This window comes from Microplitis demolitor, chromosome 6, assembly GCF_026212275.2.
Source record: "Microplitis demolitor isolate Queensland-Clemson2020A chromosome 6, iyMicDemo2.1a, whole genome shotgun sequence".
Classification (NCBI taxonomy): domain Eukaryota; kingdom Metazoa; phylum Arthropoda; class Insecta; order Hymenoptera; family Braconidae; genus Microplitis; species Microplitis demolitor.
In genome coordinates this window covers 12,097,772-12,169,860 of record NC_068550.1, presented here as the reverse complement: position 1 = coordinate 12,169,860, position 72,089 = coordinate 12,097,772, and the positions used below count along the sequence as shown (strand labels likewise).

Below are 72,089 nucleotides of genomic sequence, written 5' to 3'. Positions count from 1 at the left end.
TGAATTTTAACTTAAATATACTTTTAAATAAATATATACATATATATATATATATATATATATATATATATATATATATATATATATATATATATACGTATAAGCGAAATACCACTGACTCATCACCAGATCTCCGAAACTATTTGACCAATTCATTTAAAATTTGGCATAGGTACTCCTATTTCACTGTAGATGAGAGATAAGAAGGGATTTTGCAAAATTCCTAGCCAAAATAGATTTTTCGATAACCATCACGTATGCTACCCCCAACGTTGCCATGGTTACCGTTGCCATGGTTACTGTTACTATGGTTATCAAGGTGGTTACCATGGTAACCGTTGTTATAGTAACTGTCAAAATGAATAAATTGTAATAACAAATTCAGTTGTCAATTAAATTCAGAGGAATCATTAGAATAAAAGTAGAAAGATATTAAATGCTAATATTCTATAAATCATCTACAGTATTATTTTATATAATGTTAGGCAAATATATTTTGATTTTAAATTTTCTACTAGGTCGATTCAGTCTAAACTATTGGTTAGTTAATCATTTTTCTTCTGAAAGTTATAGGTCAAAATTAACCCATAATTGTAAGATTCTAAAATGGTTTAAAAAAGTAATATTATAAAAAAAAAAAATATAAAAACGGTTGGCCTTAAAGGTCATCCCTGCAACTTCCCGTTAATTTTATATTTAAGCGCTCAAAATTGTACTTACTCCGAGCTTAAAAATCTGGTAAAAGTTTAATATAACATTATTTCTTAAATTCTAAAACCAAAATACTTTTGAATGAATTAACCGATTTTTACGCGATTGGTGGCATTCGACGCAGTTTTTCAGGCCTCATAAAGAGTCTTTGAGTTTTAATCGATCGAAGTATGAATTTCGATATAATTCAGAAAAAACATTTTTTTCTGTTTTTTTTTTCGACAACGATAACTCATAAAAGAATGAATCGATTGTGACCGGGCTAGCGGCGATCGACGTGGTTTCTTAATGTTGAGAGCTGATTAGTTTTTGGAATTGATCAGTAGTCGTTTAAAAGTAATTCTATAAAAACCACTGTCACGATATTTAAATATCGTGGCAGTCTCACATTAGGTCGGTGAGCAACAGATGGCAGCACACGCTGCTCTCACGTCTCTACACTCATTAATTTTATGATTATTTTGTGTATATATAAGATTTTATATTTATTATTACACTGCTTGTACTTAATTACTTTATTAGATGAAAACTGCGCTGGAATCAGCAAAAATTGCTGATTATATTGAGTTTACAAGTATAATTATGAGGCTGGGAGATAATTATTAGTTTTATTTATATGCTTGTAATTATTGTGTTGGTCGGCGCATGCGCGGCGACGCAACAGTTGTCAGCAACAAAGTTATTATATTATAAATGAAATTTATAATTATTGGCATGCATTATTAATTGGCTTGGCAATTTAGATTACTGTTAACTAATAAGGTACAAAGTAATTGATCATTTGACGTCGGGAATTGGCAATGTTACACAATTGACATCGGGTACGTCGTCGTTGGTAGTGTTTAAAGGTAAAATGCGACAGAGATATTACTTCGATGGGTTAAACTGAGATGCACATGTAAAATATGGCCGGTCGAGGTGCCGGCATGAAAATCACGTGCTGCCATGGTCAGACGTGGATAAACTGTTGTACGAGCAGTGTGTGCGTGCCTGTTTGCTATTTTTTTTGTATTGCGCCACTTGAGTTTTTTTTTTCCTTGCTAATTATTTATTAATTAATTTTGGGCTAGTGTTGCCAAGTTGCTCCGATTATTGGGAGGAGTAATTATTACATATTGTAATAACTGGAGAAATCTCGCCCATACATTTTGAGTACACCGACGATCTGTAAGTACCTTTGCGTTAATTCATTGGCGTGTAACGTTGCATTCCCGCGTTGGTGGCCATTTGCAATCGCGTGAATATCACGTAGTTGATGAAGTATTATTGTTTATAAAGATTGGATTACAAGCATATAAATAGAATTGGTAGTGATCGAGTCCGGTGGATGATTTAATTTTAATCACGATTATTTAATATTATTTAAATAGCGAATATTTATTGTGCAGAAATATTTTTATTATTATTATTATTTTACGCCACGTGATTATCATCATATGCACCTGAGTCTCGATAGCTTGATATATATATATATATACGTATATATCTACATTACACAGCGCCGAGTTTAATAATTGGGGTTATGAATTGTCATTTATCTGAGTATTGTTTATGAATTATTATTGAGTGAATTTATAAATTATTAATAAGTTGAATTAGAAATTATTAGTTATTTATATATTTTTATGAAAGATTATTAATATAATTTATGGAATATTATCTATCTGAATTAATTATTAATAATAATTTGCGAATCGCTTACTAATAATATGCGTTAGAAATTATTAGTTAATGAGTACTATTTGCAAATCATCATTGGTTTGATTAAAATTATTAATTATTACTCAGCGGAGTATTGTTTAAAATAATTAGTATTACCGTATTAAGTATTCCGGAATTGAAGGATTGGTTATTATTTATGCGGATACTGGCTACGAAGTATGATTAATCTGCGTATTAAATATTATTAATTTGAGGTATTAATTATTGTTATTTTGAGTCCTCATCATGTTTATTTAATTTTTTTGAGTTGAGTTATAAACCCTTATTTTATTATTTGCGTTACTAATTATTTTACTATTGTTGTTCCTATGCGAGTGAATTAGTATATATTCCCCAATATATATATATATATTTTGTTCAACCCAGTTATGGTCTATACAATATTACCATTATTGGAAATAAGCTTATATGCGCATACCATTTTGTTATTATTTTGTTTGTAAGTGATTAATTATTATTTTGAACATTATTTATGTGAGTATGCGCTATATATTGACTGATTATTTTAATTAATTGATGGATAATTAAAGCAAATGGTAATCAACCCGGTATTTATTTAATTTTAGTATTTTAATTACTGCTATCTTTCTTGCTATCCTTTTTCCTAAATCTGAAATCGCTATCCTGTCATTTTATTTTATTTTCATTTTCATTTTCTCCGTTGTGTTATTTCGAGTTAATTTTGTTCGTGGGGCACACGAACTGGCGCCCAACTAGGTTTTCTAACCCAGCCTGAGCAGAGCAGCCAGTCCAGGGAGGTTCAAGACATCTCCAGGTGGGATATTTGGTTCTGGGTTTATTTTATTTTCAGTTTTCGACCAACGGAGAGCCATAACGGCTATTGAGCGCCAACCACACTCCGCCGTGGGACGCGCGAAATAGAGGAGAACGTTATACCACATTGAAAAAAATTTTTTTTTTGTAGTATTTTTGAGATTTCTCAAAATATACCGGTTCGAATCGGTATAAATTGTATTTAAAATCTAAGTTTGGTCGAGCCCTTTCGGATGGCACCAACCGAGATCAAATCGGTCGAGCCGTTCAAAAGTTATAAGAGGTTTACATACGGCCACACACACACACACACACACACACACACACACACACACACACACACACACACACACACACACACACACACATACATAAAGATATACGGACATCACTGGGGAAACATTCGGGGAGACTCCCTAGGACCTCCAAACGTCAACATCCGTTTAAAACTCGATTTTCTAAAAAAGGAGTAAAATTAATAACTTCCTGATTTTTCAGCGGGATGTTAAAAATGTTGTGTGAAGTACGCGATTAACTTTGAATTGAAGACTTGAACATAAAACGATAATAAAAATATTAGAGATCGGAAAGAGTATATCAAATAATAATAATTATTCAATTTTATTTATTTCAAACATACTTTCTATAAGTTAATGAATCTTAGATTTTTAATAATCATAAAATGGTATTTGACGCAGTTTATTGTAAATAATTCATTTGTGATTACTAATAATTATTAGTAATCGAAAATGAATTATAACTATAATGATATTGAAGTTGGCTTTAGATAAATGAATTATATGTCAATTATATTTTATTTATTGTTTTTAATTCAAGTAAGTCTTCATGAAAATTTTTTTATAATTTTTTCTAAAGTTTCCAGTTGGTAAGTGTTTATTTAAATTTATCAAAAAATTTTTTATTACTTTACTAATTCTGATTTTATCAATTTACATGAAAATTTAAATTTTACATTTAATGCGATAATAGTTTTTAATTACGAACTTCTGTTAATTTTCAGTTCAGTAAATTTAATTTTTTTTAAAGTATATTTTGAAATAAACATAGTATTTTATTATCGATAAATATTTAAAGTATAATTGAAAAAATTATTTAATATATATTCATCATAATGGATGTAGAATATATTTTGATAGATGGAATACTTACTCCTTTTAATGTTATAAAAATTAATGGTGATGAAGCATGTTTATTTTCTTCTTTATCTTTACTGGTTTACGGTAATGTATTAATGGCTAATAAAATGAGAAATATTATTGTTTCTCATGTCATTAACAACTGGGATAGATTTCAATCTTATACTGTTATGTCATCTGGCGAGAATTATGATTCAGTAGGTTGATACTTTACCGAAATGTCTAAACGAAACACATATGGATCTATTTGTGAAATCATGGCAGCCGCAGAGATATTTCCATATCGGTTTGAAGTGTATCAAGGTGATTGCATTATAGCTTCCGTTGGTGAAGCAATTCGAGGTGTAAAAAGGTTACGTTTTACGGGGCATGATAATAATGGTCACTACGATGTTTATCTTCCGGTGCTTGCATAAAAAATTACAGGTAATAACTATATAAGTGGAGGTAGTGTAAAACAAAATAGAGAAAATGTGTCATTTTCGGTGCATAAAAATCAAGAAAATGTGTCAATGAGTTTTTTATCGTATAAATTAATTCCTAACGTTGCTTCATCGTGTTTAAATTTAAATAGTGATAATTATGATAAACAAAGTGATGAAAATGTATCATTTTTAGTGCCTCAAACTCAAGAAAATATATTAGCGGAAGTTTTACTACCTCAATTAATTCCTAACGTTGAATTACAAAGTTCAAGTGAATCAGTTATTAATGATGTGAATCCCCTTCAATCAAATGGGAGAAAAAAAAGGAGGAAAAGAGTCAACTATACAATTAGAAAGAGACAATTTCGACAAGCCACTTTAAATTACACTCATCGTAATCCTGATGTACATAGAAAGGCGACAAAAAAATACGCTTCTAATAACCCTCATGTTAGTCGTGCAGCTACAACTAAGTACAACGAGAAACGATTACAAATTAAATTAATGTCTTGCCCTTTGAAAGCTTTATCTGGCCTTAGTTATGAACCGAGTATTGACTATCAAAATGATAAAATTGTAAATCTTGGGCATCGATTACCCTGTTCTTGGTGTCGTGCTTTGAAATGGAAGGATGAGGCTGAAGGAATGTGCTGTAGTGGTGGTAAAGTTCAGCTTCCTACTCTTCAACGCTACCCAGAGCCTTTACATAGTCTTTTAACTCATCAGCACCCAATCTCAGAACATTTTCTTTCTTCTCTTCGAAAGTATAATGAATGCTTTCAAATGACGTCTTTTGGATCAAAAGAGGTAAAGGAGGGTAGTTTTATGCCAACATTTAAAGTGCAGGGACAAGTCTACCATAGGATAGGAAGCCTTATGGTAGAAAATAATCAACAACCATCATTTCTCCAAATATACTTTGTTGGTGATGACAATCGTGAAAGAGAAATTCGTTGTGGGATCTGTCCTGGTATTAAGCCAGAGTTAATTCACCAACTTCAAAATTTGCTTCGTGAACACCATCAATACATTAAAGATTTTAAGGTTGCTATTGAATCAGTTCCTAAGAATCAGAAAGAGTTTCAGGTTATAATTAATGCTGATAAAAAGCCTCCGGGTGAACATCGAGGTCGTTTCAATGCTTAAATGGCTAAAGAAGTAGCAGTTATCATCGTTGGACAAAATTCTGAAAAGAGAAATATCATCCTGAACAGCAGAGACGATAAGTTAAAGCGAATCAGTGAAATCCATCGCGCGTATGATACTTTACAATATCCTCTGATGTTCTGTCGTGGAGAAGATGGCTATCACATTAATATTCCTAAGCGTGATGAAAAAACTAAGCGTCCTCTAAATAAGACCGTGTCAGCTTCTGAGTTTTACAGTTATAGAATAATGGAGCGTAATGGAGAAGAAAATCATTTACTTTTATTTCGCACTCTATTAAATCAATTTTTGGTTGATATGTATGCGAAAATTGAAACTAAACGACTTAATTGGATTCGTAACCATCAAACAAACTTACGAAGTGAAGAATACGTTCACCTTAAAGACGCTTTAACGAAAACCGACGGTCAGATAACAAAAATAGGTAAAATGGTTGTGCTGCTATCTTCTTTTACTGGTGGGCCACGATACATGCATGAACGAACTCAAGATGATTTGACTTATGTACGTCATTTCGGACGTCCAGACTCATTTATTACGTTCACTTGCAATCCAAAATGGAAAGAAATTGAAGAGCTTTTAGTTCAAGGCCAAAAATCTCACGATAGACATGACTTAATAGTAAGAATTTTTCACGTGAAAATTAAGCATATGATGAATCTTCTGACAAAAGGTTGCATTTTTGACAAAACGAAGTGTCATATGTATACTGTGTTAGAAGAAAAGCTGAGACCAGAATCTATTGATAAGGTAATTAGTGCTGAACTGCCTAATCAAGATCAAGATCAAGAACTATATGAAATAATAAAAACAAATATGATTCACGGTCCATGTGGTTCTTTTAATAGAAATTCTCCCTGTATGGTGGATGGTTCATGCACGAAAAAATATCCAAAACATTTTATAAAGGAAACCCAAACAGGAGAAGATGGATATCCTAAATATCGTCGGCGATCTCCTGAAGATGGTGGAGTAACAACAATAATAAATGGAATTAATATAGACAATCGATGGGTGGTACCGTATAAACCTGTCCTGTGTCGTACATTCAAAACTCATATAAATGTTGAAGTTTGCAACTCAGTGAAATCAATTAAATATATTTGTAAGTATATAAATAAGGGATCTGATCAAGCACCATTCACTGTTGCAGATCTTGATGAAGTGACAAAGTATGAAGCAGGACGATACATTAGCACTTCTGAGGCAGTTTGGCGAATACTGAGTTTTCCTATCCACGAGAGATTCCCTCCAGTTATGCATCTTGCTGTACATTTAGAAAATGGTCAACGAGTTTTTTTTAATGAAAATAATATACTCAATCAGATCAACAATTCCAAAACAACACTTATGGCTTTTTTTTAACTCTGTAAAGTGGACAATTTTGCGAAAAAATTATTATATTGTGAAGTTCCAGCTTATTATGTCTGGAGAAAACACCAGTTTCACAGAAGAAAACAAGGAAAAATTGTGCCAGGTTATTTAGGTATAAAAAAAGATCATGTTTTAGGCAGAGTGTATACTGTCCATCCTACCAATACTGAATGTTATTACCTCCGTCTTCTTTTGCATGAAGTTCGCGGTCCAGAGTCATTTACGGCTTTAAGAACTATAAAAGATGTAATCTATCCTACATTTCAAGAAGCTTGCAGAGTAATGGGATTGCTCGAAGACGATGCTCATTGGGATCAAACTTTAGCAGAAGTCTCAATTTCTGATTCATCTTACAAAATACGTGAATTGTTTGCTGTTATGTTAGTTTTTTGCCAAGTTGGAGATCCGATTAAATTATGGGATAAATATCGAGATAATTTCACGGACGATATTAAAAGACGAATGAGTAGGAATCGCGAAAACTCTGAGTTAGATGTTGATATTGTTTACAATCAATGTTTGATTAATCTTGAAGATATGGTCATTGCTATGTCAGGTAAGACTCTTTTACAATTTGGTCTCACTTCACCATCTCGAGAACAAGAATCTGGTATTATTAATCAACAATATTTAAATGAATTAGCTTACGACACTGATAAGTTAACCGAAGAAGTGATAAAAAGTGTTCCGATACTGAATAAAGAACAGAAAGGAGCATATGAATCTATATTGAATAGTGTCGTTTCTGATTCTGGACGATTGTTCTTCCTTGATGCTCCTGGTGGAACGGGAAAAACATTCTTGATTAATTTGTTGCTTGCGAAAATTAGAAGTGAAAAAAGTATTGGTATTGTTGTTGCTTCTTCAGGAATTGCGGCTACTTTAATTGACGGAGGCAAAACAGCTCACTCGACATTTAAATTACCTCTTGAAATGAATCATTCTGATAATATTCTATGCAATATTTCTAAGCAGAGTTATATGGCTCACGTTATCAGAGAAGCAAAACTGATAGTATGGGATGAATGCACTATGGCTCACAAAAATGCTATTGAAGCTCTCAACAGAACTCTTAAGGATATAAGAAATAGTGACCGAATAATGGGTGGAATAACTGTTGTTTTAGCTGGTGACTTCAGACAAACTTGACCTGTTGTACCACGAGGTACACGTGCAGATGAAGTCAAAGCCTGTCTCAAATCTTCAGTTTGATGGCCTCATGTTAACGTACTGTCTTTGAAAATTAATATGCGCGTTCATATACAACATGATTTGAGAGCAGAAGAATTTTCAAAGTTACTCATTGATATAGGGAATGGACAAATTTCAGAAGTTGACGGACGAATAAGTATTCCGGATAACCTAGGTGGTATTGTTGATGATTTAACTACATTAACTGATAAAATATACCCAGATATCAATAAAATTGGAGTTAATTGCTCTTTATGGCTAAAAGAAAGAGCTATTCTGACTCCAACGAATGATTCAGCGAATAGCATTAACAACTATCTTATAGAAAAGCTATCAACTAATCAAATGAAGTATAAATCTATTGATACAGTCGTAGAAGTTGATGATGCTGTCCATTATTCTGTCGAGTTCTCACATACACTCAACCCATCCGGAATACCATCTCATATTCTCAATCTTAAAATTGGAGCACCAATAATGTTACTGCGCAATTTGAATCCTCCAAAACTATGTAACGGTACCAGACTACAAGTGAAAAATTTACATAAAAATATTATTGAAGCTACAATTTTAACAGGTAAACATGAAGGAGAAGTCGTATTTATTCCAAGAATTCCTTTGGTTCCATCTGACTACCATTTCAACTTCAAACGTCTACAATTTCCTGTTAGGGTTTGCTATGCTATGACTATCAATAAAGCGCAGGGGCAGAGGTTAAAATTAGCTGGTGTAGATTTGAGACATGATTGTTTTTATCATGGTCAGTTTTACGTGGCATGCTCAAGGGTCAGTTCACCGGACAACTTGATTATTCTTCAACCAGAAAAAAAGACGAAAAACATTGTTTACAAGGAAATTTTAAGTTTGTAACTGTATAAAACTGTTAATTTTATTCATTGATAAGTATTGAGTGATTGTTATATTTTTGTTCATTATGAGAAATAAATTTTTGTAAAAAGTTAAAACTTAATTTTTTTTTTGTTGTGTATGCCTCCTGGGGATCCCGCAACGTTAAATAACGGGGACGCATTCCAATACACAGTACCTCATGGGTGATGCGGAAATCTGTGAATGACAAATGCATTGACTGGTACTATTTTTCCTGACTAAAAATTTTAAAAATTCACTTCATTTATCGATAAGAAAATATACATTTTGTATTTAATATAAGAAATAAAGATTAAAATTAATAGTGTGCCCAGCGAAGCGGGCGGGTGGCTGCTAGTATATATATATATAGACAATAGAATAACAGGGTCAACCCAGGTATAAAAAATGCGCGCAAACAATAGAAGGGTCCAAGCGGTTGCAGCTGCCGGTCGACCTTAAAGGTTAGACTCCGAGGTGCTCTAGGAAACTCGTTATAACTTCCGAAATATTTCGAATTTCTATCTGAAATTTTCACAGTATATTCTCAAGACATTGTACTTTCAAATTAAGTAAAAAAAAAATTTTCCGATTTTTTAAACCCAAGTTACCAGACTACTACGTTAACCGAAAATTTAATCTGGTAATACAAACTTAGTGAATTAAAAAAAAAAAAATTTTTAATACAAACATACCAATATTATTTAAATTGTCGATCGAATCATAAAATTGAGTGATATTTTCTACAATGCTATCAAGCTGATCAGAGTTGCTAGTTTTATGAGAAGTAGTACGTCTAAGTAAAGTATGCTCAGGTGAACTCGATGATGTTTCGTCATCGCTGTTATTAATAATATTTACGATAGGGCTATTGAAAGAAATCCATCCTCGTCGTTAGTCGATAAATTTAAACTATCTAATTCAAACTCTCGAGCTTCATCATACGTTTCTATTGGAAAATATAGGTTAAACGAGTGAAAAGATTATATTATTGGTAGCATGACGTAAAAAATAGAGTTGTTTAATAAAAACAGTGAGTTCGTTACTCAATACATTTGCATATTTATAATTTTAAATTAAGATATACAAATATGTAGCGTAACTATAATTATCGTTTTTGCTCAGTTACTAAGTATTTGTAATCACTTTACCGTATGGCCCAAAAATTCGAGTGTATTCGTAAGTTAACCAATTGTCTTTTGGATTTTCAGCTTTAATTATTTGCAAAATTGGGTTTTTTGTCTTCGGCCATTTAAAGGTTTTAGACTCTCTATCTAGCCAGGATCTATGAACGATGCCAGAACACTCGTTCCAAAATACTACGAAATACATCTCAATAATTTAATCATTCTGAATAAAAAAATATAAAAGAATCGTAACCAATCGTCAAATTTATTAAAGGCAAAAATCAAATTCTATCAGTCATTTTAGTTTCAAATATTCCTTCAAATTATTTAATAAATTGAAGGATTATTTAAAATTATTTCTATTTAATTTCAGAATTAAACTCGGAGCCAAATAAAAAGCATATAGTAAAATAAATAAATTAGTTGTTATGGGTAGACAAGTTTGGTATAGTATTGTTTAATAACTTGAATTTTGACTCATAAATAACAACAAAATATTTAATGAACAAAGTATACTATTAATATATCATTTAAAACAAATAAATTTCATGTTAAATCTTTAAGCTGAAATTTATTTAAAAAATCAACCATCAATTTATATAAATAATAAGAAGTTATTTACAAAAATATTTATAAAGAAATTCATACTTACAATTTTAATCAGGTGCTGAAAAATTATTATTAGGTGTACAAAAAAGTTCTACCCGTTTTTTGTCAAAAAAAAATATATTTAAAAATTTTAAATAAAATACAAATTTTAATCAAAATAACCACCATCAGCATCTACTACCCTTTGCCAACGCTCAGGCAACTGATGGATCCCACGGCGATAAAAGGCTTGATCTTTTGTCGAAATGAAATCATCTATTGTTTTTTGCATTTCGTTTTCATTTTGTAAGTGTTTGTCAGCCAAGTAATTTTGCAATGAACGGAATAGGTGAAAATCACACGGTGCAAGGTCTGGTGAATACGCCGGGTGCGGTAAAACTTCCCACTGTAAATCATTTATAGTGTGGTGGACGATTGAACTTCTATGAGGCCTGGCGTTATCATGCTGCAGTATCACTGGTCGAGGTTTTTGTCCCGCAAATCGTCTTTTACTGTTGATTTCATCTGCTAATTTTTTTAATTGACAACTGTAGCGTTCTCCAGTAACGGTTTCTCCTGGTTTGAGTAACTCATAATATAGCACGCCCCACTCATCCCACCAAATACAAAGCAATATTTTTTTCCCAAAAACATTACGTTTTGGTGTTGATGTCGTTGGTTGTCCTGGGTCTACCCAATGTTTTCGACGTTTAGGATTCTCATAGTAAACCCACTTTTCGTCCCCTGTTACAAGTTTCCACAAAAAACTTTTTTTTTTATGTCGTGAAAGCAACGACAGGCAGGTGTCAACTCGTCTCTCTCGTTGTTCTGGAGTTAATTCATGAGGTACCCATTTTCCTTCTTTTTGAATCTTACCTAAAGCATGTAATCTTTCAGAAATAGCTTGTTGAGTAACGTTTAACTTTTTCGCAAGTTCTTGTTGTGTTTGTGCAGAATCTTGATTCAGTAATTCTTCCAATTTCTCGTCACTGATTGTTGAAGGTCTTCCAGAGCGTGGTTTATCATTTAAATTAAAATCTCCGTTTGTGAATTTCCGAAACCATCTTCGACAAGTACTGTCATCAATAACACTGTCACCATAAGTTGCACAGATTATTCTTTGAGCTTCAGCAGCACTTTTTCCTTGATGAAATTCATATAAAAGACAATGGCGGATATGCTCATTACTTACTTCCATTTTTAACTTAATAAAAAAATATATATATCGAAGATTAATATATTAAAAGTTTAATGAATTTAAAGAGTACAAACAGCTGTGCATGTACATATACGTATTCATAGCTAACCTATAAATAGCTGTTAAATAACTCCATCTTTGAAAAACGGGTAGAACTTTTTTGTACACCTAATAATTTGTCTCACAATAACATGAGATTAAATTCGCTATTAACAATCTTTATGAAAATTAATATTATATGAAAACAATTAATAATAATATTTTTATTATGTTTTTTGTAATAAAATCTGTATTAATGCTGATACGCATTTGTTTCTGTTTATATATGTAGCGTTGCTACAGTAATTACGATCGATCAATTTCGGCAATCTACGGCGAAGATCGATTTTTCCATATTCCGTCTCTACCTCATTTGTAGAGACATTACACAATTACGAGATACACCTCTGAGCTGCAAACACGCATTCAAGCATTTTCATTTTGTATACTGTTACGATATTTTAATATCGCGGCAGTCTCGCATCAGGTCGGTGAGCAACAGAGGGCAGCACACGCTGCTCACACGTCTCATCCGACATTGTATTATAATTATTGTTTGTTTACATGTAAGATTTTATTTAATTATTGTGTTAATAATACGTTATTGATTTCTTAGGTATAAATTGTATTTGAAGCAGGAGATCTCACTGATTAATTAGAGTATATATTTGGATTTTTGTAGCGCTGGGAGAAATAGCTGCGCATTTCATTTATGTGCTCATGATTATTTTGAATTGGTTGGCACTAGCGCGTCAACGCAGCAGTTAGCATCAGTAAATTTATTTATTATAAATAAATCTCCTAGTTTAGTAAATAAATCATTGATTGATTTATCTTAAAATCATATTAATAATTAATTATGAAAGGGCAACTGGTCATTTAGCGTCGGGAACTGGGCAAATTACACGGCCAAAGTTATGTATTATGTTGGTGGTACTCTAAAGAAATAACATGCGACAGTTGTATATCTCCATTAGTCAAAGTGAGATATACGACAAAATGGCGCCGGTCTAGGTGCCGGCGTGAGATTCACGTGCTGCCATGGTCAGACGTGGGAAAGACTCTGTAAGAGTAGCGTGTGTGCTCTTTTACATTAAAATAATTATAAATTTGTCGCCATTTGGTATTTTGTGTAGATAATATACACCCATTGGCATTAGTTGAGCATTTGATAAATCGCGTAAAGGAAAATACATTTACCGTATTAGCGTGCAACCAAGGGAGTTGAATAATACGTAAACTGTAAGTACTTTTTGGCTAATACGTTGGCGTGTAATTTGGTTCCCGAGTTGGTGATCATTTGTATATAGCATAAGTGTAAGAGAGATAGTGAATTCTGAATATTAATAATTTGTCATAAGCATATGATGGAATGCGTAAATATTATACTCAGTAACTACGAATACAATCCGTGAAAATATTCCGCACTACTTTACCAAATATTGAGTGTGATAAATGTTTGGTTTTTTTTCATTATCATTTATTATTAATTTGAGTTATTATTTTTATAATTAAGTTTTGGTGCGTATTATTAGTTTATTATTTTACTTATCACGTGAGAGTGATACAAAGGTATACATATCACTCATAATTATTGTATCCAAGAGTGCTCTTTATCTGTATTATTTGAGTATAGGATAATATTATTTCGTGAATACCGTAAAATTCACCATTGGAAATTATTGGGAATTTGTACTGGAAATACTTCAAATTCTTATATGAGATTATTTTATTTAATATTTCCTAATTTACATTTGTTTATGTTCACGTGTGAGTGAGACTATTAATTATTAATAGCTATATGTTTTACAATACATTTATTGTTTATGCAATATTATTATTATTGGAATTATAATTTTATATGCGCATACTACTATTATTAATTTTCTTGTAAGTGATTTACTATTATTTTCGATATTATTTATGTGAGTATGCGATATATATTTGACTGATGATTTATTCATTAACTAATAATTGAAAACAAATGGTCATCAACCCGGTGGTATTTAATATTGTTATTTTATTACTGCTATCTTTTCTTGCTATCCTAATTCCTAAAATCTGAGATCGCTATCCTGTTATTCATTTTATTTTCATTTTTATTTTTCTGTTATTTCGTTTTTGTGGTATTTCGAGTTAATTTTGTTCGTGGGGCACACGAACTGGCGCCCAACTAGGTTGTCTAACCCAGCCTGAGCAGAGCAGCTAGTCCAGGGAGATTCAGGATATCTCCAGGTGGGACATTTATTTTGGTTTTATTTTATTTTTTTCAGTTTTTCAATCAACGGAGAGCCATAACGGCTACTGAGCGCCAACCACACTCCGCCGTGGGACGCGTAAAATAGTAGAGAACGTTATAATACTTTTCTTTTAATGTGTTAATTACGTCGGATAAATAAAACATTTATTAATCATTATTAGTTGGTTTAAATAATTTATTTTAATATAATTAAATTTTGCCCTTAACCACTAAATTGGTGACCCTAACGTGATCTTTTTTCAAAGAAAGCGTCGAACCCATGCGTTACACAGTTTGTAAAAATCTCGCGAGTTCTCGTGTCGTTTGCCGTAAATATTTTGTCACGTTGCCGATTAACCAGCGAGACCGTGATTTTCATTCGCAGTTATTTTTCTGTGAATTCATTTGTGATTTAATTCGTGTAGTAAATTTTTCTATTATTGTGCAGTTTTTTCATTTTTTATCACCCCTGGTGTATTTCTGGGCATCTTATGGACGTTATGCCGCATCAGTGTTGATTCGAGGGACCTTCAGTGCGAATCGAATAGTGATAAAAGTTTTCGGGAGCTGTGATAAAAAATTGTAATCAATTTTTTGTGAAGTGATGCGTATAATTTTCTTTCCGTTACCGGAAATACCATCGAGGATTAAGCCGATACACCGGCTGCACATTCCTGAGCCGTGCGTCATCGATAATCTATCGGTAGCACAGTACCGAATTAAAGACATTGTTGATGGGTGAGGTCAGATTCTGAAACTGAGAGTGATAAGAAAATTAAATAATTTTAAGTGCAGGTGATATTATTATTATTTGAAATTTTATTTTTATTTTCTATATTTCAAAATGTACGCATCCGCTGCAGAGGAAATCGCTGCTTTGCGTAAGCAACTTGCACTATTGGCTGCCGAGTATAGCGAAATGCTTACTCAAGAGCAACTTCCAAACACACGATCCAGAGCACACCGATACCATCGTCCTCGGAAGGTTGAAAAATTTGACTATTGCTGGTATCACTTCAAGCATGGTAAAAATGCCCGATCATGCACTCCCGGTTGTAAAGGGCAGGGAAACTTAAACGAGAATCAGTAGAGGTGGCTAATGATTCTCAATAGATTTCTTGCCGCCTGCTTATACGAGACCGAACTACAGGAACGGAATATCTTGTCGATTCCGGCTCCGATTTGTCCGTCTTTCCACGTAGCTAGCTGAAATCAATCAGTACACCTATAGGTTACCAATTGTATGCCGCACACCGCTCGATAATTCAACCCTATGGTTTGAAATCGCTTACATAAAACCTTGGACTTCGCCGTGATTTCTCGTGGAATTTTATCATTGTTGACGTCACTAAACCGATCATAGGTGTAGACTTCTTAAGTCATTATGACTTACTAGCCGACCTAAAACGGAAGTGCCTTCGTGATGGCATCACTGGTCTACTGACACCCGGAAATTCTCACACTTAGGGATGGGCAAATGAAAAAAATATATCGATATATATCGTATCGATATTTTTAAACAATATCGTTATCGGCAGAGTAAAAAATATCGATATTTCGATATATCGATATTTTTACCTCAAGGCGCGATTACTGGCAAAATTGTTGGAATATTCGAACATAAAAAAGAATAACACATATATAATCGTTTTTCTTATTTTTCAAATATGTATTTGACAATTTTAAGTATTATCACAATACATATATGACCATTTCAATTATTATAAAAATACATATTTAGCAATTTTAATCATTATTAAATTACATACTTGGGAAATTTGATTATCATAAAAATACATATATAACAATTTCAATTACTATAAAAATACAGAATTGGCAATTTTCATTATTATCACAATACATATATGACAATTTTAGTTATTATAAAAATACATACATATTTGGCAATTTTAATTATTATTAAAATACATTTTTGGTAGATTTATATTATATATTATTAATACTTATGTATATTAAGTTGTTTCAAAAAAATCGACTAAGGTTTTTTTTCGAATGGCCGTGGAATTCTGTCAGACAATATCAATATAAAGTTTCTGTTGAAATATGAGCTCTTAATATTGATATTTAGAGGTCGCGAATCATAATTTTCTATTTTCCATTTAAATAACATGGGAAAAAAAACATTTTAAGCTTAGAATTTTATACCTTGGCAATGGCTGATTGTACAGATGAGCTAAGGATATAATCCTTTAGGGAATGAAACGCTGTACAAAAAAAGTCTCTTATCATTTTTTGATAAATTTGTCTGTTAAAAAGTTATTGGAGCTTGAAGTCAAATTTATAGTGAATGTCGAGATCTTATTACTTTTTGAGTGAAACTATCAGACTTATCACAAAATGCCATCAAATCATTATTGTAGAGAATTTTATTCTGTACAAATTATTTTCAATAAACTCTTTGAAAATTCCGCATAACTTTCTAGTTATTTCAATTTCAATATTAAGCTCTGAAAAAAAAAAATAGTGTTCTGATCGATTTTAAGAGCTCAACATTAAAATGGAAATAACTAAAAATTTATGAGAAATTTGAGAAAACTTTATTCGAGATAATTTGTCGGGAATCAAATTTTCTTCAAAAAAGATTTTATGACATTCCGTGATAAATCTGATAGTTTCACCGAAAATTTAAAAAGAACTCGAAATTTACTATAAATTCGATTTCAAGCTCCAATAACTTTTTTACAGACAGATTTATCAAAAAATGATTAGAGACTTTTTTGTAGAGCGTTCGATTCTCTACAAAAATTTATCCTCCGCTTATCTGTAGAATGAGCCATTTCCGAGGCATAAAATTCCAAGCTTAAAATTTTTTTTTCCCATGTTATTTAAATGGAAAGTAGAAAATTATGATTTGCGACCTCTAAATATCAATATTAAGAGCTCATATTTTAACAGAAACTTTATATTGATATCCTCTGACAGAATTCCACGGCCATTCGAAAAAAAAACCTTAGTCGATTTTTTTGACACAACCTGATATATATATATATATATATATATATATATATATATATATATATATATATATATATATATATATATATATATATTTGAAAATTAAAATACATATTTGGCAATTTTCATTATTATCAAATATATTGTTGATAGATTTATGTACTATTAAATACGTATTTAAGTACTGATTATCATTATTCTTGGTTTGAAATAGTTGAAAAGTCAACAATTTAAGCCAAAGTATCTTATTGAAATCCTAATCGAACCAGTATTCATCAGAGATAGACATTAGCAGTACTCTTTCTTTAATATGCTCCCCGGTTCATCTACTTTTGTTGACGGGCACAGCCAAATTTACAGCCCAAGCAAGCCTTTCGGATGATACTGAGGATGCTGGACATATCAAATATTTTAAAGCGATTTCAGATAAAACCGGGGTGAAATGTCGGCAATTTACCCAAAACTCTATTGGGTCTGATTTCCTGTCCAGATGTGGTTGGTCCGAATATTGCTTCAGCTCATTAGGGACAGAACCAGAGCTTGGTATTTCTGCTTTGATCATTCTGAGATTAATCAATTTCTCATGCCTACATCAAATTGATATCTTACCAGTTTCTGGTGTTGCTTGAACTGGTCGTGGGTCTTGGGAACGCTGGCCTCTTCCCCGGTGTCCTGATCTAATGTCATTGCTGATTTTTGTTATTGAATTTGAGACAGCTATTGGAGGCTTAAAATTCTGACGCTTAAACCGAGGATCCAATATTATTGCAGCTGAGAGAAAGGTGTTTTTTCCAAAGGGCACGAGTTTTTCATCAGTTTTCTTCAGTAATGCTTTTCTTACAGTTTCCCCTAGATCGGTTGATAGAGTTGACTGGTTACTTGACGCAATAAACTCCAGATGGGAATCGCTAAACTAGAAGTTACATACTTCTCCCCACTTATCAGTAGCTTCTTTGGAAGGACGGAGAAGTGTAATAAGGTCTTTTAGTAGATGAAGCTGCGAATATGCAACCATATCAGGAGTATGATTATTACATTGACTTTTTGTGGCTAATATTTTAGCTACAAGTGCAGACAGCTTAAAAAAAACGTTCCAGCATGCCTAAGCATGAGTTCAATTGAGTGCAGACTACTTGCATCAATGTCAGCACTTCACCCTCTTTTTTTCCTGATTCTTCTTGTTCAGCTCGTAATTGGTCAGAGGCGTTTTCGGACTGTTTGAAAAACGTCACAATACTTCTGACGTCATCGCAAAGATTAGAGAAAGTAGGAATACCTTTCAATACTGCATCAACTATGAGGTTCAAGCGTGTGCGCGTGTGTGTGTGTGTGTGTGTGTGTGTGTGTGTGTGTGTGTGTGTGTGTGTGTGTGTGTGTGTGTGTGTGTGCGTGTGTGTGCGTGTGTGTGTGCGTGTGTGTGCGTGTGTGTGTGTGTGTGTGTGTGTGTGTGTGTGTGTGTGTGTGTGTGTGTGTGTGTGTGTGTGATAGAAAATAATTCCAGGGGAATTTTTTATCAATAATTTTGAAATAATTAGATCCAGGGGATCTGGCAAGTTGCCTATTTTGTTTAGTATAAAGTCCGGGGGACTAAATTTTATTTAAGCTCCAGGGGATCAGGCCAGTGGCAAACTAAATATTGTAATTTATAAAGTCCAGGGGACTAAGTAATTAATGTGATAAAGTCCGGTGGACTCCGTAGTAATGAAATAATTATAAGTAAAGTGAAACCCGGTGGGGTAAAATTGGTTGTGATAAATAAAATTGTTAATTATATTAATTAAAGTATTGTGTAATAAATTTAATTCCTCATCCTATCTCACTTATAAAATTCAACGACCCTGAAATTTTCTAAAATTAACAACTCCGGTTCTGGAAGGCCGAGTCTTATCTTCCAGTGGCGCACTTATTAAAATCAATAAATAAAGGGGCCAAATTTGACAAGGTTGAAAATTACCCTGTTATAATGGATACAAATAACAATAAATATTTTACGTGGAACGTTGCACAATTAAAAGAAGATAACCCAACTATTTATTTACCTGTTTAATAACTTTCATTTTTTTCAACAATAACATTCGTTACGAAATGGTTAGGACATGATTTCCAAAACCAAAAATTTACTATAGTCTTTTCCCAAAGGGCCCGACGTTTTTCATCATTGGAAAAAGTGGAAGTTGCTTTTCCTCTACAAAAAGAAATAAAACACTTAACTATATTCTGTATAAATTTTAATTTTTCTGATATCGAATATATACGATAATCATGCGACACTTGTAGCTATTCCAAAACACATATGTATCTGACAAACATACTGTATATTTATTATGGTTCGACATCTATATTATTTATCGAAAACATCATATAATTGATTGCAAATTTTTAAATTTATTCGGGTTTTTTTTTTTTTAAATCACTCTACAACAAATTTTTTTTTTTAAATTTGACATTTCAAAATTTGCGCTCTACCGAATTCGCGGTTATGCTGTTTTCAAGCGGAGGAGTTTGGCAAAACGCACAGAGACAGCACTAAAACCAAAACTCGCGCGCTTTAATGCCGATAAACTGAGCTCGATCTAGTAATTAATATATAAAAATAACTAGAATGTAACAATACTAAGTGGATTCTACTTATTATTGAAAAATATAATAAATTTAAAAAAAAAATATCTAATTCGATATTCAAAAATAAATATCGAATATCGATTATCCGAGATAGTAGTTAGTTACTCAGCGTCAAACGAAAAAACATTCAACGGTGCATCACATTCGAACGTCACCTGGTCAGCCAGTTTCGTGTAAAGCAAGACGCCTGGCTCCAGATAAATTGAAAATTGCACAAGCCGAGTTCCGAAAAATGATTGAGGAAGGTATATGCAGACCATCCAATAGCGCCTGGGCTTCACCACTTCATTTAGCACAGAAGAAGTCTGGAGAATAGAGGCCGTGCGGTGATTACCGACCACTCAACGTGTGAACCTTAATCGATAAATACTCGCTGCGTTATCTTGACGACTTTGCAGTATTTTTAACATGGTAAAAATATATTCTCAGTCGTCGATTTTGCAAAAGAATTTTTGCAAATACCCGTTGCACCGGAAGACGTGCCGAAAACGGCGATCATTTCACCGTTCAGACTGTTCAAGTTACGATTTATGACGTTTGGGCTTAAAAACGCGGCTCAAACATTTCAAAGATTCATCGACGAGGTCACTCGTGACCTCGATTTCGTCTTTCCATATGTTGACGATATTTTAATCGAATCTAACGACGAGAAGCAACACATGGAGCATCTAAAAATTTTATTCGAGCGTCTCCGTGAATACGGACTGGTTATTAATGTACCAAAATGCCAGTTTGGTCAACCAGAAGTAAAATTTCTCGGCCATGTCATGACTAAAGATGGAATTAAGCCGTTACCGGAAAAAGTCGAGGCTATTGTCAATTTCGAGCCTCCTACCACCGTAAAGGCTCTTCGTTGATTTCTTGGCACAGTGAATTTCTACAGAAAGTTCACCAAGAACGCTGCAGAAATTCAAGCACCGCTTAATAAAATTTTGAAAGGACCCGAAGTCAAAGGCTCTCATCCAGTCAAGTGGACTTCTGAACTTCACGAGTCTTTTAAGTCAGCTAAACGAGCTCTCGCGGATGCTACATTGTTGATTCACCACAAAATCGATACTGACTGGGCAATATTAACCGACGCATCCGAAATCGGTATTGGAGCAGTTTTACAACAAAAAGTGGATGACAACTGGCAACCACTGGCATTTTTCAGTCGAAAAGTGCCCCCGTCGATTCAAAAATCGTCGACGTACGACCGCGAATTGAACGCCATCTACGAGGCTTTTAAATACTTTCGACACATATTCGAAGGCCGGCATGTTACGATTTACACTGACCACAAGCCGCTTCAGCACGCTTACAAACAGCGCACCGAAAGAGCATCGCCTCGGCAATTTCGTCGACTCGACGTCATCGGTCAATTCACCACCGATATTCGGCATGTGTCGGGTAACGACAATATTGTCGCTGACACATTGTCACGTGTCGAAGCATTATCTATTGCTATCACGTCGCAAGAACTTGCCAAAGCTCAACAAACCGACGACGAACTTCAGCAGTTGTTACGTCAGACAACTGCTTTGAATTTAAAAACAATTCAACTCGATAATGGACCTGCACTGTATTCTGACACTGCGTCAGGTACAGTGCGTCCATACGTTCCAGGACCACTGAGGAAGAAAGTGTCCGACTCGCTACACACGCTCGCTCACCCTAGAATTAAAGGATCGCTGAAAATTGTCTCCAAACGATACGTCTGGCCGTCAATTAATAAAGATTACCGTGAATGGGCGAAATCTTGCATCGATTGCCAGAAAAATAAAATCCAGAGACACGTGTCATCGCCGATCACCAGTTTTCAACCTCCAACTGAACGATTCGAGCACATACATATCGATCTAGTGTCTTTAAAATCGTCAAAAGGCTTTAATCAATGCCTAACGATCATTGCCCGATTCACAAGGTTTCCTGAGGCTGTCCCGTTATCAAATGGAACTGCAGAGACGGTAGCACATGCACTATCGCTGCATTGGATTTCTCGCCACAGAGTACCTAAACGCATTACCTCGGACCAAGGTTCGCAATTCGAATCGTCATTATTTCAGTCGTTACTAAAAATGTATGGAATAAAATACCTACATACTACACCGTATCATTCGCAAGCCAAGGGTCTCGTCGAACGTTTACATCGTCAGCTAAAGGCAGCACTTTTGTATCATCGAGAGTTATAGTATGACGCATTACCAGCCGTTTTGCTCGGCTTACGCGCTGTTTGGAAAGACGACATCCAGACGACTCCGGCTGAATTAGTATACGGTGAGCCTATACGATTACCCGGTGAGTTACTATCTCCCACTGATAAAACTACGCCTCATAACATCTTCAATACTCTAAAACGTCATTTCAACTCATTGGCACCAACCGAAATGTCGCGTCATGGCAAGCATTCTGTTTTCTGTTTCAGGAACCTTAGTACTTGCAGTCGTGTAATGGTACGTAATGACCAGGTTGGGCCATCTTTCACAGCGCCATACGAAGTTCCATATCGTGTAATAACTTGACACGATAAATACTTCATCGTCGATTTTTGTGGACGACAAATCGCTATTTTGGTGGACAGATTGAAGCCGGGTTACGAGGTGAATCCAATCGACACGACGATGACGATAGCAAACTCCCCGCCAAATAACACAGCAACCGACACCCAAAAACGCCGAGTCCGGTTTAATATTTAAAAATTTACACGATTTAATTTTTTTTGTACTTAAAAGTTTTTTTTTACAAAGTAAAAATTCACCACTGTATTATACTCATTCATTGGCTTCTTTATTTATTTATATCATTTGTAAATATTCCATTACTTTAATTATCTTTATTTATCATTATTAGTTGGGTTTAATAAGTTATTTTAATATAATTAAATTTTATCCTTAACCACTAAATATATACTTAACCTTACTTCGCTTTGCTTATGATTGAATATATATCTACATATATATTTATATATTTATATATAAATATTGCAACTTTGGCGCGAAATTGAAATTAAAGTTCATAATTATTTCAAACTGGAGAAAATAATGAATATTAATGAAAAGTAACCACATTTTTTTTAACAACAAATTTTATTTCTTGAGCAGAATAATATGCAAATTTACAGAGTGTTATAAGTCAGTACGTGAGTGGATTAATGGTAGAAAACAATAAACTTTTTTAAAAGGAATGCAAACTGCTTCAATTTTGACATCTTCAGCAGCAAAAAGTGTTGGTTTAGACCATGTATTTCCAACGTATATATTCAAGTCAAGTGAGCTAATAGGGTAATTCGGAAAGCCGATTGGATTCAACAGCTTTACTCCTCTTATAATTATTTTTTGGTTTTTCAGATAAATATTTTCCACTCGAATAAGATTATTATCCTTTAAATAACAAAATTTATCACCTTGACGGTTTAATGACAAAACAAAATTTTGATACTGTATTTTATTATAGGAAGGAAAATTTAATTGTTTTGTAATTTCTATATTATAATCTATCACAATTGGTTGATTACAAAATTGAAGTTTTGATTGAATGCTGCATGTATTGTGTTCCACAATTCTTTTGTATAACTGCTGCAAAGGTTGGCCTGTTTTTTTTAGTTTCTTTCTTAGAATAAATACATAGCTCTTAAAGGAAAAAGCACTAGAAGAGTCGAGGTATTCAAACTTCAAGAAGTTATCAGCTAAATGATTTAAATTATGAAAATTGTAAACTAACATTTTTTTTCCACATAGTGTTTTACAGTTTTTCACAAAGTATCTTGCATAGTCATCATTACTTATACAATCTTCTTCATGACATAAGATCCTAATAGCACAGTGTAAAGTAATAAAGTGAGAAAGATAAATGTTTGGCAAATAATTTTTTGAAACAACTGGACCTGTGTACAATGAGAATTGTCGAAACTCTGTTGCCTTAAATCGATCAACATATTTTAATTTACGAGGTTTCCTCGCAAATTCTTGCAGAATCCATTTTGCAATCGTTTCTAATAGCCCAGAAATTTCATCAACTTGTTTAGCTGACCACTTATGTTTATGAAGCCCATTTACAAAAGTTGTTAAAATTTTTTTCGTAACTCCGAGACAGCAGTTATGCATATAATAGATTTGGAATTGTGACACCACACTTACACCGGCTTTTTTAAAAGGTGACTGCCCAGTATGATGGTCTTCGTCAATACAATCGATAAACTTTTGATCGGTCTGCAAAGGTGCATCTAAATTTAAAAATAGCATACGATGATCGTCATAATCGCCTTCTTCTCTGCATTTTCCACATCCAAAATATCCCATGTGTGATTTAGTAGAAGTCACAAAGGATTTTACTGGACTGTCACAGATAACTGCTCTTATTATCACTTTAAAATCTCGATCTTGGTAATTAATGCCATCAGTATTCAGTTCTCTGTATTCATCTAGAAATTCTTCCAAATATAATGCACAGCTTTTAGGTTTTTCATATCCATGATACATCCCAATTACAAATGGCTGAGAAACTTTGGGATGAATTCGCCCAAGAATGGGATAAAGTTGACTCGTCGAACTTTTGGCAATCGGAAGCCCATCGATATTAATATTAATGGCAATGAAGTTTGGTAGAGAATAATAATCAATAATTCTCAATTGATCAGTCAAGACATTTTTTAGCCCGTAATGAAAATATTGACCAAGAGAAACTTCACGAATTACTATCGGTGTTTCCGGTGTACCAAGTAAGGTTCGAGAATCAAGAGGTAGATCACTGATTTCTTCTTGATTCGATGTTTTTAAAATTTTTAGAAGTTTATTCGCTGCTTCGCATGATATATTGAAATCAGTCACCCACTGAGCTAGTTTCGATGATAAACTTCTTTCATTGATAGCTACCAAATCATTCTTTTGTAATTGATAACAGATTGATAATATACGTGAGTCAGAAATGCCACTAGTTTACTGTCAGAACTGTCATTACTTGTTTCATTTTCATTAAGTTTTTCGCTATCAATATTGTCTGTATTAATATTTCTTTCATCATCAACATCATCTAATTCATCAGAAGATGTATTATTACTCACAAAGCATGAATTATTTTCTACTGTTTCACTTTTATCACTAGATACATTTTCAAAATTATGTAATTTATTTAAAAAACCACGTATTCGTTTATTTTTTTGACCTTTACATAAATTTTAAAAATTTTTTCTTTTCGGCATTTTGCGATTGTATTTATAATAACTAATTATATGTAATTTCTTCAGAGCAGAATCAAAAAATAATGTTAATAATCATGGGTACTTATAGGTTACAATGACATTAGCTGACGAAAGTTGAGGTTATAATAGTCTGATAAGAAAGTTATTTTTTTGATGTTCTACAGACATCCATAAATAATAATCATTTTGCTAACTTTCAGATTTCTTTTAAATGACCTCAACATTAAGTTATAAAAACGATGAAATTTTTCTGAGCTCTTAAAGATAACATTTCTTGGATAACATTACTTCATCTTTATGATATTGATGCCGGACGGGATAACTTGGATATTATCAAACTAAACATTTTTAAATTTTACTGGATATTTTAATTTTAAATTACACGTGGTTCAATTTTAATTCTGTAATTTGGATATTATCAAACTGAACATTTTTAGATTTTACTTAATATTTTAATTTTACCTGGTTTTCCTATATGAATACATGATGAAGTATTTATTCTAGTTTAATTTATACTAACACGTTTCTTTTTCTCTTTCTTCATTTTATTTTATTTTTAATTTTCTTGATATTTAAAGTAAACTTGAATTTATTTAATTTTATATTTTATTGTTCTACTTTACTATTACATTATCGTTTATGTTAGATTGTTAAATTTTTGTTGTTTTACAATAATTTTTAATTTATTTTTTTTTCCAGACATTCGATTCATTTATCTAGAATCCGTGAATTGTTTTTCGATACTATTTTCGATTTTCTCAAACATTGAAACATATTTAAAACTCATTATAACGATACTATTTACTTAGGTCATACTTTTAGAGTGCAGTTCGGCGATAAGAAATGCGTCAGCTACCACTCTGACCTTAGTAAGGCTTAAGAAAAAATTTTATCTAAAGTAATATTCAAATCGAGTTAGTGAGAGAGGGCGCTACTGTGCCAATGTTGACTTCGGCTCCGTAATAATAGTGATCTAAAAATAAAAATAAGTGCATTTACTCAGTGGAAAAGACAAAAGTGAAGACATAAACAATTCTCTAACATCATACTTTGTGGACAACTTTTAATATTGAGTGAAAACTATATAATCAGTGGAAAATACTCGACTGTGAACTGTGTGTGAACTATTTGTATTGCGTGCTTTTATAGATATTTTATACATATAAAGTATAAGACTAACAAAAGCGGAAGTAAATTGTGATCTTTCATGATTCCTGCAATCGTTTTTAAAAACAATAGTGATACAAATAACCAAACTTTTTCAAGATGACTTGCAATTAGTGAGTGACACAGCTGGACAAGGACAATAGCGACATCTGTGGAAAGATACCCGTAGCACTAACAGAAGTCCGAATTATCTTCGATCTACGATCGATCCGTCAAACGAGCGGCACAATTGTACATAGACACTAGCGACATCTGTGAGAAATTACCCGTATCACTATTGCAAGCACGAACAGTCCTAGATCTGCGATTGATCCTTTAATGAAATTGTTATCTTAAGCAGGTCGGTACAGGAACTCAAGAGGGCGCTAGCAGTAACAAAAGAACTACTTTATTTACTATGGAGGAAATTATGCAGGAGCTTCGAAAAATTCGAAGAGATTTAGATGATCAGAAAACCGCAATAGAAAAAAGTGGAGAAAAAGTGACGGAAAAAGTTACGCAAAACATAAACTGCATATTAGAAGATAAGCTCAAGATATTCAACGAAAAATACGAACATTTAAAGGAAAACTGTGAAAATCAAGAAAAACGACTATATTCTCTAGAAAAACAGGCAAGAAAAAACAACATCGTCTTTTTCGGAATAAAAGACACCGAAACATCATATTATCACCTTGAAAGTCTCATAGTAAACTTTATCAAAGAACATTTCTCTTTAGAACTGGATCGCAGGGATATTCAAGGAGTTAGAAGAATAGGCAGGAAAGGGAAAAGACCTCGACCAATTATTGTCACTTTTTGTACTCTCGGCACGAAAATTAATTTGTTTAAAAACAGAAATGCACTCAAAAATACCGGCTACTACATAACAGAAGATTTCCCGCAAAATATTCTAGAAAAGAGGAAAGAGCTTCAAGAACAAGCAAGAATCGGAAGGGAAAAGGGAAACCTTGTAAAAATAAAATACGACAAACTTGTTATAAGTGGAAAAAACAAAGCAACTGGAAATAACAAATGAATGCTTTCAACTTCGCCTGAAAACAAAATCACAAAAGGAATTGAAACAAAAACACAGGCAAACAAGATAAATAAATCACAAACACAAATAAGAAGAACCTCAAGCCTATCGGAAGGCATTTTAAAACCGGGCATGCTGAATTACCTGATTAACAGAAACACAAACAACTCATCAGATACACACCAAAATAACAACGTTAATATATAGCAATCATCGCCCCCCTCTCGCAACTTCAACATACAACAACCACTATCAGAAAACTAAACACATCTTCCAAGCCGGCTGGTCACCGTGGAAGATCATGACCACAACCCTCCGAACAACCCTCCAAACAACCCTACAAAAAACGAAACCCCACAAAAAGGATTATACATTCTGACATATAACGTTAAAACACTTTCATCATATGAACGATTAATAGAGCTAAATGAAGCTTTCAGAGAAATCAAATACGACGTTTTAGGTTTAGCTGAAACAAGTATTGGGAACAAAATCGAAGAACATGAAAACTTCATATTTTGCTACACAGGCCACACACCTGGAAGACATGGTATAGGCTTTATAGTTAAACACTATCTTAAAAATAATATAGAAAGCTACCTCGGCATTTCTGAAAGAGTAGGCATACTGAACCTAAAATTTGAGCATAATAGTTAATTCATTATCCAAGTCTACGCCCCTACTGTACAAGCAAGCGATAATGAAATCGATAACTTTTATGCGACAGTAAATAGGGCAATAGGATTAGCGCATAAAGACTTCATATTGATGGGCGACCTAAAGGCTAAAATAGGAATAACTAAAAAAGAGGAGCATTTAATCATGAAAGCGCATGGATATGGAATTAGAAACGAGAGAGGCCAAAGATTAATCGATTACGCCAGTGAAAATAATCTGTCAATTTTGAACACTTTCTTCAAAAAAAAAACAAAAAATAAGTGTACCTGGCGATCACCGGATGGAGCCAACAAAAACGAAATTGACTTTGTGCTGTCAAATCGACCATGTATGTTCGAAAACATAGAAGTACTAAACACTAACTACCCTTCGGATCACAGGCCAGTAAGAGCTACAATATCATATAATATCCATTTCAAAAAAAGTAGAACAAAGTTTACTAACTGTAAACATAGCATAATAACAACTGAGGAAGAAATCACCAAGTTCAAAGAATACTTAATCTCTTACATATCGAAAGACCAAATGTTCGCTGAGAGTAGTATCCCAGTACAAAAATATTACGATAACTTAATCAGAATCATCACCTCGAGTTTGCAAAACGCCCGAACAGCACAAAATCCAAAGAAAACCCACAAAATATTCTCAGAACGTACACTCTTTAAAAGAAGACAAGACCTGTAAAAAAGTTCAAATAAAACTAGAGCAATAAGAAACGAGATCTCGGCGCTTTACAAGCTTGTCAACAAATACATAAAAAAAGACTACACCAACTACAGATATAAAACGATTGAAAAACACCTCCTCCGAACTGGAAGCACAAAAAAGGCATATAAAGAGCTGAAGCCAAATAAAACTTGATTAAAAGAGTTAAAACGAGGTGAAACAACCAAAAACAAACGCTGCGACATCATCAGCATAGCAACCGAGTTCTACAGAGATCTCTACAGCACAAAGGATTCAGAAGACACTAGCCACGAGAACAATAATAACAGTAGCGACGGCAAAGTACCACAAAGACCCCAAATTGCAGAAAATGACGTCATTGAGGCATTGAACAAACAAAAACTAGACAAAAGCCCGGGCTCGGACAACCTAGCAAATGAGACTCTAAAGATAGCTGCCCCAGTACTAGCTACACCCTTGACAAATTTATTCAACTCTATCCTCGAATCTGGTGAAACACTCACGCAATGGTCTGAGTCTAACATAATTCTATTATATAAAAAATGCGACCCGAATGACATTGGGAACTATAGACCAATAAGTCTGCTGGCGAGTACATTCAAGCTATTTTCTACAATCCTGACCAAAAAAATCACCTCCACGATAGAAACAAGACAACCCATTGAACAGGCAGGATTCAGAAAAGGCTTCTCTACCATCGACCACATCCACACACTCGAACTGCTCATAGACAAATATCAAGAGGGATGTAGACCACTTTACTTGGCATACATCGATTACAAAAAAGCGTTCGATTCTGTGTCTCATAACTATATCTGGGAAACTCTACCCTCGCGGTTTTGGAAATACCGAAATAATACTGGAATTGTACGGTATAAATATCGCATAAATATGGTATTACTCGAGTTATTTTGGCCAGTTTTTTTGCCGTATTATTACCGAAAATTTACGAAATAAATTCAGAATATTTACGGCAATAAATCAGAAAAAATACGGTATTTTCACAGAATTAAAACAGTAATTATACAGCATATTTATAGTACATTTTCGGCATTTTTGCAGCATCAAACCGTTCTACCCGCCCTCGCGGTTCTGCAAATGCCGCAAAGTTCCGGCATATATACGGTATATTTATGGTGTTTTTACGGCACTATTACAGTAAAAAACCGATAAGAAAGATCCCTATAATTGTGTTACCGGCAAAATACCAAAATTATGCTGCTTATATTTTTTTCTCAATATTATAAATTGTCATTATTTTTACTGAGGTGAATGAATCAATTGCGTTATTGTTATTATTATTATCATTATTTTTATTATAGTAATTTAGTGTTTTACATGATTTGTTTTATATTAATTTTTTTATATTATGAATTAAAAGGTTCGTCAGGATTGTTTGGATCGAGTTCATTAGTTCCTTTTCTCGAGGAGCGATCATTTTTTAAAATATTGCCGATCCACAGCTTCATATTCAAAGCAGCGTTATTGCCTTTTGTGTTGTCTAATTTTTTTATTTTTTGCATAGCTAAACATAAATCTGAAAGAAAAAAAAATTCATCTTGATTAATTTTCAATAGTAACTATTTTTTATAGAAATCGTAATAATTTTAGTAAAAGTGAGGGCTCCTTATTATTCACATTTGTCTGCTGAAGTTACATTAAATTTTTTATTTTTTGATAATTTTAGAGTTATCTATATTTCCAAATTGGAAAGGCTCAACTTTTAATACCTTCAAATATATTCAGCAGAGATATAAATAAATAACTAGTAGATATCATGTTCGTGCAAGTAAACTATTATAAAATTCTGATCTTCAGCTTCCAATAATCACAGTAATTTAAATTTATTCCTGTTATTTTTTTCAAGTTATCCTTAATCTTTCTTATGTTCATGAATGTAAAACGTACTATTTATGAAATAAAATTTATTTTACCAAAAACTTTAACCTTTTACGGTGGTTCAAAATTTTAACAAATAAAATTTTCATATGAAACTAAATAAATTTTCAAACAATTGATTAAAAAGATGTATTTTAACAATTCGAATTGAGACTTTAGCTTAAATTATAATCGTTCTTATAATTTATAAGTCGAAGCTTTTAAATATTTGAAATCCTTTTTCAATCAAAGAGTTCATGAATAACAGGTTATTTTATGAACTTAAAATGCAACTATTATTATGATATTATCTTTGTTCTACATAGATTGTATATGAATCGACCAAAAAATATATTAAGTGTTTCAACTTACTAATTATTTGTAAAACATCGGACTCTTGTATAACTTCGTGGTCTGGACGTTTTTTATTCGGTCGTAAAATTAATTTTTCACGACGTTCAATCGGCCATACACTTAAAATAATTCTTCGGGCTCGGGTGGAAATCCTAGGGGCATTACATGCATTTGCGCAATCTGTATAATTCGTCTTGAATCCGGGCATTATTTCAACCTAATATAAAATTAAGGAGATTTATCATTAATGTAATTGTAATAAAAATTTAAATATATACTGTGTTATTATCATTAAAAATTATTACTTGTCTATTTGCATCCGGGTTCAAAATGAATTCGTCCTCATGTCCTTCGTGATAATTAACATTATTACTGTTGTTATTCGCATGATCATTGTTGATATTATTTCCAGCAATCTTTGACTCAACCGCTTTTAGCCGATTAGAAATATTTTCCATACATTCAAAGATGTCATTGAATTTTTGAATCACACTTGCTTCGATTTTTTTAGCTCCATTACCCCGGGGTGATAAATGACGATCCGTAACTCCACTATTTGTTACTCTTGGAGATCGTGGTGGAGATGGTGTTAGAACTATTGGTGGTGGTGTTCTCTCAGGTGGATGTGGGCTACTCTCGTCAGCTACTGATGGCGGCGTTGTCTCCGTTGATAATGGCGGTGTTTCTTCGGCTGCTGATGACAATATTCTCTCTGGTGATGACGGTATTTTTTCTGTGGCTAATGGCAGTGTTTTTTTTTTTTTTTTGTGATAACTCTTCTTCAGAATGCGACCCACATTCACTTGAAATATCTGATGCGACAAAATTTTCTGGAATTTCATCACGGCCATGTGACTATTTCAAATATTATAAGCAATAGTTAGAATATAATTTATTATTGCTAATGTACGGACATTTTTATTTAGAGATGAAGACAAGTAAATGTATACTTTACCAAGTTATGTATGTTCTTGTAGTATTCATCAGCGTTTCTTATGACTGTTCTTTTCTGAATGCTAGCTTTTTTCTATAAATTAAATAAAATTCAATTAATTAAAATAGAAGTTTCGAGTTTAACTATGATGCTGAAGTCGGCTGATATTCGAAAATTACATGATTCTTTTTAAAATTGATTTGAAACTAACAAAATATTTTTTAAAAATTGCTCTTTTAGTTTTTTTAATTTTTAAAATTTTGAATTTCTCTTCAAATTTTTTTTTCTTTTAATTAAAATCCTAAAAATTGACAGATGCCTGCTAACTTCAGTTTCATGTTTAATTATGTATTTCTTAAGGAAAATTTTAATTCGTAATCTAAAACAGTAAAACAACAAAATAAATTTCTCTCTAAAGACCATAAAATAAAATGTTTTTAGAAAATTAAATACAAGTATGTAATTACTGGAATTTAATAAATATACTAAGATTGAGACTCCTGTAATCTTTGTTTTAAAATAAATTTATGTCTTACTCTTTGTGCAGCAATAATTTTTTTTTTGCTGATTTTACATTTAATTTAAAATGTTTCTTGGCTATCTTCGGTGTGATAGAAAATTTCTTCAGCGGTCTAATTCTTTTTTTTAGCTTTGATTGATTCCTATCTTTAAGTATCAGTTTATCATCTGCAAAAACATAAAGCGTTTAATTAAATTTATCAAGATTGAAATTTTAATACTATTAAAATTATTTAAAAAGAACTAATTAAAATCTACCATGTGTATTAACTAGTCGTATTGAACTGTCGTTCATTGCAGGACACTGGATAAACAAATTGCTGTTTTCTTTATCTTTATCTGTAATAGAAACTTTTTTTTTGTTCTCCTATTTAAATAAAAACTTAGTTTCTGTAATAACTGGTGCGTCTTCACTAGATAAAATTAAACAATATTTCCCCAGCATAATGTCTTGTTAGTTCTGTACGTGTTAATAAATAAACATTCCATTATAACCTAACAACAAGAAAGTATGCTTTTTAAAAAACGTGTGTTAAATTTGATCAAAGTTGATTTATCAAATAAGTTATTCACATATCACTTAAACAATATCACTTGAATACGTAATAATAATTGCACAAATTCTATTTCATCCAGAATCACATTTTACGAATTTCTCGAAATTTATAAGTTTAAAGACGTAAAAAAACGTATTCATTTATATGTATAAACATATATATATATATATATACCGGTCTGTCGCCTCGATTACACCACCATTGGCCACTTACTAAATCACCGGGGGGAACACACTACACACAATAAACACATTTACACACAGCCCCACACATACACACACAAACAGACTCTTCCTCTACCGAGGTCGCTACAGTTTTAGCCGCTATTCTTTGCTTTGGTTATTATTATTATATTACATATACTACGTAAAACCACGCTACCAAAATTTTATAAGCCGTGTTCATTATTAATAAGTTCGTTCATTTATAAGAGTATTAATTCATATTTAATAAATACTTGTAGTTTCATAAAAGTTCCTACATCATCTTTTTAAGTTACATGTAAAGGAAAAATACCTCGAATTAGGTAAGTAACTTATATAGTCCAAATTAAATAATTTTTAGGTTAACAGGTTTATTTTTTCAAATAATAATTGTTAATGTGTGGTTTATAAACTTACAAATACTCAGTCTATACAAAAAAAGCAGCAAATTAAAACAATTTTGATTCGAAATAGTTCAATATTTATTGATTTGTGAATTTTATAGTTTTGTACTAAAAATGGAATGAAATGGCCAATAAAAATTTCTTTATAACTACTAATGAAATGAGAATAATTTTTATTACAATTGCTAAGCCCTAACGTTCAATAGCCACTCACATATTTTTCTTTTGTTTTTATAAATTATGAACTATTTAGAACATTTAAAATTGTTTTATAATTTTATATGGTTTGTTTTCTTGACGCTTCTTGCTTTTATCTTAAAAAACTTGATAGGTATTTGCTAACTTCAAAGTCAAGAATTATATGTAAATATTTTAATATTTAGAGTGTATAAAACATTAATATACTATTACTTTTTCAGGAAGTGTGTGATAAAATCATATTTGTCGACATAATATCGAAAAATGAATAAACAGCGCCGAAATAAAAGTTTCTCTTGTAAAGCTGCTTCCCGCCGTAATTTGAAGAAAATAAAAAGTCATCTGAATTTTCTTTCATGTTATCCGAATATTCAAATTTCCAATGATTATCTCGAACAACAGGTGAGATAAATTGACAGTCTTTTTAATGTTATTTTTTATTAACTATTTTTTTTTTGGTTGTAGTCAGCGACATTGTTCTATACTCGGATGCAATGTGATAATGATATCGAGAATGAAAGTAGTCGGCTACCTTCAAGTGAAGATGATATCACTAAGACAATTTTTGATAATAAAACCGTTCATGACAGTAATAACGATTACTCGGAAGACAGTAACAGATCGTTAATAGTAGATATTGAAAATACTTATAACAGAGTGGATAGTGATAATAGTAATCCTTATTCAGTCAATAAGGAAAATCAGATTCCTGAGAATAAAAATAATGAAAGTGCAAATATCAACGGAGGAATTGATAATAGTGTTCTAACGAAAAATTGTGGTTCATTTAATGTTGCTATTAATTTCACTTCTAACATTTTTATGTTTCAAAATAAGAATACTACTGTGAAAGATCATCTATTATCTGTGGTGGCTTTATCACTGAGGCATCATTTGAGTTATGAAGCTATTTTAGATACGTTTAGATACATAAATATATCGTATGGAACTGCAGAATTACCAACAACTAAACAAGCCTTTTGGAGAGCTTTAGGTCGTAATAATGCTCAAGTAAAAAAATATTTTTACTGTCAAGAATGTGATGACTTTTTAGGAAAAAAATCAAGTATTTCAAACAAATTGGAACAACAGTGCTGCTGTGGTGCATGTGGTCCTGAAAAATCTAATGTATCCGAAGGTTATTTTTTGTATAATAATATTAAATCTCAAATTCAACAACTACTGTCTACAGCAAGTATTATTGACGCAATAAAATATAGATTTCAACGACAGAAACGTGATTCTAATAATTTGGAAGATATCTATGATGGAAGTAAATACAAAAAATTAATTTCATCTGGAATTTTAAAAGATTGGTACAATTTATCGTTGACGCTTAATACTGATGGATGTCAAGTTGCTAATTCATCTAATACCAGTGCCTGGCCAATTTTCTTGCAAATAAACGAACTTCCACCCCATTTAAGGAAAAAGCATATGCTTCTAGCAGCAGTCTATGTAGATAAGAAACATCCATTAATGAATAATTTTCTGCGACCATTAATGAATGAGTTGCGTCAATTATATCAAGATGGAGTGTCTTGGAAATTACCTAATGGAGTAGAGATAACTTCTAAAATCATTGTTACAATGTGTTGCTTTGATGCCCCAGCTCGATCTGCCGTAACTCGTTTTGTACAGTATAATGGTTATTTTAGTTGTTTATATTGCTATATTGAAGGTAAATTTGTGTCAAATAAGAAAGTTGTGTTTCCTGTCCTACATAATTCCATAAAACTTCGAACAAAATCGGATATAGAGGCAAATATGTACGAAGCTAGCGAAATCGGACAGCCTGTTAACGGAGTAAAGGGTATTTCATCACTTATAACATTACCGTTATTTGATATTAGCAAAGGAGTAATAATTGAATCAATGCACGCTGTGTATCTTGGCGTTGTAAAACAACACACGACATTATTACTAACAAAAACAAAGGCACCTTATTATGTAGGAAGCCGTAATTTGTGTGGAATTATAGATAATTGCTTATTATCTATTAAGCCGCCTTCTCGCCGATCGAGAAAACCTAGATCTATTTCTACTTACAAGCAGTGGAAAGCCTCAGAATGGCGAAACTGGCTTGACTACGCTCCAATTTGTTTAAAAAAAGTTTTGGGAAAGAAATACGTAAATCACATTGCCCTTCTATCAGAAGCAATACACTCTCTTAACAATGATTCAATTTCTGTAGGTGATCTGGAACGTGCTGAAAATTTATTGAAAAAATATGTTTACCTATTTCAAAAATATTTTGGGATTATATCTATCAGTTCCAACGTGCATTTACTTAACCATATTGTTCAATGCATACGCAACTGGGGTCCTACATGGGGATACTCAGCTTTTACTTTTGAGGCTTGGAATAAAAGACTACTAGATAAACTTACTAGTTCACATTGCCGAGCTGAACAAATAATCACACGTTTCTTAATGGAAAAATTTATAATAAATTCGTCTTCTGATCACAGTGTGTCTGTTGAAACAAGAAATTACATCAAAAAGCTTCTTAAAATACCTGCTACGGACAATAATATAGATTCACTATCAAAATTCAATTGTCTAGGCAAACCCGTAAAACGCTCGCCAACTTTTCAAGAAATTGAAGCACTGACTGCAGCTGGATATTTTCCCGATGATTTGACATGCTATAAGAAAATGAGTCTTAATAAAGTAAAATATGATTGCCATTCTGAGGAAAGGAACGTTAAATTCTGTAATTCAATAATAAACGATGGAAATAAAAATTATGGAATCATACAATCTATTATCAAGTTTACTCATGAAAATTCTAGCGTTTGTGGTTTACTAATATTAACTTTCAATAAAGAAGAAAGTGCATTTGAAACACGACATATAAGCAGAGTTGAAATTTCTGAAAATTTAGTTTTTATTCGTGAAAATTCTAAGATAAAACCAGCATGCCTCATGAAATCTTCAAGAGAAAGTTACATTGTAACTCTTGCAAATTGTTGGGAGACAGACTGAATGAAAGTATGAAAAATGTCGAGAATATGATTCCCCTATATCGAAAATATCTACAGACTATTGAAAATCACGATTCCTGAGCTTCTTTTTTTATCATATTTTTTTTTAATTAAGTATGAAATGTATCTCATTTTAATTATTTTATCAACGTGGAATAAGAGAAGTTATAATTTTTTCGTATTATTATTATTATTACTATTATTATTGTTATTATTATTATAAGTGATAATTTGTAATTATTCATAAGCAATTATTTTTTTGTGTGTATTAATATTGTTCTGTATGTAATAATTACATGTATATTAGAAATGGTAATGACATTTATAATTTTGAAGAAATAAATTCTTTAACTTTTGTACATTTTCTAATTGCATTTTGATTCCAAACAAAAGATTGAATAGTACAAAAAAAATTGAACTATTTATCATTTAGTATCAAACTGAATAGTGTCAATCTCTTTTTGATACAACCTTTAATAAGCGCTTGGCATGAGAATTCATTATTAATCTTTTTTTTTTTTACTGAAATTAGCAGAAAACGGCCTAATCATCTAAGGTCACTTATTTAAACTACAGAAATTCGCAAGACTGACCAGAGTCATGGATTTGAATTTCAGTGTGCGTTACATAGATTTTTTCACAGAAGATTTTGTTGTATAGTCACTTTAATTTTACTTATCACAACTCAAAAAATCCCACAATCCCTATGCTCCCAATGATTCTTTGAATTCAATAAAAAACGTTTAAATTAATTGAAAAAATTATAAAATTTCATAATCAGCACAATTTTGATATCATTTTGAATGCAGTAATTAACAAAAAATATTAGATTTTTTGCAGTTTTCTAATTATATGAGTTTAAAAATGGCTAAATTTCCGTAAAACTTTAGTATTAATATTATAAAAATACAATTATATTACTAGAAAATTTCAGTATTATTACTGGTTATTATTCTATTTTTCTTAGTAAAAGTTCAGGTAACTCTACAGCAGAAATAGAAAAATTTACAATTTTCTTTTTCATCAGCGTAAATCTGGCAAAATTGCAGGATACTGACAGTATTATTATCACAAAAACAACGATTTCATTATTATAACATTATCGTATGATAGTTTTTATACAGCATTTTATTGGTAAAAGTTCGGCATTTTTACAGTTTTTTTTGAGCATTTTTTTGGTAAAAGTTCGGTATTGTTATAGTTTTTTTGCAGCATTTTTGTAGTAAAAGTTCGGCATTTTTATAGTAATATTACTGTAGTAATCTGGTAACTCTACAGCATAAGTACAGAAAGTTATAACGGTGACCTTGGCTACTTCGTGTCCAGTAGCCACGAACCACAGTTAAATAATTTCCCGACTAAATGATTAATTATTAATTATAAATATAGATTTTTAATTATTATATGGTTGGTTCTGGAACGCGGGAAATAGATCTCAGAGATGGGTCGACTCGTCTTGACCGGACACGCGGCTGAAATTTAACTTATTCTAAAGACACTGGTGATGAAAAGTAATTTCTTTGAGGCTTCATTTAATTATTATATACAAATTTCATTTAACCAAATTCCCAATATATACAAAATTTCCCTTTGCTTATTAATTTAATTCCTTTAGAAATAAATAAGTGTTCAGCGACGATGCTATAAATTTATTTAACGCACTAAGCTTAATGAACACGGGAAAAATAAAATCTAATAATTATTTACGCTAGATCGCGTTGAAGAGAGATAAATAGTAATAAATTTATTATTAATCTTATCTGGATTTTATTGAGTAGGACGTACTGCAGGAATCGGGCGTCGCTGCATGGCGAATCCTAGTGTGACTTCCTTTCCAGTTCCTGGGCTGTTGATGGACTTGGTGCTTGACACTGTGGCAAATCACTTCACTTAAATTTGGTTTTATAAACCAGTTTATATGAAAGAACAAATATAAAAAAGGATTTTTCCAACGAACTAATCGACTAACTAACGATGAGGCTGTCGGTGTCAGTGCTTCGACTTGAGTGTCGATCTATCTAGCCGAACACTTGAACTTGAGTGTCGCTTGAATTGAATTCCTCGCCTGCACTTGAATCGTCTCTTTTATCTAGTCGTCTTAGGCCCCAACCTCCGATGACCCCTACCTAATTATGCGCACATGACCGATTTACGGTCACCTGCTGCGTGGAATCATCCCTTGTGGTCTAACGCCTAGCTCAGCCAAACTCGGCAATCAGGCTGCGATGAGAAAGATAGAGAAAGACCAAATCAAGACTGAGACAGCGAGAGAGCCGCACTCTCACGTCGTAAGCCAACGCTGCCCGGTTATAAAGTATATGGCATAACTACAGGAAAAAAACTGGCCAATATAACCATATTAATACCAAATTATTACGGTAAATTTACGGCATGTGCATAAATGCCGAAAATTTACGGCATTTTTACGGCATTCGCAAAACCGCGAGGGTAGCAACACAGAATGTGGAAAATGAATATATAAGAATCATCAAAAGCATATACAGGAAGAACAGAAGTAGAGTAAAGCTAGAAACTACCGGCTCTTGGTTTCCTATGAAGAGAGGCGTGAGACAGGAGGACCCATTGTCACCTGTACTATTTGTAGCCATACTAGAGTCGGTAATGAATAAAATTAACTGGAATGAATGTGGTATAAAAATAAAAACGAAGTATTTAAGCCACCTACGTTTTGCTGACGACTTGGTGCTGATATCAGAGAAGGGAAAACCACTACAGCAAATGGTAGAGTCACTAAACAAAGCTAGTAAGCTCGCCGGACTAGAAATGAACCTCACTAAAACTATGGTAATGACCAACAGCACCAAGGTACAAATCTACGTCGATAACGTGCCTCTCCCTTACACCGAAAAATACATTCATCTCGGCAAGCAAATAAGCTTCGATAGACTGAACAACTACCCGGAGATTGAGCGCAGGGCCCAGTTGACATGGAATAAGTACTGGAGCTTAAAAGAAATATTTAAGAGCAACATGACAATCAAGCTGAAGACTAAGGTTATGAATTCCTGCCTTATACCATGCCTGACCTATGCTTCTCAGACATGGAAGTTCAACAAAAATGTAAAAGACAAAATTATAACGTGCCAACGAGGAATGGAACGGAGCATGTTAAACATAAAAAGAAGAAATAAAATAAGGCACACAAAAATACGTAACATCACAAAAGCGACAGACGGTTTAGCACAAGCTCTTGCATTGAAATGGAAGTGGGCCGGACACATAGCACGCCTGCAAGATCAAAGGTGGACAAAAACAGTGTCAGAATGGAGGGGGCCAGTGGGCAAAAGAAAGAAAGGTAGACCTCGCAATAGATGGGAGGACGAAATCAAACGCATAGCGGGTCCAAACTGGATGCAAACAGCACAATCCAGAGAAAACTGGCTCAATTTGGAGGAGGCCTTTACCTGCAGAGGGGTTCTTACAGAATAATATATTATGTAAAAATTCAATATAGCGTATCAAATTTTATTATAAACGTATAATAATGTAAATTAATACTGTAACAAATAACTTTAAAACTTTTTTGATACTCTACTAATCAAAACAATTATTTGTTTGTAAACTTGCATTTTCTGAAAGAAATAAAAGGCTTTTTTATTTTTATTTTTATTTTTATTTATTTTATAATATTTAAATTCATGTGTCCAGAAAAATTTCTGACGATTTGCCAATCTCTTGGTCAACATAAGAAATTAAATTAATTGATTGAAATGTTTTGTTTCGTGGCTTGAACGACTATTTTCTGATTTTTTTTATTTTATTTAATTTTAGAATTCTATTTTTTGATTTAAGCTTTCTCTATGCTACTGATGCTACTTCTGTCTTGATCACGCAAATCAAAGCCGTACTGATATTCCTGAATTTTCCTATTCTCCTTGAAAAAATAAATCTCAGGTCCCTGTTCAAGCGCCAAGATGTTATTTTAGGAATTGGCATAAATAAATGTTTTGTGGGTATTCATCCCAAGTGGAAGCCTATAGACCGGGAACCCTACAGATCGTTTATCAAAGAGGATAGGTTTATTTTTAAATTAATAAAACGATATTTAAATTTTAATTTCTATCTATATTGTCAACTCAATTACAAAAACTGTTAAGATTGAAATAGTATTCTCTAATCTTTACAATTTATAATAAAAGTATTAGGTGGCTAGCAGCCGACTCTAATCACACAATTCAAAAATTATATTTCCTATTCCAATTTTAATCTGCACATGTTTGAATTTTAATTTTATATTTTGGCTATTATCAAACTGAACATTTTTAAATTTTACTTAATATTTTAATATTAAATTACATGTGGTTGAATTTTAATTTTATAATTTAGATATTATCAAACTGAACATTTTTAAATTTTACTTAATATTTCAATTTTGAATTACACGTGGTTGAATTTTAATTTTATAATTTGGATATTATCAAACTGACCATTTTTAGATTTTACTTAATATTTCAATTTTACCTGATTTTCCCATATGAATACATGATGAAGTATTTATTCTAGTTTGATTTATACTAACACTTTTCCTTTTCTTTTTCTTCATTGTAAAAAAAACTTATTCACACCTCGATGATTGCAGACAGAAGAGAGCGAGACTTTTTTTGTTACTCAGGCCCAAAATTTTCTTATCAGCCCCTCCATATTCTTTACTTTGGTCGACGCACGCATTATTCTCCCCGCTGAGATTTTCCTTAATAGATATTTTGTTTTTCGCGTGGCTCATTATATGTTATAAAATTTCATGAAAAAAAAAAAAAATTGTTTTGAAAATCATAAAAATTAATCGGACGTAACAATTAAAATAATTTTACAATTACTTATTATAACTATATACTATTTTTATGAGTATTCTACATGGTACTAGGTTAATCTTGCGCGAGCCATAAATTTCTTTTTTTATTTTCATGATGATAAGAAAATATAATGATATCGTAAAATCTTTAACTCAACAAAATAATTCTTTGAATACAAAGTTCTTCACTAACCTATTAGTTTTAGTACTATCGAAATAAACTTGTTATGATGACCAGTGCCTAACTCTAGAAAATGCTACGTAAAGCTGACCATGATTAAATACGTCTTTTGTAAGATCGATTTTAATACTGTCAAATGTTTGACCATGAGCTTTGGTTATTGTTATACAAAATGCGACTCCAATTGGAAATTGTCGTCTTTTGAATGTGAATGGATATAAATTTTCACAATATAATGTTAATCTATTAATAAAAACAATATCACTATTTTTGTCGCCCGTTAATATCTTACATCGTATAACGTTAGCTCCTGCATCTAAAGTAATCAATCTAGTACCGTTACACAATCCCTCACTCAAATTAAGATTTTTTTATTAACATAACTATTAAATATTTTCTCAAACGAAGTTCATAAGGAGGAAAATTTGGTGGATTTAAGGAGTTCAAATATTCTGGTAAAATAGCATCATCAAAGTTTCCATTATCACAGTTGTCGGTACTATCAACAGATGTATAAATTTTTTCCGTCGAAATGTCTAAGAGTTCAACCACTTATTTATTTATCTCATCGACATCTACATTTCGAGCGGACAAAATTATAACGTAAACCGTTTTTGTTTTCACGACGGAGACTTGAAACAAACTCGGAGTCGTATGTGGTCACCCAAGTGTATTAAAAAAATTGTAAATAACAATAATAATTATTACTAAAAATAATAAATAATTATAAACAAACTAAAGATGTGCCTGGACCAGCTTCTCAGGCTGGGTTAGTGCACGAGGGCGCCAGCCCGTTTTTACAAAACGAACAAAACCAATAACGATCAGTGGAGAGATCACGGGACAAAATCTTGAGCGAGAATGTATGCACCAAGCGGAATGACGACCAAACAAATATATAATAAATAAAAATAATAATAAGGAATAATTACTACTAAATATATCCAGGAAACAAACAAATACATATTGGCTATCACTGGGTTTCTTTTACTAAATTATTCAATTCAAAATATATTTAAATAAACTCAAAAAATGGTTACAATAATAATCAATCCAATTCAAATAATATTCTTAAATTATCCACTGAAAAAACCAAATTACAAATTACAAATTTTTACCCAATATAATTAATATAGATTGTAACAAATAACATAATACAAATCTTTTTCTTTATTTTATACTATTTACTCTGGGGAAAGAAAGACACGGGTACTCACTATATATTTGGCAACACTGGGTTGCATACCATTAATTCATAAAATAAATTTTACCCAGAGAAATAATATTTTAAATACTGAAATATAACATTAAACAAAACGTAAAATACTAGCGTAAGACAAGGAGCTACATACGCTATCCTTGTCTAATCTCCTAAGGAATTCACTCGACGCGTCTTCGTACATATGCACCCAAATGCAGTGACGGACGCCGAATGTATTCAACTTATTATAACACTAACTCAGGTTCAATTATTTATGAAACAAATACCGCGATCAACTCTACTGAAGGACCAGCGATAGCCGATGCAACAAATGATAACACAATAGACTTACCGGCGTTGACAAAAATTACTTCTGGATCTATTTAACCATAATAATGCTCAAACTATACTTTTGACTTAATATAATAAAATAAAAATTATTCAAATTAAACAAACTTTAACTATTTAATATAACAAAATTACGGCAACTGGGCCAGAACAATTTACTCAAAAATGATCACGGACAACAACACGTCCTACATTCACAAAATCCCGGTCCTCTCTCACTATATCTTTCATCGATTTTTCCGAGGGAGGGTAATCACGTGTTATCCCCTCTCATGACCTCGGACCCGAAATTATCAATTAAAATAAAACATATAAACTTGTCACATGACCTGAGTTATATCATAATAATAAATTGAATAACATTTCCTATCTATAAACATAAACATAATCATTACTATCTCTTTCAAATAATAAAATAATAATTAATTTAGTGTACCACGTGGCTGGATAAAAATATTGATTTTTATCGCCACTATATCGACTTACTCTCCCTTCGGTCGATATTTTTATCTATAACATACGCGCACGTGTGCTACTTACTGAAATGAAAATATCGATTAAGTACATAATTTTCAAAATAATTATCAAAACATATATATAAACATAATAAACAACAATATCAATAAATCCATAATTAAATCATACTAAAATAATTTATTGAAATAATATAAATATTTAAATAATAAATTATAATCAATAAATGCGCTTGATTTGAGCTAGGAGGTGTTGTTAAATTCACGGCGAGATGGAAAAGCGCGCGCAGCGATTCACGTTTGAATCGCTACGTGACAAATCTTCCCCGACAACTGTTGGTTTCCGAGTTTTAATTATCAAACAATAGAAAAATAATAATATTTCACAATATTTAATTTCGTTAAATTATTAACAACAATAATACCTGGTAATTGCCCCAAAAATATGATCGCAGTATCACAATAAATTATATAAGCTTAACAGACCAAAAATAAATATAATTTAACTTAATTAAAAATCTTGATTTAATATTAAGGTAAAGAAACAATGATTGAATTTTTAAATTTTCCCAAATAAGAATAATAAATAATAACAATCTTTTTATCTCTTATTTTATCTCTTAACACTTGTGCGAGAAAGACACGGAATTTATCCTCACTCACACTCAAAATAATAAATTCTTCTCTGTTAAAATAATTTATAATTTTAGATAAAAAAAATTCAATAATAATTTTAGACCGCTGGGGTTAATAAATAAATCAAAAAAAAAAAAAAAAGTAAAGCCACCTAATTATCTTAAATAACAATAAATATAAAATAATAATGCTCAATATTCATACGCATACTTTGAGTGAAAACAGAAAAATAATTTTAATACTTTGGGGAATTTTCACCCAATTGATGATGTTAGTATTTGAGGAATTTGCTCAAATACTGTATGCGCTTTGTGGATATTTATATCTATAGATATATATATGTCTACCGGCAACGTTTAACTATGTTGTATTCGACTAGTATACATATATGTGAAAATACCTGGATATTTTCAACTATATAAAATAATCATGCAACGATACTTAACAATCATTATTTATGCATATGTCGTGTATTATTCAGTTCATAATTATAAACAAAGCAATTGTATCCTCCGCGGCGAACAACAACTACCGGGGGAGGTTATCAGGTAGAAAATATACACAGCGAAATGAATCCAAAATACTTACTCAAAAATAATCATCTCCAAAGAACCAAAATAATCTACGTCGAAAGAAAAATATAAATTAATTCACCCGGTGAACTATCACTGTGATCTTTAGCCAAAATATGAAAACACGTAATGATGCACAATTTTACTCTGAGGACAGCGTCCGCACACAATAACTACCCGTATCTTTCTAATTTAATTACTCTATCCTCCACCTGTTGGTCGTCACCCACGTGGCGCACCCGTCGCCCTTATTTATTATTACTATTGTCTTTACTAGCCCTGGGCCTAGTTTTAAATTAAAATATAAACTATTAAGATAATTTCGCGACACCTGAATGATACATGAACAATTAATTTTATATATGAACTATTTATTCATAACATATGCATGTTTTTATTCTTTCTAATAAATGAAATAATAATTATTTAAAAATCATAAAATTGACGTCGGGAATGTAGCCAAGGTATTGATTTTCCCCTACCCGGTTGTCAATATTTTTTCAAACCACAACTGACATCCTTAGTCGGATGACAAGTTTAAATATAATAATATGTTAAACAAATGTTGGGGCATAATGTTACGCTGGATTATGCATCCCAACTGTTTCGAAATCATAAACAAAAACTTATAAATAACAAAAATCAATGGTTTGTATTTTTAAATCATAAAATAAAATTGTTTTGCACACGTGCTCTCTCATACGCTGCGCGCATGCGCTAGCACTGTGCACGGACTGCCGTCTCCATCGGCGAAATGGTGGAATGCCCGCGTAACGATTCAAATTTAAACGTAAAATTCAAATATTTAACTTAAAACCAATTAAAATAAAGAAAATTTTGAATCGCTACGTGACAAAGTCGAGTTGTGAGTCATTATGAATATTCAAGCGAGGAGTCAACTACAGATGTTGCAGAGCCAGTATCGTTGCTGATTCAATGATCAACAGCAAGAAATTGACGGCTGAACTGATCCTGCTAAATGAATCATTTACATTCAGGATTTTCAAGTATACGATTTGACCAGTAAAGTAAAAATAATCATATTAAATTTGTTTTATCGCTAAAATTTATAAAACTCAACAATATTTGTAGAATAGAAATACTAAAAGACTTAACTCTAGAGATATTATTAAGTCATGATTTTGAATTTTACAAATGACTGAGATCATAAAAATAATTATTAATTTTAATTCTTATTTATTTATATAAAGAAATAAAAATACAGTATCTCAGGAACTGACTTGTTTCATTTTGAATTAAAGAAGTAATGCATTGTGCCGAGTCATTTAATTTCATTTCAGTTGCAACTTTCTTTGTCTAAAACACTGTGACTTGCTTAAGTCGGTTCACGTTTCCGAAAAATTGATTGATTAAATAAATATAATTTATTTAAATACTATTTTTATTCGACGCATGCCTGATTATCGTGACTAATCATATCTCCAAAGCAAACCCTAAATGACCGTTTACCGATCGGTAGTTAATAATTCGTCTAAAAGCAAATAGCGTCTCATGTTCCTCAACAGCGTGTGTTTACGGGCGCATAAACAACCGCACATGAATCCATAAACACATTTCTCAAAAGGCATTATTAAGAACTAGTATCATATAGAACCCCACCTTATTAAGGGTTTACTTTGCTAGTATAATAATTCGCAAAAATCAGAAAATTGTTGAGTAAGCTATAGTGCAGAATACGTGGGTTGTCTTTATCCGTCAAACACAATGTACTTAGCAGTCGTCTCCGATGCACACTAAGCACTCGCTGGCACTCGTACGTGTGCACCTACGACGTGTTAAAAACATTGTGCTTTCCAGATAAAGACTCGCCTAACCCACTCGCTATGCAATGTATTATTTATTTGTAATTTCGAAGCAGTGTGAACGATAACATTGCTGATATGCATTTTTAGAATATCAGCACAGTTCATCCGTAGACGAAACAAAGTGTTTTCGTAGATGAGAATTGAACTGCCTTGAAGTTCCTGTAAGGAATCTCAAATGCATCACTTTATTCGTTTCTAATAGATAATTATGCAGTGACAAAAAGAAACTCAGTTAGTCGGAGGATGCAGCAGAGGCTGGTACTCTGCTGAATCTGAATCGACCAGCTTCTTTTTGAACTCCATTAATCATTAAATAAATCTAAGGTTAATGTAAAATAAATCTCTCTATATTTTTAGGTGCCAATTGGCACCGTAATACTTTCACCTGCACCATGACCTATCCATAACACTATTGTTACATAGGGACAATCACTTAATAGCAATTCCACCCTGTTCTATAATCCTGCGCGCTCAATAGCAGTTCGGGTTTCCTGTTGGTTTTCCTACAAATCTTTAGCCGGTATATTTCTTGTGTTCTGGGCGCTGCTACTGGCTGCCGAAGATAACCATCTTAAATATAAGGTGCTGTCACCAGCAGCCCAATTATTCACCCTGGCCTGAGTGCTGCCATCGGTTGTCCACCCATCGCTTCAAATCCTTAATCTTACATTTCTATGAGTCATTTCACCAAATAAAATTTTTTTAGAGTGCAAACACAGCGGATTTTGTTCAAATCTTGTCGAAGAATTTTCTGCATCAAAATAAAAATTTCCTGAAGAAGTTAACTATTACTATGAATTACTTTTGTTGCAATGATTTTTTAAATTTGGACGATTTTTTTTTAAACTGTTTCGTTACTGTTTTCTATAATAAAAACATAATCTATAAAAATCCGAGCGATACATTTTTTCCATGGAAAATTCTCAGCTTTTCAATAAAAATATGCATTTCTCATTATAAGTAATGTAAGACCCTCAAAAATTGAATAATTTTATTCAAAGTGGAAAAAATCGATTTTTCTGGCCTTATAACAATTATTACTTTGAATTTGATATTTTTTTCTGGAAGCTGAAAATTTTTTACATAAAAATTGTCATTCTTGCGATTGGATTATTTTCTGTTTGAACATAAATGAATCATAAAATAATTGTCAATTATTTTAACATTTTTTTTAAACGGTAATATATTATCATACTCACCGCCAAAAAATTTGCTTTATATATTCTATCATCCATTCAAAAAGTGTTGCTATGTTACTGTAAGTTATATTTGTTAATGACGATGTATTTATCGGTTTGTTCATACGGTTATTTCATGGAAGTAAAATTTTACTATCGAAGAAAAAATAACTCTGTCACGAAAATGACATATTTTGTGCATAACATTTTCAGCTTCTAGAAACAAAATCAAATATGATGTGATAATTGTCGCAATGCCAGAAAAATCGTTTTTTGTTTGCTTTAATTCAATTTTGAGGGGTCTTCCATTACTTACAATGACAATTTGATATTTTCATTGAAAAGCTGAGGAATTTTTTTACAATAAAAATGCATCTCTTGTATTCTTGTAGAAAATATTCTTACTGTAAAAAAAAAAAAAAATTTACGAGAAGAAAAATAAAATTGTCTGAGTTAAAAAAATCATCCCATGAAAGTACTCAATTTTAAGAGCTCAACTCTTCAGGAAATCGTGTTTGATGGAGAGAATTACTTCACGAAATTTGATCAAAATCCGGAGGGGGCCACAAAAAAAAATTTTATTCCGTGGAATGACTCATATATTTAATAATATGAAGGATTAAGGCGGTTATCGGGATCGATACATTTTTTGCCATCGAGATAAATTTTATATCGCGAAATTTAATAAATAATTTACTTCATAGAATAATCGACGACCAGGGCCAACTGGGGGTTCTTGATATCCCAATGAAGCCCAACCTGGACATCAATAATATTAATAATTAGAAAAATAATTCAATTAATATTGGAAAACTTTCGGTATTTAACAGTGGTGTTGTGGCCAGAATCAGCTACCATTGTTTATAAGCAGTAAAAATAATTTTCGAATATTTAATGAAAATTGAAAACTTCCAGTATTTAACAAAGACGAGCATTAAATACATGGATAAACTAATAAATTTTCTAAATAAATTTAAAAAAATTTTTTAATGAAGAAAATGTTTTTTTTTTTTTCTTTGCAACTCCACCATATATGTAGGCGTTGCCTGTTACATAGTATACAATATTTACTGAGCTCAATTTTTCCTATACCCATTTTTTTATGCGGCTGTGGCTTGACTTATGCTTGTACTGTTCTGTATCATTTCGGTGATGCCCTAATACTTCCCTTGTGCAACGAAGGTGCAGTGGGATAGAAAAACCACAGAGAAAACCTAACCAGTACAGTTTCGGTTTGAGTGAAGCTCCAGTGATCGAGAAAATTCCCATTTTACTGCTCACTGGAACTTCATCCCGCGCCTAACGGTCAGAGACCTTCATTCGGATCCGACGAGTGGCTACGCGGACACCCAGCCAAGTAGTAATCATGCTTGATGCTACTTAACTTTGGTGATCGCTCGAGCAACATGCATGCTGAACGGCTGCCTTAGCCACTTGAATGAAGAATTTTTTTTTTTTATTCAATTTCATTTTTTTTTTTTTTTTTTTTTTTAAATATATATAATAACATTTCTTAGGTGGGAGACGAAGAGGCAACAGTTAATTTGAGATTGATTTTGCATGAATAGATATTTTAATGATCCAAAACTCTTTCTAGTAAATCTTACGAAATAATAATTTTTTTTTTGCATTAATTAGAATAGACATTGGAATGGAAGTATCACTTCACACGAAAATTACAGTAATTGGGCATCGAAAAATGGTTCACACTACAATGATTCCAAACAAACAAGGTAATTGCTTGAAGTTATTTTTAGTATTATATACAAGCAAATTATTTTTTATGTTATGTACAAGCGTGTAAATGTTGAAGCTATTTCGAAGCCAAAATAGAAATAAATCTCTCATCGATTTTTCATTTGGGTTCTCTGCGTTATCATCCCTAGACAAAATATCTTCAAAATAACATACCCCTAGACATAATACCCAAAGATGAAATATCGCCAGTCATGACACGCCAAGACGAAATGTCCCCAAACAAATTATTCCGAAATCAGAATGTGTCAAAGATATTATAACTTTACAATGTTTTAATAATGTTTTTTTTTTTTTTGTTTTAAAAAATATAAAACTTAGCCTAAAATGAATCCTAGAAAAAATAAACAATGATGATGATTATGTGTAAGGAATTTAACAATGATAATAATGATTTGTCAAGAGTCAAAGTCTTTTAAGCAATTAATATGTACGGTAGGGGACTCAACTCCTACCCCCACTAGAGCTTCGCTTCTGAATCCCACGAGGCTTCACCCCTGGACCCTGTCGGGGCTTCGCCCCTCGACCCCCTTGTTTAGGTGTTCTTTGAGGAAATAAATTACAAGAAAAAACTTTAACACGAGTAAATAATTAGGAAAAGTGTACTCAAACTACTATTTTTGGGTACAAATGAGCAATAACAAGAAAATCATTAAAAAGAACGTAACTTTAATCATAGATAAATAAGTGTAAAATTAATACAGAAAACAGTTTTTCTTTTCGCAACGGAGTCGAAAATATACCTGAAATTCTGTATGTGGTTACCCACGTATCAATAAATTGTAAATATGAAATGTAAAAAAAACTCAAGATAATAATAAAATATAAACAAAAAAAGTTGGTATCTAAACCAGCTCCTCAGGCTGGGCTTGTGCAGGAGGGCGTCAGTCCGTTTAAAAAAAAATGGATAAAAACAATTATTCAGAGCAACAACTTGCGAGAAATAATCCGAGCAAGTCAATAAATAACGAGGCAGATTAAGAAAACCATCGGAATAAAATCATAATATTAATAATCATATTATTAATCTTAAATAATAAAAATGAAATTAAATAGATAGGAAAGATAGAAAAAGATAAATATTAAATACTTCTGGTAGCCACTGGCTTCCGTGTATGATTTATGAATAAAGTTTTATATTATTTATATTAATTCCTTCCATTATAATTTTTAATTCAATATTCGTCGAATACTCAACAGATTGTTGAATATTGAATAAATTAAATCAACATAAATTTTTTCCCTGGGGATATATAAAACGTACACAAAAAAGTTAGTAATTGAAATTCTGGTTGTTAATATACGCAGTTATAAATATGTATAGAAATCAACAATCAATTAATCAATTTCAACGTACCAACGCAGTTTTTAATTCAAACATAAATAATCGAACTTAAATTTGTTTTATTACTTTAACGCTAGGTAATTACGCTTTACATGTCAGAGAGAGAGAGAGAGAGAGAGAGAGATACGGGAGTAACATCCTCAATTTCACGATCAAACTCTGCTTTGTCTCTAGGTGCTTGATTCTGCATAATTTTCCCCCGAGCATTTTTTGTTTCAGTTTTTCTGCTTGCCTAATTAACAGGTCTCGCTTGTGAGCTATCATACATTACAATTTGAGGCCTGTTTTTACATTGATTTCATCGATTCTATTTTGGGTATCGGGATTTTGAGGTTAATGTTCATTTTTTATTATCCACATGTTAATGCTATTGGAGTGCCATCTATAGAGGATCTACTGTCCTCGCAACACACTATTCAAACGAGAATAGCAGCTTAGCGCCACCTGCCGTGAGCAGACTGTACTCTGATCTAAATTAGATCACAATTCTATAAGATCGATATAAATCGCCATCTTGAGTTTCACTCTGCAACATGGATGATACTGATCGTGTTGATTCTGACTTGTCGGATAAGCCATCCAACTCTTCTAATCACAGCAGACCTTGTGATGAACGGGAACTTATACCGCCACCTAAAAAACCAACTGGTCCTCATCCTTCTATCGCCGCGATTGCAGCAAATATTAATTTAATAAAGAAAGTACTTGAAGTTCATAGCAGCTTATTAACAGAACTGCCTAGCATAAATGATAAGCTCGAAGCTTATAATCATGACATCTCTTAACTCAAAAAATCAACTTCAGAGCTTAAGTCGGAGAACACTGAGTTCAAAGCTATGCTGTCTGATGTTATTTCTTGAGTTGACAAGCTTGAGCAAAACTTAGTTGCTGAATCGTCATCTGCTTCTGATTTACAAATGTCCTCGCTAACTGCTGCTACTAATGCTAATACGTCACGCATACAAAAAGCTCTTGGGAGATTATCAGGCTGCACTGAGATAGTTATATTCGGTTTTCCGGACAATGACCTTTATAAGAATCACTGTAGGCTTGTGCAAGCAATACTCATTACTCTCAATGTAAATGGACCCTAGACTCCTCTAATGTCAGATGCTTGAAACGTAAAGCAGTTTCAAATTTACCACCTGCAACATCTTCAGTTACTCCTACTTTGTTACGTCTACCTAGCTTTGTGGATAACAAAGCAGTTTGGGATAGAGGTCAGAGGTAACTAAAGGTGCGGTTGGTCCGTCTCCTTGTTCCAAATCTGTTTGGAATAATACTGTGTCTGCGATGGCTTTGCAAATTCGCAGTATGACATGGATTCCAATAACGCCGGCGCTGGCCGTCCCAAATTTCAAAAATTTGCCCCAGGTCTTTTCCTAGGCGTTATCCGCTAATTTCTCCAGAGCCTCATCATCCAGTAAATTTATTATTGATGGTTGACTGCTGTGTTTACCGCTTGAAATTTTCTGAATAACATTGGCAACGACCGCACTTTGTTCCATAGTGAACATTATGCGGCTCTTCATCTCATCAAGTTCTTTTTCGGTGTACACGCCGCTGGTGGCCAAATGATGCGGATTTCTGTAAGTCCATGATATCTTGGTGCTGGGTTTTAAGCGCATTGGTGCTACAGTCTCCACCGGATTGGACATTAGTTTATACCAGGTCTGTCCCACGAGATAATACTGGAGCAGTAGAGAATGGCATGGTACTTCGATTGCCTGTGTGGTGATGACGTGGGCGCGAGGCGTAAGGAAGAGCGTTTGATCTCTCCTTTTTACCGGGAGGCGATTGTAACATCTCTCCGATGGTGCCAGTTTTAATTCCACGGGGATACATTTGACTAAATGAATGACCTCACCCGCCAGGCTATTTCGTAGAACTTCCTTTTCTAATTTACAATGGTATGTCATAACATCTTTATACAAGTCACGGATCTGAGACCTAATGCAACGTTCCACATAAATAAATTTGGTATTTATATACAGGAATATATCCATGTTATCTGGATGCATTGTGACAACATTATCCGTTTCCAACATTCCCAAGCCAGTCCCTTGAACTATAAATAGTTTAGGGTGCTCAGTTCTAAACAATGATTGGCCACATGAGGTCTCATCACCGGTTACAATTAATGAAAAGCTAGTGTCGCTTACATTTACTGAGAAAATAACTTCTTGTTCTCGTTTAAGCTTAGTTGCTACCCCTTTATATAATACCGAATAGGTATTCGTTTTACAAAAGTTTTTCGGTAATGAGTTCCAAACATATAACCTCCTTCGGGGTCAATACAGGATCCTGCTTCTAAATTACAAGGATGACCCGAAGGTAGGTGAATCCTTCCAGATTCTACCTTTACTCTAGCCAAAGAAGATTGGATCGTGATCGTTACGCTTCCTGTGACAACAACATTGTCCCAGGTACCGCAAGGATCAGAATATTGGGCCCCTTTACATGATTCATCGGGACCCGCCCTTCCGGCAAAGGTTATACTACGCGTAATAGTAGTGTTTTGAACTAACCCATCTATATTTGCGATGCCGAGACGAAACGTACCATGATCGTACGCTATCTGGCACACCTCGTGCGAAGTCGTGTGGACATATTCCATATAGGCGTTATTAACTATATAAGAATCTTCCCAATAACCGCAATAATAAACTAATCTATTAATTTCAATTTTGCATTGTAGAATCTCTGTATGTTCGAAATCATTTATTTGTAGCAAATACATATCCACAAGCGACATGTCCACACGGTCCGCCACGACTTCGCATTCCTCTATGTCCACCAAGGAAATAGTGGTCATGTTAGTTATCTTGTTACTACAATCATTACCAATAATCGCGTTGCCAGAATTTATTACGAATAGTAATAAATACAAGTCCGAAATAGCCTTCAAGATCCCCATATCTTTCCTGTAAAACAAACATTTGTTAATATGTTCTAAATCCTGAAATCAGGATCTGTATCTTTGCTCTTGCCCTTTCCCTTTACCTTTGATTTTAATTGTTTTTTGACTTTTGAATCTGAGATCTTAGTTAATTTTAAACGGTTCGGATGTATTGTCTTGACCTGATTTTTGATTTCTAGTTTAATGTTCCCATTGGGTAAAACTTCCAAAACTTGATAAGGCCCATCATAATGGTTGCCAAATCTGTTGGGTTTGGGCCCCCGCAATAAGAATACCAAATCATTTTCTTTAAATTCTGTTAGCTTCAAATTTTGGTCACAATGAATCTTTGATTTTTCCTTCGCCGTTATTAGATTTTCCCTAGCAAGCTTACGAATATCTATCAATCGCTTCACCAAATCGCAAATATAGTTGTCATAAGTAGGGAGGCGATCTAAGTGATGCAAAGGTTCTTCCGTAGGCACGCGGGCAGTACGGCTGTTTACTAGTTCAAAGGGGGTGTATTTGGTCCCCTCATGCATAGAAGTATTATACGAAAACGTAGCTATTTCCAACCAGTCATCCCAATCTTTCTCTTTTTCTACGTATTGTTTTAAAAACTCCCCCAGTACATGATGAGATCTTTCTAAAGACCCATTAGACTGGGGTCGAAAGGCTGTAGTCTGAATTTTTTTAATTCTAAAACGCTTAGCTATTCTCTGCATAAATGTACTAACGAAATTACGTCCCTGGTCTGTAAGGAGGGCCTTAGGAGCTCCGTACAGACAAATGAAACGCTTGATAAAAACGTCGGCTATAGTTATGGCCAACATATTTTGAATTGGTATAGCAATACAAAATTTAGATAATAAATCATGCATGGTTAAAATATACTCATTCCCTTTGTCTGAGACCGGCAATGGATCAACTATGTCCATCGCTATTTTCTCAAATACAGTCCCCGGAGTATCAGTAATTAACATAGGCTGTCTCGTTTTAATTCTTACTAGATTTTTCAACTGACAATCCGGACATTGCTGAATGCGACGTTGAATGTCATCTTTCAGGTTTTCCCAAAAATAATTATTTTTAATTCGTTGATAAGTTTTAGAAACCCCTTTATGCCCTCCCAAAGGTGAATTATGAGTCTCAAAAAATATTCTATCCCGTTCCTCAGGAGGAACATATCGTATCTTTCCTAAACATATTATTACCTTTATATCTACATGCTCAAAAACATCTACCAACATTTTCAGAACCTCAACCCAAAGCACATTAGCAATGTATTCGGAGAATGCTATTGAGAATGTCTTTAAACTTTTATCCCTCAGGATACCTTTTAATTTTACCAGGGTTTTCCCTATATTACTCTGAATACGTATGGAGGATTCCCCACTGGTCTTCAGTATTACTAAACCGAAATAATGTTTCTTATTAATGCTAGACCAGGTGACTTGTCCAGTCTCCGTGGCCTTTACCACTGGTAGTTTGTTTAATCTTTTTAAAGCTTGGGAACCGTTATCACAAGGACAAGCGTTTGAGTCAAGGAAATACACTAGACTATCCGGTCTATATTGAAATAATTCTCGCGACGTTACTATATTAGGAGGTTTTGAATGTACCTCATTTTCCTTTAGTCCTACCGTATCTTGTACTACTGGACTCTGCAACTCGACATCAGACGAAGATTTATCCTCTGTATTAGAGTCGCTACCGTGTGAAGTTTCTGAGTCTGAAGAAGAATTTTCAGCCCATATCGCTTCCCTAAAATTCTCGGAATCGATCACCACTTTACGTGGTCTACCCCTTGAATTTTCAGACGGTCCGATAATACTATCCTGTATTTTCCCGGGGACCATCTCCGGACTTTCCGCCCTGCCAGGTACCTGTGACAAGTGGGGGCCAGGGTTTATCAATTCCTTTGAACAAGACGACCCGCCAATTAAAGACTTCCCGTTTACTGGATCCGAGTCAAGTTCTGGGGAGGTACTTAACATCTTTCGTGGTCTACCCCTCTCACTCTTAGGCGGTTCTACAACACTATCCTGCGTTGCTTCCTGAACCGTTTCTACATTTTCCACACTATCTATTATCTTTTGGAGTCGACTATCCAGAGATTCTTGTTCCCTAAATTTTTCCTGAGCGCGAGTGGTCACGTTTACATTTTCGATTGGATTCCTAGATAAAGCATCTGCATTTAACTTTATTTTCCCTGGCTTATGAACTACTGTATATTCGTATTCCGCTAACCGTAATCGCCATTTAAGGACTCTAGCATTACCGTCCTTAGCAGTTCTAAACCAAACTAGTGGCTTATGATCGGTTACTATAGTTAAAGCTCGACCGTACACATAGGGTCGGAAATTCTTAACAGCCTGGACTATTGCTAGGGCTTCCCTTTCGTAGGTGCCATAACGCAGCTTGGCTCCCCGTAAGACTCTAGAGTAATACGCGATGGGTCGATCTTTACCTATTTCTCCCTGAGACAACACCGCGCCTACGGCAATTCCGGAAGCATCTGTTGTAATGATGAACGGCTTGGAGAAATCAGGGTATTGTAGCACTGGTGTGGTACACAGAGATTCCTTTAAAACTTCAAATGAGTTCTGAGCCTCGGGAGTCCAAACAAAATCGGCATCTTTTTCCAAAAGCTTAGTCAACAGTTTAGCCGTTTGAGAAAAGCTTTTAATAAATCGTCTATAATAACCCGTTAAACCTAGAAATTCCCTAATATTTTTCTGTTTTTTTGGAACTGGGAATCTCTGAACAGCTTCTAATTTCAGTGGATCAGGTTTAAGGCCCTCCCTACTGATTATATGACCCAAATAGTTAACTTCCGGGCGAAGAAAGTTGCATTTATCGGGCTGTAGTTGTAAATTAGCTTTCCTCAATCTTTCCATTAAGTCATCTATGCGCTTCTCATGCTCATCCAGATCTTTAGCAAATACAATAATATCGTCAAGATATACAAACATTTAAACACCTTGTAATCCGGATAGCACCGTATCCATCAATCTTTGAAACGTGGCCGGGGCATTCTTCAGTCCAAAAGGCATACGGGAAAATTCCCAATGTCCTTGTGGCGTGGAGAACGCTGTTTTGCAACTGTCTCTCGGATCCATCTCAATCTGATGGTATCCCGATGCCAGGTCGAAAACGGAGAAGTACCTCGACCCTCCCAATTGATCAAGAATTTCTACTATATTGGGCAAAGGATATGCATCTGTTATTGTTCTTTCATTTAGAGTTCTAAAATCGATTACTACGCGCCAACGCTTGTTCCCGTGAGGATCACATATTTTTGGTACTATTGTAGGGAGACTCCGAGGGTTTCATAATACCTGACTGGAGTCCCTCTATTATTTGTTTATCTACTTCAACTTTTAAAGAATGAGGCAAGCGATATTGTTCGGTAGTAAATGGAATATCATAAGTTGTCGGAATTCTGTGTTTATAATAATTTGTGGAACCTAACGGCTCACTTGGAATATGAAAACAATCGGAATATTTTTTTACCAATCTTTCAACGTGATTTTTTTCTTCTACATTTAAATATTCTAAATTCAAAAGGGGTTTTAATTTTTCGAATCTATCTTCGTTAATATTACTTTTGATTACTGAGAAAACCTTATTGGTAACCCCCAAACCTTTTATAATATTACTGTAAGACATTTTTTGATCAATTGTACGTGGTGAGTAAAACTTCTCTATCTCTTGGATAGCTAAAGTTGGAATTCTTACTCCTATCTCATCATTAGTGGTATTATAGATTTGCATGTAAGCTCGGTTATCTCTAACACGAACCAAACAATCTCCCGCATAAGCACTGTTGAAAATTTTTAAACGAGGAATATAACCCTCTCTAATATCTGGGTTCCCAATTTTAACAAAAAATGTTGATTCGCGGCGAGGGGGTATATACATAACCCCGTTCTCAATTTTATTGGTTTTTTTGAAGGGTATTTTTTATCGTTTATTTCTAAGACTCTATTTTTATAATCAATTTTTGCCCCATGAGATGAGAAAAATTGGGAACCAACAAGACCAGCATGAGGAATCGCCGTATCGTCCGGTACGACATGACAAGTAGCTTCCTCCTCAAACAAATTTAAATTAATGTTTCCTAAAGTTGATACCGGTACGTCCGCTATTCCTTGCAATTCTATGATATCGTTAGTATCTATTTTTGAAAATAAATCTATGTTTTTCAGTTTAATTAGATTTGGAGAAGCTCCAGAGTCCAGCATCATAATAATATTTTTATTTTGGGCCGACTTGCCTACAACCGCGTACGGCAGATCGTCCCAATCTTTATTTATTTCTACTTTCATTAATTTGAATTGTCGTCCACCGTGACATCCTGGACAATGTTGACCGGACGCACCTGACAATTGTCTGTCCCCGCGCCCGTTGGGTGAGACAAATCCCCGTTTCCCTGACTGTAACTTACCGCCCTTTACCATCGGCAATCTTTTTCGTGATGTGAACTATTTTGACAAAAGTTGCAATATTTTCCAGTATTATTAGAGGTAGAGATTGGACTTGAATTGTTCTTTAAGGAATTACAATTCTTCGCCGCGTGTTCCCTCGTCCCACATAACTGGCAACGGACAGCTACTCCATTACTATTTCGACCATTATTTCTCACTACCTGCGGACAAGCTTTCGCTGTATGTCCGAGCATCTCATAACTTTGACATTTACTCTGAGGACAGGTCCTCGTGATGTGACCTGGAGCGTTGCAACGATAACAAACTAGGTCCTGATTTCTATTATTGTTAGACATTACTCGCGTTTGATTATCATTATTACTTTTCGTATTACCATTTTTACTGTTACTATTACCGTACCATTATTACTATTGGTATTATTATTATTGTTAAATTTATTCGCTGGATGAGTATTTACTAAAGTGTTTGGAGGAGCTTTTGAACTAGTGTTAACAGTGAAATTTACCACCTTGGTGTTGGTTCCTTTCTTTTTATCATCCCCTGTGGCAGAATCCCGTTTTAATTCCCTCCGAGCATTTAATTTTTTTTCAATTTAAATTGCATTTTGCAATGCCTCCTCTACCGTAGCAGAAGGTGGCATTCTTTGATCTATTTCATTTATTAAATTATTTGTAAAACAATCAGCTATATTTTTATCAACTCCATCTTTAAACTCTTGTAATTGTTCAGGAGTCGCTTCGGCATTTTGGGACTGATAGCAGTCGACAATTTCTCTCGCCTTTTTCCTCAACCTGTTTACATAATTAATAACAGACTCATTTCCCCTTCGAAAAATACGACCCAATTCTCCTTGTAGTTGAAAAAGCGATTTAGTTGGAATGAAATTTTTCTTTAAATTTTTAACTAGCTCCGCGATTGTAGCAGGGATTATATTATTTAACGAATCTTTAACATTTGGACTCAACTTACTACTGTAAACTAATTTGACCAAGTTGGCTTCCGCGGCGTCGGGAAGCATTCCCTTCGCCTCTCTACAACAAGTTGCAAAATCTATCAAATCACTCGGGACACCATCAAACCGAGGAACACAAACTAAAGCGTCATTTAAAGATATGGATTGATTTGCTGGAAGAGCCATTGTTTCTACGTTTTCAGGGTTGTTACCGTCATCTTGATTATTATTAATCTGATTATTATTGTCTCTATTATTATTAATTTGATTGCTATTATCTTGGTTCTTATTATTGTTTGTTGTCGGGAGTTGAGTTTCGTCTCTCTCGTCTGGCGAACTCTCGTCGTCAGTGAGATCAGGGATGCCGGTCGTTCCAAGACCCGAATCAACAAAAGTTAAATTTCGTTTCCTACGCGTAGGTAGGGGTAACCCACTCACAAGACCATCATCCCCCTTACTTCTCAAGGAATATGGACGTTGATCATCGGAAATTTATCAGCATCATTTAATCACTCTGCATTTAAACCTCCCAAAACAAAATAATTCTTTATGGTCAGGTTTAGTCAACAATGACTAAAGGCTAATTAAAATGTTGCGATAATACAAACCGTCAAAATTTTTGAGGGTAAAGATAAATAAATCGCATCATTAAAACCAGAAATTCATCATGACACCAAAACTAAGCACAATTTTTAATTTACTAATTATTGTTACTCAAATCTAAAAGAACCCAAACCAACTTGCGGCTGATATAATCATTCGGACCACAATATGTTCCCCTAAACCAAAATAATGATACCTTCAAAGTTTTATATAAAGATTTTTCCAAAGTTTCTTTTGGTTTAATTTTTTTTTTTTTGCAAAAACAAAAAAAAATTATTTTCCCTTCACGATGCAAATATTGTTTCTCAAGAACAATTTTAGTTTCAAATTCATTAATTTTTTCTCAAATTTTAATATTCATTTCACAATTTAATTTATTTTTCCAAAAATTTATTTTATTTTTAAAATTTATTAACTTTCTTTAAAAATTCGATATTCATTTCACAAATTAATTTATTTTTTCCAAGATTTATTTTATTTTAAAACTTCATTAATTTTCTCTAAAAATTCAATATTCATTTCACAAATTAATTTATTTTTCCCAAGATTTATTTTATTTTAAAAATTTTAATTTATTGATCCCAAAATTTACTTAAATTTTTGAAATTTTCTACATATATATACATTTATATATTTTTTGGTTATTCATCAAAAGTGTTTAGCTTCTCCATTTTGCCTATTATCCCGGCTGAGCCCCCAAAAATGTTATGTCCGGATGACATAACTAATTAATTAACTAAATATTAATTGATTAGAGTGAAATATTTTTACCCTGTCGGTTAAACCAATAGGTAGGGAGTCAAGGCTAGGAAAAACAACCACATCTATGAATAACCTCAGTAATAAAAAACAATATTGGTTTCAATTTATAAACTATATTCTGAATTATAACATAGATTTTTAACACGATACAATTTATAAAATAACAGGACTTACATTAGTGAAGAGCGCTCCATATCTCGCTGCCGATATTAAGCCAGAAAAATGTTAAGGATCTGGAAGGTAACTTTTAAGGAAACTAGGAAAACTAAGAAAACCCAAGATGAGTCAATAACGTTGGGGCTATAACTGACTGCTTCTCTTAGCACTTCTTGGCTTCCACATCAACAGAAAAATATGGGCGTTTAACTCATGAAAATTTTGGGGTCGGGGGAAAATTCAAGCCAATAGAAATTTTCCAGAGGCTGGAAATCTCCCCTTCCGTTAGGGCCCAACGTTTCGTGAGTCGCACTAGTCTCCCTTTACGTCGGTCCAGACCATTATTTATCTAAATATTTATTTATTTGTTTAATTAATTATTTAATTGTTTATTTATTTATTTAACTTTTTTTTTGTTTATTTAATTATTTAGTTAATCATTTACGGAGCTATTTATTTAACTAAGATTTGATTTATACTATTTCTAAGAATTTAATTCTTTACTTCCCAGTTTACAAATTGATTTTGTTATTACTTCATTTTTGTTCTGTGTTTCCTTTTTATGTTAACAATTCATTGGCTAATTTCGAAATTTCAATTCGTTCTTATTATTAAATTTCCTATTATCTTATTTCTATTAGTTAATTTTCTAACTTCATTTTATTTTTATTATTTCATTTTCGCTTTTATATATTTTCTTTGTTAATTTTTTTTTTGTTTAGTTAAAACTAAGTGAAACCTTCATCTTTCTATTTCTTAAAATAGAACATTCAAGTATAAACCTCGGTAATTCTCAAAACTCTTAGTTAAATATATTTTTAAAGTATTTTTTTTTTATATTATATTTACTTAGGCCTAATTATTGTAGAGATCCTTCCTTTTAAAAGTGTAATGGGTAATAAAATTGGACAATTTACGACCCTGGGCCTACGGTTTTTTGGGACCCACGTAAGCTGTTAAGGTTTAATTTTAGTCTGTACCGATGCACGGTGTGCAGGATTCCGAGAAACATAAGCGAAAAAAAAAAAAACTAAACGATAATACAGTTGAAGAAAATATCTCCAAATCTATAAAGTTCCCGGCCGGAAATGCCTCATAAAATAGAGATAAAAAAAAAGGTTCTCATAAATATTCCTTTATAATAGAAAAAGTTATTTCCGAAAGACTGATAAGATATAATGCATGTGTACTAGAACTAAAATAAAATATCAAAATAATATTATAAAATAATGTATATGAGAAAAGAAAATTTTAATTGTCGGCGGTATACGCCCGACATAACACTGTTTTATTGTAAATTTTGTTTTGTCATTATTTCGAAACACTGTTGAATCGAAAATATTTGATGAATAATAAAGTGAATTGAATTAATTAATTGATCAATCATTTTTTTCTTCCGGTTTGGCCCTCTGTTACTTCGTTTCTGTTGCGTTTAGAAAAAAATGGACATAGACAATTTGGTAGAGAACTCAATTTCTTATATGGTATTCGAGAGCAAAATTGAAAAAAAATTTCTTCGAGTAGTTACTTTTAAAATGAAAAAATAAAAATTTTACAATGACATTTTAATGGAAAAGGGGAGCCCCCCCCCCCTTGCGCTAGCTAAATTTTTGAGATATTTAGCTCAAACTTTAAGAAAATTTTTCTTTCATATTGAAAATACTTTTAAGATAGTTTTAATCGAAAAAAAAACTTATTTTGGCACATTCTAATATACATCTTCCAGTGAACATATGCCCTTATTTTGACGTCATACGTAGGTCATAGAAATGCCACGGCATCTTATGTAAATTCGATGTTAATCTGACGTTCTACATGACTTTAATATGATGTAAAAACTTGACTTCATATTGATGTATGCATGTCTCTTGTATGACGTCACAGTTATAACTTATGTGTTACGTACGCTTGACATCATATTGATGTAAGCATGACTCTTGTATGACGTCACAGTTATGACTTATGTGTTACGTACGCTTGACATAAATTCTACATCAAATAGTTACGTTGTGATAAAGTCATCATTGTACATCATAATGACGTAATGTTCAAATCATACATTTATGTCAGAAGCAAAGTCACGGTTGTACGTAATATGGATGTCCCGTAAATCATATCTTTACATCAGTGACAAGTCAGTATTTTACGCAATGCTGATGGAATTTCCGAGTCATAGTTTTTTATCATCTATTTATTAAAATAAAATAATCATAGGATGAATTTTAAAAAATGTGTACAAGTGTAAAAATAACAACTCAATGACGAACGTTTTTGGGGCCAAAGTACTCGATAAACTCGATAATAGATTTGAGACATTTTACATTAAAACATTAGCGTAAAGATAAAAAAATTAACTTTATTCTTGTAAGATAATAATCTTAACATAAAATATTTATTTGCCGGGACTAGGTGTTAAAGAAGATGGTAGACACATTCGTGGTTATAATTATATTTATTCTAAAACTTATCACAGGTATAGCTTTGATTATACAGAGTTGAGAGTTTTACACAATTATGAGCACTTTGAACACTTATTGTAATAGTGAATTATTGATAACAATTTAATGAGTGAGAGCTAGTTGAGTACAATTGAGTTTTTGTCATTAATCAATGCATATTAATTAATCTGATTATGAGTGTAGTATTTGAGATCTTCAATTGAACTGTTAATTATTTATACATTTTAAGTAACACTAGCAATTATGAGCAATAAATATGAGTAACAGTGTAGAATGAAGTGCGCTAGATTATCAATTAATTAACACTTAATCAATACTCAGAGTATGAGCGTGTGAATTGAATGAATAGAGTGAACACGGAAACTTAAGAGTAAGATGATCACAGAAAGAACACCGAATGGCCGCCAAGGCCCAGGAGTTAGCAGCAGTCACCAACAATCCCCACCAAGCAACATCTGCAATGTGGCATTTGATTATGACGCACGATGACTAGATTTCTATAAATAGCTATAATAATTATAACACGTGATTGTTGCTGGTTGGAAGTTGTAGGTGGCTGCTATACATATACATGGGAATGAGTAACACATGGAGAAGCCATGTGACAATGAGTGAAAGAGAGAGGGAGCATGTGGGTACAGGTTGGGATGAAAGTGATCTCAGGAGTGATTGAATGATAATGATTTGTACCTGAATTGCCAATGATTAACACTGATGATTACAAATGATCAAGGGACTGCTGTGGTCGATCTGAGTTGCGTTGAGTAGATGTGCTGAATAATGAGAACTTGCTGCACAAAAAATACACTAAAACGGCGTCTGAATGCTATAAGATTGGCACGTGTTATGAAGTATGACTGCTTGCCGGTGAGCCAGTTGAGTTTGAGGTAGGCCACCCGAGGGCGCATTTGTAGCGGCACCTCGGTGCTACCAAGTTGTTGCGGGAAGATTTACGTGATTCCGTAACAATTCTTTTGAATAATAAACCGAAAATATTATTGAGGATGACAAAGAAAATGTAACGACAGTTTGTGAACTCTTTTGACATTAAGATTGTAAAGTTTAGTATTGCAATTTTTCAATCAATTAAATTTCATACAATTTTGTGGAATTATTTAATGTTTCGCAAAATTTCATATAAGGTTTTTTAAAATTCACATTACAACAGAAAATTAAAAAATTTGACGAAACTTAATAAAATTTTATATAATTTTTTATTATTATCATTTATGAGTTCATGGAGTTTTTTTAAATTTTGTAAAAATCCATCACGAAAACTTATAAACCCTGTCTTTATTGGCATTTCACTCTTACTACATCCATTAAGCATAAGACTTGAACTCTCATGATGTGACCAGTAAGCAACGTTCAGGATTGCCAGCCAAGAGGAGCCGTGTTCGAACCCAGCAGACGCCCAGGATTTGATCAAATCTTGTTTCTGAATTCGTAATGCATTCACGCGGTAATAATCGAATCAAAAATTCGGTATTTAATTTTTTTTTAAATATTTTTTTCCGGATTGATGATTTTGACATCTCCCATGTGTCATACTGACGTCATGGAATGTCACACATACATCACATTTACGTCATGTATACGTCATTAGTTTTACATCATAATCTTGCGTAAAAAAGTGCGAAATAATGAGTCACACCTGACTCATTCATGACTTATATCTTACGTAAATGATGACATAGCGTAACGTCACTCTGACGTCAGATTTACGTAAATGTGTTTACTGGGATATGTATCCTTTGTTAACTTTGCAACTAGTATATATAGATATAGATATTAAATCAGCCAACGGTATAGTGAGACGTGGCAAATAACTTTGATTATAGTGTACTTCAGAAGTAAAATTCCTTAAGTACAGGCGTCACCCTTCAGATAAAAAATTATCATAATAATCAGATTATCATAATAATTGAATAAATTATTATTTATTATTTATAATATTTATAAAAATATTTGATACCTCATTATTATTTGTATTATTGAAACTAATTGATTTACATTATTTGAATCTATTTTTTTTTTATACCCCAGAATTTAAATAATTGATTTATTATCTAGCATAAATAATTATCAAGCGGATAATTGTTGAGTTATAAAAGAATTTATTTTATTTGTTATACATGATTATCTGATATTAAATAGAGCGTATTTTGTATTTTTGTAGAAAAGTTATTGGAGAGTTGAGTCTCCGATGTGAGTGAAAATTGAGTGTGGTCGCCATATCTTTCTTTCTCTCTCTCTCTCTCTCTCTCTCTCTCTCTCTCTCTCTCTCTCTCTCTCTCTCTCTCTCTCTCTCTAACATATAGAGAGAGACGACCCAACGCGAAATCATTATTTTATTTATATAAATTCTGATAAAATTATTGTTTTTCGTTTGTTTAAATTAACTTTCTAACGCTTCTAGGCGTTTCCCCCACTTTGCGGCTTGTCAAGAGGGCGGTACGTATCTGCGGTCGTGTGTATCCGTGAGCTCTGGCGAGCAGTACTGTACGTAAAGATAAGTATTTAAAAAGAAGAGAAATTATGAGAAATTCATGATTAAAAAAAAATAGTTGAATTTAAATTTCTTTTAAAACTTAAAATAATTTATAATATTAAAAATAATTAATAAAATAAAATCATTGAAAACATTAAATTAACAAATGGAAGGGTACCAAAAGAACCAACGACATGAGTGAATTTCGGTAACGACCGAGCCAGATCTCATAAACTGAGGTAGTGGGGACTGTCAGCGCAAGCTGTTGGCTGTCCTAACTTTGGCGCCGCATGTAATGTTATCTTATTTGTGGTTTCTGTTATAAATTCCACATTCAATGAAAAATTATTATTGGTTTGAAATGTTTAATGCTCTATAACCCATTATTATTAATTGATATTTATTTTGAATCATTGTCAATTGTTAGGGAAACGTGAGTCAGGGTAATTAGTTTCGTGGAATAAACTTTTGCTTTGTCCTGTTTTATATACTTAGTATTTTTTCAATTTACGCCTCAATATATATATATATATATATATATATATATATATATATATATATATATATATATATATATAGATGTGTTTTGCGACTTGAACGCTTTACCATTTGAGTCGGGACTAAAACTTCCTTTTACTCTCTCCCAGCTTTAACATTCTTGCGTACTAGATCATATGCGTAGTGTGTGGTCGTTTAACTAATCTACTGCGCATAGCGCCTTAATTCAAAATTTATTACTTTTTCAACACGCTTCCTTAATAAATTTGGAATGTTCGTTTGACAATACTATTCTCGAACTTTCTCTAAATCTAGTCAATTTCATTCAACCTAAAGGCTTCGTAAATATATCGGCTTCGTTATCATCAGATTTCTTTTTTACTATATCAATTATCTTTTTTTTGAAATTTTTATTTACAAAGTGGTAGTGAGTTTACATATATTCAGCATTCTTTGTGTAGTTGCCATATTTTGCAATACTTCAGAGAATGCTACATATTCAGCTGCAGTTGATTATTTTGTGACTCTTCTTTGCTTTTTTCATTTCCAAAAAATAACATTATCAAATAATTTACATACGTAACCACTATTCAATTTTCTATTACATCCCCAGCCCAGTCTGCATCTACATAAGCTTTCAAAATATCATCTTTCAAGTTTCTTTCATATGTTAACCTTATATTTTTAGTTAAGAATAAATACTTAAGTACTCTCAACGCATATTTGAATAACGTTTAATTTAAGCAGTTCTACAAATGGCTTAAATAGTTTACGCTAAAGCTTATATCTGGTCTCGTTTGAGAGCTTATATACAGAAGTGCTTTAATCGAATTTCTGTAATTTTTATGTTCAGGTGCAGACTGTGTTGGTTTACATTGTAAATTTTGTTCGATCGGAGTTTCATACAATTTCGAGTTTATTATGTTATATTTGTTCGCTAATGACTCAATATAATTTGCCTGATCTAATTTCATTATGCCTATAATTATTTCATACTCTATATTTATACCAAAATAAGTCTTTATTGTGCCCATCTCTTTCATATTGAATTTTTTCTTTAATAACGCTTTAACTTTGTCAATTTTAATTTGATCTTTACTACCTATAAGCAAATCATCCACAAAAATAATGAGATGTAATGGATCTATTTTATTATCTTTTATATACAGGCAATAGTCGTTAACGCTACGCTCGAAACCCAAATTTTCCAAATGTTCATCAAAACACTCATACCATGCTCGTGGACTTTCAAACCATACAAAGCTTTCTTTAATTTCCACACTTTACCCGAATTATCATCAAAACTTTCTGGCTGTTTAACAAAAACTTCCGATTTTAGATACATATTTAGAAAAGCCGACTCAACATCCGTTTGATTTATTATATACATTTTCTGTAAACATATACTTAAGAATATTTTCAAAGTTTGGGTTTTAATAACAGGAAAATATATGTCATCCATTGTTTCTGTCTGTTTAAATCTTGTTACTACTAATCTCGCTTTAAACTTATTTTCACTATTCTTAGTACAAACCATTTAACATTTATAATCTTTTTAATTTTTGACATCTCTATTAATTCATAAGTTTCATTTTTCGTAATACATTTAAACTCATTTGTCATCGCTCCCTGCCAATTAATGCTCTCACTGCTATTATCTGGTTCTTTACGATCCCGGTTTGATTTTCTACGTGTTATCACTTTTTCTTTTGCTTCCTCATTTTCAATGGTATTTTTTTTTTTAATTTCTATCTTCAAAAGTTGAATCATATTTGCTATCTTCGTTATTTTCTATCTCATTATCTGTACTCGATTTATTTTCACTAATCCCTACTAATTTCGCATTTGTTTCTATGAATTCTACATGTTTAGCTACTATAACTTTTTCATTAACTAAAATTCGATCGCCAACATTTTCGTAACCAACCAACACACCCTCTTTTGCCTTTTTTGTCCACTTACTGTTTCTCTTAGCTTCTGATATTCTTACATAAGTTTTGCTTCCATAAACTTTTAAATTTTTAGTATTCGGTTTCTCTTGTAACAGAATCTCATAAGGGGTCTTTTTTTCTATAGTATTAGCCAATGTTCTATTTTTTAAATACGCCGCTGCTTTTACTGCTTCTGGCCCATACTTCCTATCTAACTTAGCATCGCAAACAAACATCTAGCTATATCCATAACTACTCTTATGTATCTTTCCGCAGTACCATTTGACTCGTGTACATATGGAGGGGGGGGGGCAAGTATCTATCATAATGCCCCTTTTATTGGTAAAATTTTGAACGTCGGAATTTTTAAACTCTAAACCATTATCGCATCTCATTTTCTTGACTTTCTTACCTGTAATATTTTCGAATAAATTCACATAGGCTATTAAATTTTTTATTGTTTCTGATTTTGACTTTTATGTGTGTACTTTGACAAATTTACTGTAATCATCTACTATTACTAGAAAATATTTCTCTCCACATAAACCATCCCTGTGTGGACCACTTAAGTCTGCATGACTAATTTCAAGTAAATCTTTTTCTCGTCTATGATTATCGAATTTTATATTATGCATTGTTATGTCCGAATTAATTTGATTTAATTTAGTTGGTAGCGTGTAAATAAAATTATTATTTTTCATGTGCCGGGTAATCGGAGTACGACGGACAAACAGCTCTGAATTTTCCTAAGGTGAAAATGAATCCACCCTGATTTTATATTTGATTTTCGGATCATCGAGTGCCCAGCCCTAAGGGCGTTTTTCGTATTGGGTTTGACGGGGAAAGTTGGACAAGAGAAAAACAAACTAAAGGGGAATTTATTGGAACTTAAGATCAACTACCTTCTCGCTGGGAATTCTGCTCAGCCTGTTAGCTGGAATAGATCGGTTGCTGATTCTCCTTTGGTCCTTGGGGGTTGTAGTTGAATTGCCTCAGAAGGGAGATCCGTTAGTGATGGGTGACGACCGTGACCCTTGGGAAAACCGCCAATGGAATAGTGTTCTTAATGTATATTAAATTAAACGCACAAGCTCTGGTCTTAACTTTTTCACCATTTATTTATTCAATAAACAAACTAACCCAAACTATAAAATGTGTTTTTACTTCACTTAATGTTACTTAAACCTACAGAAGTCAAATTATCCTCTGGCAGGACCGGACTTAATTCACTAGCGAACTGTGAACTAATATATTTGTATTATAACACTATAATTTATTTTGTTATGTATTTTTATTTTTAGTTGTATTTTTGTGTCCGAGTCCAGACGAAATCTTCGCTCGAAATAATTTTTACGAAATAATAGATGGAAGAATAAACAAACTAGAAGAGTTTGTCTATTCTTACATGGATTCTAACCTTCAGGGCGTAAATAAACAGATACGAGATATGTTTGACTGTACTGCGTCAACAGCTCTATAGCACCAGAAGGGCGATATTTCTGGGGTGTGTAGTCCACGCCTTCATAGCACTACGGGCCCGACAGATCGTTCACTGCGTACGAGAGACCTCGATTGGAATTTGCATTGGGTTTTTATAACTTCGGTCTCTAAAAAGGTGGGGAATATTTAGAATTTATAAATAGTAGCAAAAAGTCACGTTATTAAAAAAAAAAATTTAGTATTGGTGAGCTGCTGGGCGGTGCCATAAAGGTAGTAAAGAGACAGTTGCTACTGCAATGTTGTCTACGCTGAGTTTTCGCGCGGTAGTGAAGGAGACCTTGAGCGAAAAAAGTAATTTTTTTCTTTTTTTTTTTTAAATTCGGACATAACATGTCCCCCAAGAGAGATGGCTATCTCCTGGCAGGTAAGGCAGCACTGGTATTTTATCGATACCGTGCGTATGTCTAAGATGGCAATAAAGTACTCGCAGAGCAGCATTTTGACGCTAGACGTATGCATTTTTTGCCAGCACAGGACATGCTGACAAAAGATGCATAAGCGTCTCTGGATGCTGCTTACAGACCCGAAACAAAGTGTCGGGTAGCTGCATCTGGAGCACTTTAGCACGGTATTCACGAGTGTAGATAACACATCTTGGCAGACAAAAATATAGCCTTCAGTCTCGGACATCAGGCCAGCTGACTTAAGGAAGGAAAACGTCAGCTGGGTGGACAAGCCATGTTCACGCACGTATTTAAAGAACACGCTGTGCATGGACTTGTCTATGGGTGTACTGAGCAGTTTTAGTTGCTCAGCGTCCCTGATGACCCCCTTAAATTCCTCCTTAGGGGGTTCAATACGCGGGTTTACTCTTCCAAGACCGAGGGATTTTGCCGTGTATATTGCTGTCTTATATAAAAACGCTTCCTTCTGTCCATTGTAGGAAATATAAACGATTTGCATAAGGAAGTCGTTTTCATCTGCTGTGCAATTGGCAACTTCATATGTTATACCCAAAACCAAACGATCGTGGAGACACTCTAAGCTCTGTAGACCTCTTCCTTCGATGTGCCGGGAAAGGTATAATCTGGTGACTGAGGATTTAGCGTGCATGCTCCGATTCATATTTATAACTTTACGTGTCTTGATATCGAGATCTCTGAGCTCTTTTCGGGCCCATTTAAGAACACTGAAAGAGTACAGAAGTACCGGGACAGCAATCATGTTTGTTGCAGGGACTTTGTTTTTCCCGGAAAGTTCTGATGACCAGATTTTCCGGAGTCTCCGCACATACTCGCTGCAGAGAGTCGTTTTGATTTTCGAGACATCCTGCATAGGACTCCCGTCAATGCCTAGATATTTGTACGACTCTCCGGCGTCAAGATGGTCAATGACGCTCCCATCTACTCACTCGATATCTTCACGCACATCAGAACACTTACCCTTAACCAGATTAACGACCGCGCACTTGTCCAACCCAAAAGCCATGCCGACATCCCGGGTATACTCCCCTACGATGTTCAAGGCTGTCTGAAGGCGTTCCTCATCAGGATCATACACCTGCAAATCATCCATGTAGAGTAAGTGGGTGATCGAATACTTCCGATCAGCTGGTGGCCCACTGAGCATCAGGAGCATACACCTTCAAATCATCCATGTAGAGTAATTGAGTGATCGAATACTTCCGATCAGTTGGTGGCCCAATGAGTATCCACGGGTGTGGCGTAGCGCAACAGATATTGGCTGCAGTGAGATGCATAACAGTAGAGGGCTCAGAGAATCTCCCTGAAAGACTCCTCGTTTGTACTGTACAACTTCGGCTACACGTTTCTTGTTACCACATAAAATGTGGAACCGTGTTCGCAAAAGCTGCATTGTAACAGGGCTATGCTGTTACTCTGGTCGTCCTGAATTTACCTTTTTAAGGGCGCCACTGGAAGTGATAACGGCCTCCCAGAATCAGATCTCAAATCGTCAGGGATGGTGTAATTTATTTAATTGTAATTGAAGGATGAGGAAGGATAATTTATAAAGAACTTACTTTTCCTATTAACAATTTAAAACTTTCTATTTATTCAATACCTTTTAACCTTTAACCTTACAACTTTTATAAGCTTGTGACTTTATTACCTTATAAACCTAATAATCTCATAACGTTCTGAACCTTATACACTTATAAACC

General features: G+C 33.1%; 6 protein-coding genes across 7 annotated transcripts; 5 read left to right on the top strand and 1 right to left on the bottom strand.

Annotated features, from left to right (window-relative positions):
- The first annotated feature begins 5,935 nt into the window (after positions 1–5,935).
- Positions 5,936–7,321, top strand: LOC128668012 (uncharacterized). The gene has a single exon (XM_053740160.1). The coding sequence runs from the start codon at positions 5,936–5,938 to the stop codon at positions 7,319–7,321; it is 1,386 nt and encodes a 461-aa protein (XP_053596135.1).
- Positions 7,322–7,612: 291 nt separating this feature from the next.
- Positions 7,613–8,479, top strand: LOC128668011 (ATP-dependent DNA helicase PIF2-like). Its single transcript, XM_053740159.1, has one exon. The coding sequence runs from the start codon at positions 7,613–7,615 to the stop codon at positions 8,477–8,479; it is 867 nt and encodes a 288-aa protein (XP_053596134.1).
- Positions 8,480–8,578: 99 nt separating this feature from the next.
- On the top strand, positions 8,579–9,391 carry LOC128668010 (uncharacterized). Its single transcript, XM_053740158.1, has one exon. The coding sequence runs from the start codon at positions 8,579–8,581 to the stop codon at positions 9,389–9,391; it is 813 nt and encodes a 270-aa protein (XP_053596133.1).
- Positions 9,392–20,409: 11,018 nt separating this feature from the next.
- Positions 20,410–27,538, top strand: LOC103576032 (retrovirus-related Pol polyprotein from transposon 412). Its single transcript, XM_053740157.1, has 5 exons — positions 20,410–20,422; positions 20,607–21,016; positions 21,074–22,193; positions 22,365–22,609; positions 26,861–27,538. Exons 1-5 carry the CDS (start codon positions 20,410–20,412, stop codon positions 27,536–27,538), a joined length of 2,466 nt encoding a protein of 821 aa, XP_053596132.1.
- A 2,681-nt stretch (positions 27,539–30,219) lies between these two features.
- LOC103576029 (uncharacterized) lies at positions 30,220–33,330 on the bottom strand. The gene is made up of 7 exons (XM_014443412.2): positions 33,162–33,330; positions 32,847–33,083; positions 32,606–32,756; positions 32,091–32,162; positions 31,441–31,990; positions 31,154–31,352; positions 30,220–30,440 (listed from the first exon to the last, which is right to left on the bottom strand). Exons 4-7 carry the CDS (start codon positions 32,117–32,119, stop codon positions 30,271–30,273), a joined length of 948 nt encoding a protein of 315 aa, XP_014298898.2. The 5' UTR covers positions 32,120–32,162; positions 32,606–32,756; positions 32,847–33,083; positions 33,162–33,330; the 3' UTR covers positions 30,220–30,270.
- A 196-nt stretch (positions 33,331–33,526) lies between these two features.
- On the top strand, positions 33,527–37,085 carry LOC103576028 (uncharacterized). Of its 2 annotated transcripts, none has more exons than XM_053739944.1 (3): positions 33,527–33,671; positions 34,176–34,352; positions 34,416–37,085. In XM_053739944.1, the coding sequence occupies exons 2-3, from the start codon at positions 34,215–34,217 to the stop codon at positions 36,936–36,938; spliced, it is 2,661 nt and encodes an 886-aa protein (XP_053595919.1). In that variant the 5' UTR covers positions 33,527–33,671; positions 34,176–34,214; the 3' UTR covers positions 36,939–37,085. The 2 variants fall into 2 exon arrangements, with proteins under 2 accessions (XP_053595919.1, XP_008554272.1); XM_008556050.3 differs by having other exon boundaries at positions 34,172–34,352.
- The last annotated feature ends 35,004 nt before the right edge of the window (positions 37,086–72,089 follow it).

Coding starts and splice junctions, on each gene's coding strand:
- LOC103576029 (XM_014443412.2), bottom strand. CDS start 32,119: ATGAATACTACAAGAACATACATAACTTG. Junction 31,991..32,090: donor ACAAGAACATACATAACTTG/GTAAAGTATACA, acceptor TATTTGAAATAG/TCACATGGCCGTGATGAAAT. Junction 31,353..31,440: donor ACCCGGATGCAAATAGACAA/GTAATAATTTTT, acceptor ATTTTATATTAG/GTTGAAATAATGCCCGGATT.
- LOC128668012 (XM_053740160.1), top strand. CDS start 5,936: ATGGCTAAAGAAGTAGCAGTTATCATCGTTGGACAAAATTCTGAAAAG.
- LOC103576032 (XM_053740157.1), top strand. Junction 21,017..21,073: donor ATTTCGAGCCTCCTACCACC/GTAAAGGCTCTT, acceptor AAGTTCACCAAG/AACGCTGCAGAAATTCAAGC. Junction 22,194..22,364: donor ACGCATTACCTCGGACCAAG/GTTCGCAATTCG, acceptor ACGCATTACCAG/CCGTTTTGCTCGGCTTACGC.
- LOC103576028 (XM_053739944.1), top strand. CDS start 34,215: ATGAATAAACAGCGCCGAAATAAAAGTTTCTCTTGTAAAGCTGCTTCC. Junction 34,353..34,415: donor ATGATTATCTCGAACAACAG/GTGAGATAAATT, acceptor TTTTGGTTGTAG/TCAGCGACATTGTTCTATAC.
- LOC128668011 (XM_053740159.1), top strand. CDS start 7,613: ATGGGATTGCTCGAAGACGATGCTCATTGGGATCAAACTTTAGCAGAA.
- LOC128668010 (XM_053740158.1), top strand. CDS start 8,579: ATGCGCGTTCATATACAACATGATTTGAGAGCAGAAGAATTTTCAAAG.